The sequence below is a fragment of the Cannabis sativa genome, chromosome 3 (genome assembly GCF_029168945.1).
Source record: "Cannabis sativa cultivar Pink pepper isolate KNU-18-1 chromosome 3, ASM2916894v1, whole genome shotgun sequence".
Lineage (NCBI taxonomy): Eukaryota > Viridiplantae > Streptophyta > Magnoliopsida > Rosales > Cannabaceae > Cannabis > Cannabis sativa.
The window spans coordinates 16881864-16953952 of NC_083603.1; the positions used below are offsets into that span (position 1 = coordinate 16881864).

At 31.4% G+C, this 72089-nt stretch overlaps 1 protein-coding gene across 1 annotated transcript; it reads left to right on the forward strand.

The window, feature by feature from the left end:
- The first annotated feature begins 42177 nt into the window (after positions 1 to 42177).
- Positions 42178 to 54232, forward strand: LOC115711475 (protein fluG-like). The gene is made up of 18 exons (XM_061111709.1): positions 42178 to 42443; positions 48943 to 49194; positions 49288 to 49354; positions 49444 to 49560; positions 49638 to 49743; positions 50107 to 50263; positions 50352 to 50447; positions 50705 to 50753; positions 50851 to 51116; positions 51308 to 51480; positions 52021 to 52141; positions 52225 to 52277; positions 52372 to 52501; positions 52611 to 52756; positions 52969 to 53148; positions 53241 to 53473; positions 53572 to 53714; positions 54039 to 54232. Exons 1-18 carry the CDS (start codon positions 42282 to 42284, stop codon positions 54099 to 54101), a joined length of 2514 nt encoding a protein of 837 aa, XP_060967692.1. The 5' UTR covers positions 42178 to 42281; the 3' UTR covers positions 54102 to 54232.
- Positions 54233 to 72089: the final 17857 nt, after the last annotated feature.

Genomic DNA, 72089 nt, shown 5'->3' on the forward strand with positions numbered 1-72089 from the left:
ATCTACAACAGAGTTTACTTACATTTGGAGAAATGTTATGTTCTTTCCAGAACATAGGTTAAAGTAAAGCTCAAGTTGGATGCATGGAGTATGCATTGGAATGGACCGATATTGAACTTTGAATTAGATTTTGAAACTTACCGTAAACATCTATTCAATTCAATATCATAAGTTGATCCTAGATCACATGATCTAAATCCTGATATGGTTAGGCTTAATTTCAAGAGTGTTATTCGTGTTCTTTGATTTGTTAGTTAAGCCTAAAACTTTAGTCTGGGCAATACATATATTTTGGAAACACGGTAGTGCGATTGAGTGGGAGCGCTAACATAAATATGGAATCTATAGCTTCTATCTGGCGAATAGTAAGCAAAGGGTGATTTCCTTCGAGCTTAACCAAACGAGATAAATGATTGAGTACTCATTTCACTTAGTTGAAATATCATTTATACGGGGTTAAGTTGTTTTAAGGATAAAATACATTGTAGGGTGTTACGGTAATTTAAGTCCCTTTACAGTGTAGATCATCCATATAGAGGATCATTGATCACATTAGGATTATAACAATGGATAACTAATAATGTGTCTATATGGTGGAACATATAGAGCATTCTATATACTGAGAGTGCAATTCTGAGTTCTATGTGTGGATTCAACGAAGAATTAATAAGTCAGTGAATTTAAGTGGTAAATTCTAGATCTGCTTATTGGAAGCTAGGATATATAGACCCATGGTCCCCTCACTAGTTGAGATGATATTACTTGTAGGACTCATTTAATTGATTTTAATTAATCAATTAAAAATTCTCAAGATAGACTTGTCAGTTTGAGAATTTAGCACTTACTAAGGGCAAAACAGTAAATAGAGATTTTGAAGGGCATATTTATTAATTAGGAAACTTTAATTAGTTTCATTATTAATAAAATAAATGATAATATATTATTTGATAATTATTTTTAATTATTAAATAATTAGATTTATCATTAATATGGTTGAACAATGGAATTGGCAATTTTTCACAAAAAGGGAAACTATCAAGTGTAGGAAAAGGAAAGTTGGAAAAGAGGCAAGCCTTGTTTCCACATTGCCTAGGCCGGCCCCTTTACCTTCCTTTTCCCTTTGATTTTCTCAGTTCAAAATGTCAATCATAGCCCTTGGTGGTCTTCTATAAATAGAAGGCAAAGGCTTCAGAGTTTCAAACATCTAAACAACAGAAAAGCTTTTCACAGCATTATTCTGAAAGAATTTTCTCTCAGAAAATTCTCTCTGAGCCGCCACCCTCTCTCTCTCTATTCCTTCACTGTTGCGAAATGTATGAGTGCTAGAGTAGTGCCCACACACATCAAGTAATACCTCAATCATAGTGAGGAAGGCTGTGTAGATTTCAGAGATAACAAAGAAGGACTTTCGGGCTCAGATCTTGATTATACTCTGCTACAGAAAGGAATCAAGGGTTAGAGATCTGAGTGGGAGGAGACATATATATTCCGCTGCAATCACTGTAAGATTTCTGATACTCTTATGTGTTTAATTTCATATTGTTTTAGAAGTTCATATTTAGGGTGTTAAATCAACATACTTGTGAGTAGATCTAAGTTCCTGGTAAAATAATTTCCAACAGATATATCGTCGACGACATTTTTCTTTTCTTTCAAAGACTAGATAAGTTTTCCAACTCTGATATGGCCGCTATTCTTTGAGAAATGTTAGTCGTACTGATCGAGTGGATCCTAGCGAGAAGGGTGATTCATCCTAATATTCATACTGACTCGATGCCTGCCAACGCCTCCGTGTTCAGTGCTCAATTTATCTTCAAATGGAGTTTTCTTTTCCTATTTCAATTTATTTTATTGTTATTATTATTTTTATTTCAGTGGCTGATTTTCTAGGTGATTGAGGTGTTTGTTTTGGTATTCTTTTTTGGTCTTTGTACCAAAAGTCGGATTGGGATCAGTGGCACCAGCATTTTGGTGAGGCCGACGAGTAAGAACGATTGGTCTCTGTCTTGAAGATTCATTTTCCGATGTCGATGGTGGTGGCGGAATAAGAGGAGGCATTTTTGAGTGTTTTGGTTATATTTTTTTCTTTTCTGGTAATTTTATTTATTATATTAATTACATTTATTATTGGTTGGTAATTTATATTTATTGCATATTTATTTTTTTCTTTAATGACATTCACTTTTTTTTTTTTGAGATAAATGCCAGTTTATTGATAACCAAGTTATAATACAATAGGCATGATTGGGGGAGGTAATTCCTTCCACCATGTACTAATAGAATCCACCAAGAGAGTAATTTGGCTAATAGATGAGCCACATTATTAGCTGATCTGTAAATGTGAGAGATTTGAGCCTCAGGGAATTTAAAAAATGAAAAAGAGATATTGTTCAACAAACAATGAAAATCAGAAATATGTCTTTGAGATGCTTGCACTCCTTTGAACAATAACAAAGAATCTGTCCACTACTACAAAAACTCCCTTTAGAGGCGGTTTTTAAGCCCTTTCAGCGTCGCTTTTGGCGAAATTTGCTACCAACGCTGTTCAGGGTGACGCTAAAGGGTTTTGAAAAATTGATGCCATTTATACCCCTATGGCGTCAGTTATTATCTAGGAACGGACGCCATAAGGGTATATATGGCGTCGGTTCCTAGAAAATAACCGACACCATAGATGACATAGGAACCGACGCCAAAAATGAACATTTTTCAGTTTTTTAATTTTATATAATATATTTTAATTATATATTTATTAATTTATATATATGATTTTATTTAATTTAAATTACATATTTATTTTTTAAAATATAAATTAAATATTATTTAAATGAATATTAAAATTGGCTAAAATACATAATTTCATTTCATAAAAGTAATTAAATATTACACAAACATTATGTAAAATTAGTCCAAAATATTAATATGTTAATAAATCTAACTACAAGTTAATCTAAAAAAATTACATACTGAAGAAAAATTGTTGGGCCTTTCAACCTCAATCGTCATCGTGAATCAGCGCCATCAATCGTTCTATCCACTATCATTGTAATGGTAACAATTCAGTTTTTGGATCGTATTGTCCCTTATCCCCAAACTGTTAAAAAAAATTAAAAATTTATACTAGTTGATATATATGTATATTATATATTTTTTATTATAATAAATACTATAATTAATAATTAAAACTTACAGCTTTTTGATCTTGTATGTAACGGTTGGGATTTGCACGTGCGACGATGTCAGTCATGTATTTCAAAACATAAAAACCACATTCTTTGCTTTTAGGTTGTCTTGGACAATTTGCTAGTGAAATTCCTTGCCACGGGCCAAGATACTCATGTGCGTCCCCTATATATCTGAATGCACTGTTTTGAAAAATTATATTAGCATTTCAATTCATTAGTTAATTTAAATTTGTTACATAAGAAGTCATTAAATTATTACCTTCCGATCATTAGAGTAATTTCTTCGAGAATTGGGCGGCCACGTATAGGGTCTAAATGGATAATTTTCTTTGGCGTAACGACCTCTAGCTTCCAATGCGCACTACAAAATTATATTGGAATATAAGTAAGATAGTATAAAAATAATTTGAAGTCATAATATAGAAATGAACAATTAGCACTAAAGAATTATATAGAGTTTACCCGATATTTCAAGGAATAAAGAACATTTGGTGGTTGTTATTCATCAATGATAACCAATCAGCAATCGTCTTGCCGCATCGTCAAAAGACTGACTCTTCTCTTCATCGGTTTTCCCACGCACTACGAGAAGCTCTGGGCCGTAAAACTTGAAAAATTTTCTCATACCGTTGATGCTCTCCCAGATGTGCCTGCCAAAAAAATTGTTAAGTATTAATGTGTTATAATAATTTGACTAGAATTTAATATAAGGTTAATTAGATTAAAGAAGAGTATACATCATTCCAAACAGCATTCCTTGGTTGCCGATGAAGTCACACGTAGCAACCTGCTGCAAATCCTCTCCAGATAACGTGATCTGGGTACGCGGTGCTATGAATCCTCGGGGTACACAAATTGTGATTATATCATGTTTATCTTTGAGGTTCAGAAATTCAACAACCATCAATTTTAGCAATTTAGGGATCAGGTTCATCTTCTTTTCCGAGAACAATTCATCTTCTCATGCACCACAGCCCTGTGGAGAAAGCATCAGAGCTTTCCCCTTCGACGCATCACGTCTTGAAGGCAGTTAAGCGAGTGGACCCTAAACAAAACAGAACATAATATATCAAATTTTATCCAAATTCTACCGAAATTTTGGCAACATAACGGTTGTAATTGATGTTGGAAATTATTTTACCAGGATCTTAGATCTACTCACAAGTATGTTTATTAACACCCTGAATATGAACTTTCTAAAACGATGAAATAAACACGTATAAAGTTTAAGAAACCTTACATTGGGTGCAGCAGAATTAAATGACTCCTTCCGTTCAGATCTCTAACCCTTGTATCCTTTCTGTAGCAGAGTATTATCAAGATCTGAACCTGGATCTCTTTCTCTGAATCCTTGATGTTGAAACTCCTTTGCTGATGATCTTTCTTCACGATCTTCCTCACTATGATTGAGGTATTGCTTAATGTGTGTGGGCACTACTCTAATCACTAAAGTAATTTCGAAATATGAAGGAAGAAGAGAGAGAGAGAGAGTGGCGGCCAAGGTAGAGAGAGAAAGGCTCAGGTTTTCTGATTCAGAAGTGTAATTTTCCTAAAGCCTTCACTACCTATTTATAGCATTCCACTAGGGTTAGGTTCGAATTATTTGGCATTAAAATAATGAAAATATCAGTTTAAAATGCCTATAAAAGTGGCCGGCCATGGCTTGATGGATTTGGGCCTTGCTTTTTGCAATTTTGCAATTTTAACACTTTTGTATCTGATTTTCTCAAAAATGCCAATTTTCCAATTCAACCATTTAAATGCCAATTCTAACTATTTCATAACTATAAATAATTATTAAATAATATTGTCATTTATCATATTTATTAATTGAACCATACAAAGTATCATAATTAACAAATATGCCCCTAATAACTCTTTCTTTATAATTTTGCCCTTACTTAGTGAAAATTTCACAAATAGACATAGTTTAATTTGAGAATTATAATTGATTAATCAAAACCAATTACATGAGTCTTACAAATAATATTATCTCAACTAGTGCAGGGACCATGGGTCTATATAACCGAGCTTCCAATAAGTAGATTAAGAATTTAGCACTAAAATTCACTAACTTATTAATTCTTCGTTGAATCCACGCATAGAACTTAGAATTGCACTCTCTGTATATAGAATGCTCAATATGTTCCACCATATAGACGCATCATTAGTTATCCATTGTTATAATCCTAATTTGATCAATGATCCTCTATATGAAATATCTACACTGTAAAGGGATTAGATTACCTAACACCCTACTATGTATTTTATCCTTGAAACACTTGACCCCGTATAAATGATATTTCAGCTTATGTGAAATGAGTACTCCACCATTTATGTTCGTTTGGTTAAGCTCGAAGGAGATCATCCTTTGCTTACTATTCGCCAGATAGAAGCTATAGATTCCATGTTTATGCTAGCGCTCCCACTCAATTGCACTATCGTGTTCCCAAAATGTATGTATCACCCTGACCTAAAAGTAGGCTTAACTAACAAATCAAAGAACACGAATAGCCTTTCAAGATTGAGCCTAATCATAACAGGATTAAGAACATTTGATCTAGGATCAACTAGGCGATATTGACTTGAATAGATTTTACGGTAAGTTTAATTAAATCTAAGTCAAAGTTCAATATCGGTCCCTTCCGATGCATACTCCATGCATCCAACCTGAGCTTTACTTTAACCAATGCTCTGGAAAGAACATAGCATTTCTCCAAATGCAAGTAAACTCTGTTGTAGATTATCATATCAGTAAAACCTATGTCTGATAAATCTAGGAAACTTTATTCACATAGTCATGTTTACTTTCCAATGTATTGACGGCACAATAAACAGGATCAAGTATGTGAAAAGGGTTTTAGATGAATTTATACATTATGTACATATAATCATGAAATAATTCATGTGAACCATGCAACATTAAATGTTATTTCTGATCTATATTAATAAGTAAATCTGATTATATTGAAATGAGTTTTATTTAGGGCATAAAACCCAACAGTCTTAGGGATTGATTTAGATGGAACAACATTTAAAATGTCGGTTGCCATCTGAATTGCATATCCCTAGAAGGACGTAGGTAAAGTTGAAAAACTAAGCGTGGACCTAACCATTTCCAAAAGCGTGCGATTCCGTCTTTCTGCAACTCCATTTTGCTGTGAAGTATTAGGGGCGGTTAATTGGGATTCAATTCCAAGTTCAATTAAATGATCTTTGAACTACATATCCATATATTCTCCACCCCTATCAATTCGCAAGATCTTTAATGTTTTACCTAATTGGTTTTGAGCCAATGCGTGAAATTCCTGAAACTTTGCGAATGTTTCAGATTTCTTATGCATAAGGTAAAGATGTCCATATCTAGAGTAATCGTCAATGAAAGTGAAAAAGTACTCATAACCACCTCAGGCTTTGACATTCAAAGGTCCGCAGACATCGGAATGTACTAACCCTAGGGGTTGTTTGGCACGCTCTTCCTTTGCAGAGAAAGAACGTTTAGTCATTTTTCCTTCCAGGCAGGACTCGCATACTGGCAATTCACCTAAGACGACATTTTTCAATGGACCGTCTTTGGTTAGCCTATTGAGTCTATCAAAGCCTATATGACCTAAACGTAAATGCCATAGATATGTTTCATTATCATCAACGATCTTTTGCTTTTGTGGTTTCTAGGTTTAGCTACTTTAAAAAGTTCGTTATGTAAGGCAAATGGTGTTTCTGGTCTAAGAACATAAAGCCCCTGTTCCATGGATGCAACACAAATCTGAATGTCATTTCGAGAAACGGTAGAATCAGAACTCGAAAAATCTAATTTGTATTGTTGCAATTGTAAGCATGAAACAGAAACCAAGTTTCTACTGAAATTTGGAATGTATAAGACATTGTCTAATTCCAAAATTCTGTTTTGAAACTTGAGTTTGGCTTTTCCTCTAGCTCTAACCGAAACCATTTCGCCATTACCAACTTTAAGTTTCAACTCTCCGGATTTCAAATAATTCCAATTTTCAAGCAATTGCAATATACAACTTACATGGTTTGTAGACCCAGAATCAAGAATCCAAATGGATTTATCATTCTCTAACACACATGATTCGAATGGGAAGAGGATTATAGACACTACAACACATCAATAAAACAGAAGTAAGGTTTTGGTTCAAAATTCATACACAAGTTCAGAAAATAAAAAATAATTACATATGTTATAAAAATACTAAATCTAACATAGTTTATTTTCTAAGGTTTCCAACATAATGAAATACAGTATCCTGGTAGGCGAGAGTCAAAGATAACATTAGTTGAATAGAGTTGTCAGCTCATCTAAAATAAAACCATTTTAGCAACCTTTTATTCTATCAAAATGAGAATCCAACGTTGTCCCGGTAGGCGAGAGTCAAGGTTATTCTCATTTTATGAGCTTCCACCATTGTTTCATGTTTTATGAGTTTATCTCTAAGTAGTCACCGTAGGGGAGAGTCTAATAGAGACAAAAACTCACAAAACACTTATCAAATGAAATCTTACGGTATTAAAAGTGTTCAACGAATAACCATCCATAGGGGGACGAAGTCTAGCGTCTCGAGGTTATATTGAAAAAATTTAACTATTGTAAGACCAACAATGGAGATCGAATATCTTTTGATTAAAAGCTCATTATTTTTAAAAATATATGTATTTTGTATAATCATATTATTCGATATTATAATAATGAAAAATTACAAATTAAAGTTGGTTTAAATAAAAAATCAACTTTAATTAATTTTCAATTATTATTTATTTGAAAAATAAATTCAAATAAATATCGAACAAGTTCCATAATATAATAATAAAAAATAAACTTTAATTAATTTTAAATTATTAATTAAATTCGAAAAATAAATTCGAATAATAAATGGAACAAATTTGAAAATATCTTGTTTAAGTTGTTTTAGAAGAATCTAAAAAATCAACTTAAATACCTTTCAAATCAGATTTAATTAAATTAAAATTAAGTTGTAACCACTTAATTTGAAGATATTCCATTTTAAGTTAATATTCAAAAAGATATTAACCTAAAAAATATCTAAAATATTCCATTTTAAGTTAATATTCGAAAAGATATTAACTTAAAAAATATCTAAAGAATCTTAATAACCAATGCCTAAAATTCCTCAACTTAATTTTGAAATTTTAAATCCAAAAGATATTCAGATTTAAGTTAATTAGTTGTAGATAACTAAATATCAACTTAAATAGGAATATTTAATGAAAAATTTAAATTAAGCTTTAGAAAGAATCTAGATGGTTATAATTCTATATTTAATTAAATACAAGAAAATACATATAGTTTAGCTTAGAATATAAAATTCTTTAAACTATGGTTATCTTAAATTAATTTCAAAATAAATGAAATTAATTATGTTGCTAATCAATTTTATTAGGTTAAACTAGTGTAAATAACCTAATACAGTCATTCAAATCAGGCAAATGGGCCTTCACAATTGGGGTGGTTCATGTGAGGGGGTGCTGGGTTCAGTATGTCGTACCCACTACTATGGCTCCCAACTCTCACACAAGTCCCAAAAGAGAGGAATTTAACCTTAAAATGAACAACTGTTATTGATTGAATAAGCCCAAAACTAAATGGGCCTAAATAAAATCTATCAAGAACTATGATATTTTATTTAACAACATTGACCTATATGCATCTATAATGAAATTAAACACATAGGCTCACACAGGCACACTTTGGATGGGTCCTATCATGTTGCTAGGTCATACACAGATGAAAGAAGATTGTAAATATACCTGTTACAAATTATTTACTTGACCAAGGGAGCCATCAGATCATTAGATCTGGCAAAAAGTAACCATGGCTATTTGCAATCAAGTAATAATAGGTTTTGAAAGCTTACACACAAGCTAAAACACATACTCCAGGAACAAGGTTAGCTGGATAGTTGGATGTAGGATTTATTTAATTTTAAATTAAATAATTAATTAAATAAAAAAAATATTTTCGAAAATCTAAATAAAAAATTTGAAAAATTCGAAATTTAAAAAATAAATTTAAATTTAAAATTAAACCTACAATTTTCAAAAATTAGGTTTCAACCAACCTAAATATCATTTCAAAATTTGCTAACTACTTTTAAAATTTAAATGTTATTTTATAAATAAAAATTAAATAAAAAATTAAAAGGATAAATGAATATCTTTTTCAGATTTTAAATGTCATTTAAATAAATAAAATAACAAAATTTAAAAGTTAGCAAAATATCTTACTTCATTTAAAAAATTACATGATTATAGTTATCTTATTTTAAATTTAAATAAGGTCAAATTATTTTAAAAAAAAATTAATTTAAAATATTTAAAATCTGACCTTAAATTTAAAAATAAGATAAGATATAATCAATTTTTAAAAATAAGATAGATTATTAAGCAAAAAAGATAGATACTAACTATTTTTAAATTCAAATTACACTAATGTCTTGAATTAAATTTAAAAAATATTAAATTAATTCATTATGATAATTAGAATTGAATTAGGAATAGTGATAGTATAAATACAGAACTACACAAAAAATGGGAAGCTAATTCCATGAAAAGCATGAAAAAACGAAGAAAAACAAAAATTTTGGGAGCTGTACTACATACCGTCCGCCCGCGCAACCAGGAGTGTTGGCCGAGAAATGTCTGCGGACAGGGGTGATTGCAGCCTTCACGCGCGCGTAGGAGGGACCAGACAGGGATCCGCGCGCGTTGCTCAGACAAAATCCTGTCTGACCACGCGTGTGACCGAGATTGTCTTGGTTCTGCGCGCGCGTGTAGGTGCACAGTGACCTTATCTTTTTTCGATTCTTCAAAAAATCATAACTAATTCAAATTAAATCGAAATTGAGTTCTGTAAAAAAGTAACTTGCTTAATTTTTTCCATAATATCCAATAAAAATAATTCCAGAAACAAAATTTCAATTATTTTTCACGAAAATTCACCAACATCAATCAATCATCAAATAACACTCAATACAACATGATACCATCCAAAACATCAAAAAATCGTTTTAAAGTCCAAATTTCTTGCAAGTAAATCAATTACCATGGCTCTGATACCAGTTGTTGGAAATTATTTTACCAGGATCTTAGATCTACTCACAAGTATGTTTATTAACACCCTAAATATGAACTTTCTAAAACGATGAAATAAACACGTATAAAGTCTAAGAAACCTTACATTGGGTGCAGCAGAATTAAACGACTCCTTCCGTTCAGATCTCTAACCCTTGTATCCTTTCTGTAGCAGAGTATTATCAAGATCTGAACCTGGATCTCTTTCTCTGAATCCTTGATGCTGAAACTCCTTTGCTGATGATCTTTCTTCACAATCTTCCTCACTATGATTGAGGTATTGCTTGATGTGTGTGGGCACTACTCTAATCACTAAAGTAATTTCGAAATATGAAGGAAGAAGAGAGAGAGAGAGAGTGGCGGCCAAGGTAGAGAGAGAAAGGCTCAGGTTTTCTGATTCAGAAGTGTAATTTTCCTAAAGCCTTCACTACCTATTTATAGCATTCCACTAGGGCTAGGTTCGAATTATTTGGCATTAAAATAATGAAAATATCAGTTTAAAATGCCTACAAAAGTGGCCGGCCATGGCTTGATGGATTTGGGCCTTGCTTTTTGCAATTTTGCAATTTTAACACTTTTGTATCTGATTTTCTCAAAAATACCAATTTTCCAATTCAACCATTTAAATACCAATTCTAACTATTTAATAACTATAAAAAAATTATTAAATAATATTGTCATTTATCATATTTATTAATTGAACCATACAAGGTATCATAATTAACAAATATGCCCCTACTAACTCTTTCTTTACAATTTCGCCCTTACTTAGGGAAAATTTCACAAATAGACATAGTCTAATTTGAGAATTATAATTGATTAATAAAAACCAATTACATGAGTCTTACAAAAAATATTATCTCAACGAGTGCGGGGACCATGGCTCTATATAACCGAGCTTCCAATAAGTAGATTAAGAATTTAGCACTAAAATTCACTAACTTATTAATTCTTCGTTGAATCCACGCATAGAACTTAGAATTGCACTCTCAGTATATAGAATGCTCTATATGTTCCACCATATAGACGCATCATTAGTTATCCATTGTTATAATCCTAATTTGATCAATGATCCTCTATATGAATGATCTACACTGTAAAGGGATTAGATTACCGTAACACCCTACTATGTATTTTATCCTTAAAACACTTGACCCCGTATAAATGATATTTCAGCTTATGTGAAATGAGTACTCCACCATTTATGTTCGTTTGGTCAAGCTCGAAGGAGATCATCCTTTGCTTACTATTCGCCAGATAGAAGCTATAGATTCCATGTTTATGCTAGCGCTCCCACTCAATTGCACTACCGTGTTCCCAAAATGTACGTATCACCCTGACCTAAAAGTAGGCTTAACTAACAAATCAAAGAACACGAATAGCCTTTCAAGATTGAGCCTAATCGTAATAGGATTAAGAACATTTGATCTAGGATCAACTAGGCGATATTGACTTGAATAGATTTTACGGTAAGTTTAATTAAATCTAAGTCAAAGTTCAATATCGGTCCCTTCCAATGCATTCTCCATGCATCCAACCTGAGCTTTACTTTAACCAATGTTCTGGAAAGAACATAGCATTTCTCCAAATGCAAGTAAACTCTTGTTGTAGATTATCATATCAGTAAAACCCTGTGTCTGATAAATCTAGGAAACTTCATTCACATAGCCATGTTTACTTTCCAATGTGATGACAACACAATAAACAGGATCAAGTATGTGAAAAGGGTTTAAGATGAATTTATAAATCAAATAGACAAGCAATTAATAAAGTGAACCAAAACATACACAAATGAATGAAAAATACTTCTGTTTCTTTATTGATGTTGAATAAAATAGATTACATTGAAATGAAGTTTTATTTAGGGCATAAAATCTAACAATTGAATGCCCCAAAAAAATCTAAACATGCATGTATAACGACAAATAACACATATATAACAGTATTTTGTTCATCCATCCCATCGCAGCACATATATTGAAGATATTCAAACTCCTCTAATCATTAATAATTAATTTATAAGAGAAGTTACCTCGGATGTTAGAATTAAGTGTTTAGGCCAAGGAAGGAACATTTGTTATACGTCCCTAACATATCTGCACCCTTCAGTTGGGATTGGGATTTCAGCGTCCTCTTGCAGCATTTCCGAAACCAGAATTCGGGCATGTGAATCATCGTAGTCCGTGCAGTGAATAGTGATTTTACCAACATGCTCGTACAAATACGCTCGGGCCACAATGTTGTCGATGTTCTTAGAGCAGAGATGTACTTGCCGATTAAGGGTCGCATGGTCATCGAAATTGTATAGGGGACCTTGGTCGTTGAGGGAAATAAACTCCTGAGCATAAGTTTGTGGTTGTCCCTCATCCTCACGAGTGTATGGTTGTGGAACATACGCCTCACCAGCCACCCCTCCTTCTATCTCTTGTTCGGCAGCATTTCTCTTCTTCTTAAGGGATTGGACTTTGGGTATTAATTTCTCAATCTCCTTCGCTTGCTGAGCCACAACATCAGACACTTCCCTTTTCTTCCTGCCGAACAGTTTAGATGCCCTGGTCAGGAACCTGCAAATCATAAAATGCAAATTAGCTACGATTTTATTTGTGTAACTAAATAAATAACATTTCAAGTAATAGCATACCCAGCAGCCCTGACACGTCCAAGATGCTCTGGTGTCCTGAGCGCCTGCGTCAGGATATCGTTTTGGCCCTGGACCTGAATTCGTCCCTGAATAAGCTTCTCCTTTAATTGAGCCTAATGCACGCATATATTCAAGCAATTAGTATGTGAATTATATACACTCACTCGTTAGTAGAACTCAATTAAGGATTAATATATACTTACTATCTTCTCTACAATTTCCTTGTCGTAATCAGTGACAAGTTTTCGACTCTTGATACGAGATTTGATCCACACACGGTGGCGAGGGGGATCTGGAACGTCGAGATCATTTTTCTACATTATTTTATAACAATTAAATGAGTACCAATTAAATTTTATAGCACATTATTAGAATTTAAGCATTACTTACCATAGCTTCCCGTACATTCACCATTCCAATCCGACCACTTCGATGTCTGGATTGGATTTTCGAGGAACGTTCATGTTGCACCTTACTCAATTCCTACAATGCTAAAAAAATACATTAGATACATGTACTTATATTTAAGAGTTTATCTTAGTACAAATATAATTAGCGTACCTGAAATTCGGGAGTTAGTCGACTTTCAACAAAAGTGCACCAATCGGCATGGTCGATCTCGGGGTGCTTTTCAGAGACTTGTGTCAGTCGTCCCAGATCCTCCTCTTTCACAACGGGCATTATGATGTCTTTTGTCATCCTATTCTTGAAGTCTTTCATTAACTTCCCAGCTAGGATGAGACAATCATGTTTGAAGGAATCTGGCACAATGAACCCCGTCTAGTTTGAAGGAAAACAAACACGGTTAGAGTGAACATTTGAATTCATAAAAAAACAAATCAAAATTCTAACAAATAACTGCTTACTTGGATATCTGTCCAAACTTTATTTTTCAGAGTAGGGTTGACTTCTTTCCAATTTTTATACGACAACCCTATCGTCTGACGGCATCTGACTCCTAAAGTTGATACAAGCTTGGCATAACTTTTGTCAGAGTATTATCCTTTGTCATTAACCTCGAGGGCCACTCTTTTGCCTTGATCCATTAGCTTGGATATTTCATTCATTTGAGTAGGCCTTCTTGTAGGTATTACTGTTAGACACTCTGCCGCTAGGTCTGAATCAGATCCTGAACCTGAGTTGGCCATATCTACACCATTAACAAACAAAATTTGAGAACATTTCAAATATGAACTTTGACATTGATAATCATGCTACTAACACGAACATGTTTTGAGTCAAATATAAAGACCTACTAAGTATAATAAATGTATGGACACATCAATTAGATTATACAAGACAAGTTTATATGAATGTGTTATGTCACCTAATTTCTTACAACTAGCGAGTAATAACCTAGTTATTTATATTATGTACTTTTCCTTTAACATTTATGTTTTTTATAATAAAATTTGATCCAAATTCTATCGAAATTTCAGCAGCATAACGGCTGTAATTGGACGTTCCCAAAAATTCTAAAAGTGCCTAAAGTAACAAACAAAACAAATATAACAATACAGAACAAAGAAACTAACATAAACAATACAAAATTTATCCACCCATCCGACCGCAGTACATGTATTCGTAGAACCTACTTCACTACGGATGAATATTTAAGATATTCAAACTCAACTAAGCATGCATTGATAATTAATTATAATAACAAAAGGTTAGCGGATGGATATACCTATTGCAAATCCGATCAACTCCGAAATATGTCGACCCTCAAATATTAGCACATAACCTATAACATAATGCAATATACAACCAAATTAAAATTTTAATTATTAAATTACTTACTAGTTATTAAACAAAGTAGCAAGTTACTAGTTACTAATTTCTATAGTTAATTTTTTTTTATAAATAACATACACACATATATACATATATAATCAATTATATATCACACTACCATTATTTTAAAAACTTTAACTCTAAACTAATTAAATTCCTACTACCTCTCATTCTCATTCATAACAAATATATATATACAATACAAATACACAAAATACACCAATAGTATATACACAATATATATACACACAACATATATATAAACATATATTCAATAATAAAATACAAAATATATACATATAAATTATATATCAAGTTAATAAATATTTACCTTATAAAAGCAATCCGGCGATAAATTGCTACAAAAATCCAACCACCTATAGAACACACACAATGTAATATTAATAAAATAAAAAAAAAATCCTAAAAAATTTACAAAAACGAAATAATACCAATGTACATAAATAAAATGAATAGAAAGCATATTTATACCTTAATGGACGTTGAGACTCAACGTTTTCTCTGCTAAAATCGGTGGTCGGAGTTATACCACCACCTTTTTTTATAATAGGTTCGGTTTGGTATATAGAGGGGAAAAAACTAAACTTTTTTACAATATAGGTTTAGGTATAGAAAATAGAAGATTTTAAGACAAAATTGGGTAAAATGGTTAAGAAATGAGGGAGAATGAGGTTGTTTTAGTGGTGGTTGGCGAGGGTTTTTTTGTGGGTTTGGGCTGCTGTGGGTGGCTGTTCTTCGTGTTCGGCAAGGTGTGAAATGAGGAAGACGATGCCCAAGGGTCTGATATATAACCCTATGGCGTTAGTTAGTTTGTATTAACCGACACCATATGTGCCATGTGTCGAATAAAGGCAGCACCTATGGCGTCAGTTAATACACAATAACCGACGCCATAGGGTTATTAAAAAAACCCTAATTTTTCCCAACCCCCAACTGGCGGCATAGATATATATAATATTATTAAAAATTAAATTTTGTTCTAATTTGGTTTTACTTTTTAGTTTTAGTATTAATTTTGTTGTTTCAAATTTTTATCTTTTTAGTACTAATTTAGTTTTATTTTTTTTATTTTACTAATGTTTTATTGATGAGCTTGACCTGCAAGATAAATTCAGATGATATATCTTGAGGATTTTGTCCAACAACACAATGAACCATTCTATTCTGCTTGGAAGAGATTTAAAGAGCTTGGAGAGAGATGTTATCCCACTTTCTCAAGTGGATGTTTTACATGGCTCTTTTATAATGGACTTAACGATGAAACAAGAAGCTGGGTTGATTATGGAGCAGAGGCAACTGGAGCGCCTTTATTCATGAGAGGCTATGACGTAATAGATCTATTGAATAATATGGCAGATTTTGATTACGATTGGCATTGGGATCCATCACTTCAGGGTTGGAGTCACCAATACCCACCTTATTGCCCAAATTCATCTCAACAAACTGAAAAAGAGGAGTAACTATTAGCACTTATGAAATCACTTCCAGGAGAGATTAATCGCTTAACAGACATGGTGAGATCCTTATGTAATAATTTAGTGGCTCATGATTCCGAATGTAATAACTCCAATAATGAAAGTTATGAGAGTTATTGCTACAATGAAGAAGGGTCATTAGTTGAATACAAGGAAGATAATGAGCCTACAATTGAAGATCAAGATCCTTGTGAAGAGGAACTCATTGAATATGAAATCACAAGTTAGGGTATGAATAGCCACGTGGAGAGTGAGCAACAAGAAGAAGGTTTGTTAGATGAAAGAGTAGATATTGTGACATTGGAGGATGAGGAAGCACATGACATCATTGATTCGACTTCATCAATGATATTGACTAATAAACCACCAATGAATCCATATATTTCATCAACACCATATTACATCCTCTGCGAGCTACGAAAGGCTTCTCCCCAAGCACATCATCCAAAGTCTTATGTTGTTGGTGCTGATTTTGGTTCAAACTCATCACTTGCCAAGCTTGAAGGCAAGTACAACAACAATTTTCAAGTTGTCTTGCATGACGCTTATTACGGGCGTCAACCGCTTATTGATGTGGCACTCAGGTAAGTTTCCTTTCCTTTTTCTTTAATGACACATTGGGGACAATGTGCATCTTTAGTTTGGGGGGGAGAGATTTAATTTTTTTTCAGTTTTTCAGTTTATTTTCGTTTTTTTTAGTTTAGTTTTTGTTTTTGTTAGTGTCATGTGTTGATAACAGAGCTGGAATATTGATTGACTTACTGTTATTCACTTGTGTAATGGATTGAAATCTTAACCGTGTGCTTGAGTCATAACTCTTTGAATTAAATTGGATGTGTATTAGAAGGTTGTTCATTTAGATGTCAAACATTTATTTTTGATGCGTATCACTTTTGTTCTATTTGGATTGTGGAATGTTGGCTTGACATGGAATAGAATTTGTTTGACATACTCTCTTGAAGCGAAATTCTTGTTGATTTTTGTTTGGAAAGTGATTTAGGCAAATTTTCTTTGGATCAATTGAGTCTTTCAAGCCTACCTGAAAAGTTTTATCCTTAGTTTACCCAACGTTGAGCCTTAGCCTATTTTAAAAAATTTCACCACTTAACTAAGCTGAATTCGTTATCTTTAACTACTTTCACCCTCAACATACCTTATTATGCCATAAGCCTTTAAGCAAGTTCGGGGGGGGGGGGGGAGATAAATTGTTGTAAGTGGGGGAATAGATTTTGCAGTAAGAGATTGAAAAAAAAAAAATACTAAAATAAAATAGTAGTTATGTGTTGTGCCTTTATTGAAAAAGAAGAAAAAAAAAAGAGAAAAAAAAAAAAGAGTAAATGTGATAATTTCTTCTTGAGAATCAAGTGTGAACAATGGGGTAGGCACATAAAGAAAAAATATGCAATCTCTTACTATCTTCTTTGGGGTATATGAAAAAGAAAAAAATAAGTGCGGGTGCTTGCTTGTTTAATTGTGCTTATGGTATAACGTAGCTTAAATGACTTGTCACCTACCCATGTACCTAAGCCACGTTGTGATAACCGAAAAAGACCTATTGATTCCAAAGAAAAATTTGTCAACATTAGTGGAGAGAGGTATGTCATCCAAACTTATTGATCATGTATTAGTGGAATGTCGGGAAGTGTAGAATGGTTGTGATATGAACGCCAAATACTTCTAAATTGTACATCCAAGTTAGTTCTTAGAGTTATCGAGTTGAAATTCTAGTTATTGATTGCTTGAAGTTGTGCAGGTGGTAGTGGTAGTTCAATCATTGGAAGGTTTAGTTATCTATTGCATTGTTTTTTTTTTAGTTTAGTTGAGTTTTAGCTTTACTCGGGGGCGAGTAAAGATTCAGTTTGGGGAAATTTGTTAGGCTATTTTTAGCCTAAGTTTCGGGTCACATTTTATAGTTGTTTAGCTTCTTTATTATTATTTTTGGAATAGAATTACGCTTGTTTTCTTTGATTTCAGGTTTCTACACTTGGGATGTATAAATTGGACAAATTTCGGAAAATAGTGATCTATAAAATAGAGAAATTTTTGAAAGAAAATAAAGCTGAAACTTCAAGGCTAAATTCTACTATGTTCTGATCATATTTTGGAAAAAATCAAAACACAAAAGTTTTAGATCTCTTTTTTATCTTTCCAACGCATCTTGAATCAGCTCATTTGGAGTTTGGATGAGAAAGTTATGCTCATTTTACTAAAAGAGATCGAAGCAGAAAATTCCATCTCGCCGCGGCGAGATTTCCATGGTCGCGGCTAGAAAGTCTGGGCAGAAACGTGGTTTTTTGATGCACTATTGGCCGCGGCGAGCATCTGTACGGTCAGGGGTATTTTTGTCCGGCGAACCCTAAAAATTAGATATAAATAGAAAACTGCGATTGGAAGTCAGGGGAAGCGATTTGGAACCCTAAAACACAGCAGAAAGCGGCAGGAAGAGCAGAAGAAATCAAAGTGAAGATCCAGAATCAATCCACCAACAGTTTCTTTCTCTATTCCTCTTTAATTTATTTATGTTGAATATTGTCATAGGAATGGTTATGGATTTATTTCTGAACTAAATTTCCCATTTAGGGAGGATGATGATTGTTGTTTAATGTTTTGCCTAGTTAATGTTTAATTGCCATTCCTCCATTCTTGTGTGTGAAATTATCTTAATTTGTTCTTAATTTCATGTTTAAGATTGATCACTTTGTGCATGCTTTATGATCTCAATTCGAAATCTGAAAAGTGAGAATTGAGAATGCTAAAATTGGATAATCGATGCTCTATGTGAAACGAGAGTATTCACATGACTTATGTGACAAGTAGGTTATTGCTTAAAGCTGATTTCATGTTAGTTTAATTAAGGAGTTAAATTGGATAACATGTGATTTAGAACCTAGAAGATCTGAAAAGAGCTAGGTTACTTTATAATCTGCCATTCACTTCAAGAATAGGATAGCAATTAGGCATTAACGATTTGGGTAAACAACAACAGGATTCTCCTCCCTATTATCTCATCTTGATCAACTTTTAATTGTGTTATTTAAGTTTTCTGAATTACTTTCATCCTTTTTCAATCATAAATACTTTTGATCTACCAAATAGAATTATAAGTATAGTTTAGTAGTAATTAATCCAATTCCCTGTGGTTCGACCTCACTTGCGTGAGTATACTACTTGATTGGGTGCACTTGCGTAGTAATTAATAATTTTCGCAACACCTGTCAGCAGATCAAGGCTGAACATCAGAGACCAGCAGGGTTGTTACAGCCTTTAGCCCTACCTGAATGGAAGTGGGAGGACATCGCGATGGACTTTGTGGTTGGGTTGCCTAGAACAACAGGTTTGTTCGATTCCATCTGGGTTGTGGTGGATCGATTCACAAAGTCTGCTCATTTTCTGCCAGTTAAAACAACCTACTAAGTGGACCAGTTAACAGAATTGTATGTTAAGGAGATAGTAAGACTTCACGGGGTACCAAAGTCTATAGTTTCGGATAGAAATCTGAAGTTCACCTCCAAGTTTTGGCAGAGTTTGCAACAAGTAATGGGTACAAAACTAAATTTCAGTACAGCATTCCATCCTCAAATAGATGGGCAGTCCGAAAGGACGATTCAGATATGGGAGGACATGTTACAAGCCTGTGTTATGGATTTTGAAGGCTCTTGTGTTGGAAATATTTTACCAGGATCTAGATTTACTAACAAGTATGTTTCATTAACATCCTAATATGAATTCTAAAACAATGAAATAAACACATATAAAGTTTAGGAAACCTTACATTGGGTGCAGCGGAATATAACGACTCCTTCCGTTCAGATCTCTAGCCCTTGATTCCTTTCTGTAGCAGAACATAATCAAGATCTGAACCTAGATCTCTTTCTCTCCTTCTTTGATGTTGATTCTCCTTCTTGTTGGTTGGAATCTCCTACAGTCTTACACACTATGATTGAGATACCACTTGATGTGTGTGGGCACTCACTCATTCACTAATGGCTGAAAAATATTTGTGAAGATAGGCTATAGTGTTTTCGAAATTGAAGAAGAAAGAAGAAGGAAGAGGTCTCATCAAAAGCTAGGTTATTAGCTTTGGAGGCATTAGTTGGATAATGAGACCATAACCTTCCTTTTATACTATGGGTTGAATTAAATGGATTAAAAAAGAATAAAATATTGGGCAAAAATACCTCTTGGTCGTATACAATAAGTGGACCAATCTCTAGTTGTAATTTTGCCACTTTATTTCAACCACTTATTCTTCTTTTCAATAATATCATATTTTTCAATTCAACCTTATAAATGCCAAACTATTTATTTAATAATTAAAATAACTATCAAATAAAATTATCATTTATAATATTTATTAATTAGACTCCATAAAGTCTCTTAATTAACAAATAAACCCCAAAATACTATTTCTTCACAATCAAGCCATAACATAGTGAAAATTCATAAACTAGACATAGTCTAATTTTAGAATTATAATTGAATAATCAAAATCAATTAACTGAGTCTTACAAGCAGTATGGTCTCAACTAGTATGGGGACCATGGGCCTATATTTCTGAGCTTCCAATAAGTCGAACCGAATTTACAAGTAAATTCCCTAACTTATTAATTCCTTATTGAATCCACACCTAGAACTTGGAATTACACTCTCAGTCATATAGAACGCTCTATATGTTCCACGATATAGATACGTCACTAGTTATCCATTGTTATAATCCTAATTTGATCATTGACCCTGTAATAGATGATCTACATTGAATAGGCACTAAGTTACCGTTACACCTTCAATGTATTTTATCCTTAAAACACTTAGCTCCGTATAAATGATATTTCAGCGAAGTGAAATGAGATCTCCACCATTTATCTCTGTTTGGCCAAGCTCGAAGGATATCATCGTTTCACTTCTAAATTCTTATAGAAGTTATAGACTCCATATTTATGTTAGCGCTCCCACTCAATTATACTATCATGTTCCCAAAATGTACGTATCACCCTGACCCAAAAGTAGGCTTAACTAATAAATCAAAGAACATGTATAATACTCTTGAGATAGAACCTAAACATATCAGGATTAAGATCATTTGATCTAGGATCAACGGGTGATATTGAATTGAATAGATATTACGGTAAATTTTAATATATCTAATCAAAGTTCAATATCGGTCCCTTCCGATGTATACTCCATACACCCGATACTGGTAAACTTTGCCAATGAGCTGGAAAGGACATAACACTTATCCAAGGTGTAAGAATACCTATCGCTGATTATCATGTCAGTCTAAATCCAGTGTTTCGATAAATCAGGGAATTAACTTTCGAACATATAATCAAGATTATATTCCACTGTACTGACAACACTATAATCATTAACAAATTCATATGTTCTGGACTTAAATAGAATTCATACATTATATATAATCATGAAATAAATCATGTGAACCATGCAACATAAAATGTTAGTTCTGATCTTTATTAATAAGTAAATTTGATTATATGGAAATAAGTTTTATTTAGGGCATAAAACCCAACATCTTGGAGTAAGTATCTACCGCTAATAGAATTTTCGTACAACAACAGTTATTAGAGTACGATAGGGATGGCTCCCTATGAGTTGTTATACGGTAGGAAGTGTAGATCTCCCATCCACTGGGATGAGACAGGGGAGAGAAAATACCTAGGTCCAGAATCAGTGGAGCGGGCCAATGAGGCGATTGAGAAAATTAAAGCAAGAATGCTTGCCTCTCAGAGTGGACAAAAGAGTTATGCAGATTCGAAACACAGAGATGTTGAGTTCCAAGTAGGAGACCATGTGTTTTTACGAGTATCTCCAATGAAGGGGATCAAACGTTTCGGGAAAAGAGGCAAGTTATGCCCTAGATTTACAGGACCTTTTGAGATTCTCGAGAAGGTTGGTCAAGTAGCATATCGGTTAGCGTTGCCTCCAGCTCTTTCAGCAGTTCACAATGTATTCCATGTCTCTATGTTGAGGAAATATGTTTCAGACCCTACTCATATACTTAGATATGAGGACCTTGAGCTGCAGCCAGACATTGTTGGGTTTTATGCCCTAAATAAAACTCATTTCAATATAATCAGATTTACTTATTAATATAGATCAGAAATAACATTTAATGTTGCATGGTTCACATGATTTATTTCATGATTATATGTACATAATGTATAAATTCATCTGAAACCCTTTTCACATACTTGATCCTGTTTATTGTGTCGTCAACACATTGGAAAGTAAACATGACTATGTGAATAAAGTTTCCTAGATTTATCAGACATAGGGTTTTACTGATATGATAATCTACAACAAGAGTTTACTTGTATTTGGAGAAATACTATGTTCTTTCCAGAACATTGGTTAAAGTAAAGCTCAGGTTGGATGCATGGAGTATGCATCGGAAGGGACCGATATTGAACTTTGACTTAGATTTATTAAACTTACCGTAATATCTATTCAAGTCAATATCGCCTAGTTGATCCTAGATCAAATGATCTTAATCCTGATATGATTAGGCTCAATCTTGAAAGGCTATTCGTGTTCTTTGATTTGTTAGTTAAGCCTACTTTTAGGTCAGGGTGATACGTACATTTTGGGAACACGGTAGTGCAATTGAGTGGGAGCGCTAGCATAAACATGGAATCTATAGCTTCTATCTGGCGAATAGTAAGCAAAGGATGATCTCCTTCGAGCTTGACCAAACGAACATAAATGGTGGAGTACTCATTTCACATTAGCTGAAATATCATTTATACGGGGTCAAGTGTTTTAAGGAATAAATACATTGTAGGGTGTAACGGTAATTTAATCCCTTTACAGTGTAGATCATTCATATAGAGGATCATTGATCACATTAGGATTATAACAATGGATAACTAATGATGTGTCTATATGGTGGAACATATAGAGCATTCTATATACTGAGAGTGCAATTCTAAGTTCTATGCGTGGATTCAACGAAGAATTAATAAGTTAGTGAATTTTAGTGCTAAATTCTTGATCTACTTATTGGAAGCTCGGTTATATAGACCCATGGTCCCCCCACTAGTTGAGATAATATTGCTTGTAAGACTCATGTAATTGGTTTTGATTAATCAATTATAATTCACAAATTAGACTATGTCTATTTGTGAAATTTTCACTAAGTAAGGGCGAAATTGTAAAGAAAGAGTTTATAGGGGCATATTTGTTAATTATGATACTTTGTATGGTTCAATTAATAAATATGATAAATGACAATATTATTTAATAATTATTTATAGTTATTAAATAGTTAGAATTGGCATTTAAATGATTGAATTAGGAAATTGGCATTTTTGAGAAAATCAGATACAAAAGTGGTAAAATTGCAAAATTGCAAAGCCCAAGGCCCAATCCACTAAGTGTATGGCCGGCCACCTATGTAGCTATTTTAAATTGATTTTTTCATTATTTTAATGCCATATAATTCAAATCTAACCCTAGTGGAATGCTATAAATAGATAGTGAAGGCTTCAGGAAAATTACACTTTCTACACACTTTCTGAATCAGAAAAACCTGAGCCTCCACTCTCTTCTCTAGCCGCCACTCTCTCTCTCTTTTCTTCCTCAATATTTCGAACCTCTCTTAGTGATTAGAGTAGTGCCCACACACATCAAGTGATACCTCAATCATAGTGAGGAAGATCGTGAAGAAAGATCATCAGCAAAGGAGATTCAGCATCAAAGATTCAGAGAAAGAGATCCAGGTTCAGATATTGATAATGCTCTGCTACAGAAAGGAATCAAGGGCTAGATATCTGAACGGAAGGAGTCATATTATTCCGCTGCACCCAATGTAAGGTTTCCTAAACTTTATATGTGTTTAATTTATCGTTTTAGAAAGTTCATATTTAGGATGTTAATAAACATACTTGTGAGTAGATCTAAGATCCTGGTAAAATAATTTCCAACAACTGGTATCAGAGCCATGGTAATTGATTTACTTACATGTAATTTGGACTTTAAAACGATTGTTTGTATGTTCTTTGGATGGTATCATGTTGTATTGAGTGTTATTTGATGATTGATTGATGATTGTGAAATTTTCGTGAAAAATAATTGTTATTTCGGTTCTGGCATTATTTTTATTGGATAGTATGAAAAAAATTAAGCAAGTTAGCCTTTTACAGAACTCAATTTGGATTTTATTTGAATTAGTTATGATTTTTTGAAGATTTGACAAAATCGGGGCTGTGCTGATAGTTTCCTGCGATCGCAGAACTCTCCGTACAGTTTCGAATTTTTTCAATTTTCTTCAATTTTTCATACTTTTTCATGGAATTAACTTCCAATTTTTTGTATGGTTTTGTATATATACTATTACTATTCCTAATTCAATTCTAATTATCATTTTGAATTAATTTAAATTTTTTTTTAATTTAATTCAAGATATTAGTGTAATTTGAATTTGAATAGAATTAGTATTTATCTTTTTGCTTAAAAAAACTATCTTATTTTAAAATTTGATTATATCTTATCTTATTTTAAATTTAAAAATAAGATATTAATAATCATGTAATTTTTAAATGATATAAGATATTTTGCTATTTTTTTAAATTTTGTTATTTTATTTATTTAAATTACATTTAAAATTTGAAAAAGATATTTATTTATCTTTTCTAATTTTTTATTTAATTTTTATTTATAAAATAACATTTAAAATTTAAAAGTAGTTAGCAATTTTTTTTTGAAATGATATTTAGGTTGGTTGAAACCTAATTTTTCAAAAATTGTAGGTTTAATTTTAAATTTAGATTTTTTTTAAAAATTTCGAATTTTTCAAATTTTTTTTAAATTTTTCGAAAAATTTAATAAATATTTAATAATTATTTTTTCAATAATTATTTTTTTTTAATTAATTATTTTCGAAATTAAATATTTAATTTAAAATTAAATAAATCCTACATCCAACTATCCAACTAACCTTGTTGCAGGAGTATGTGTTTTAGCTTGTTTGTAAGTTTTTTAAAACCTATTATTACTTGATTGCAAATAGCCATGGTTACTTTTTGCCAGATCTAATGATCTGATGGCTCCCTTGGTCAAGATAATAATTTGTAACAGGTATATTTACAATCTTCTTTCATCTGTGTATGACCTAGCAACATGATAGGACCCATCCAAAGTGTGCCTGTGTGAGCCTATGTGTTTAATTTTATTATAGATGCATATAGGTTAATGTTGCTAAATAAAATATCATAGTTCTTGATAGGATTTATTTAGGCCCATTTAGTTTTTGGGCCTATTCAATTAATAACAGTTGTTCTTATTAAGGTTAAATTCCTCTCTTTTGGGCCTTGTGTGAGAGTTGGGAGCCATAGAAGTGGGTACGACATACTGAACCCAGCACCCCCTCACACAAACTACCCCAATTGTGAAGGCCCATTTGCCTGATTTGAATGACTGTACTAGGTTAATTACACTAGTTTAACCTAATAAAAATTGATTAGCAACATAATTAATTTCATTTATTTTGAAATTAATTTAAGAAAAACATAGTTTAAAGAATTTTTTTTATTCTAAGCTAAACTATGTGTATTTTCTTGTATTTAATTAAATATAGAATTATAACCATCTAGATTCTTTCTGGAACTTAATTTAAATTTTTCATTAAATATTCCTATTTAAGTTGATATTTAGTTATCTTCAACTAACCAACTTAAATCTGAATATCTTTTGAATTCAAAATTTCAAAATTAAGTTGAGGAATTTTAGGCATTGGTTATTAAGATTCTTTAGATATTTTTTTTAAGTTAATATCTTTTCAAATATTAACTTAAAATGGAATATTTTCAAATTAAGTGGTTACAACTTAATTTTTGATATTTAATTAAATTTAAATTTGAAAATATTTAAGTTCTAGATTTTTCTAGTACAACTTAAATTAGATATTTTTTCAAATTTTGTGGAAAAGATACTTAGTCAAATAAGATATTTTCTAGATAGTTATTTATAGACTACTTATTATTTCTAATATTAAATAGGAAAATATTATAAATTGTGAAATTAATTATTTATTAATTAATTTTGGTACAATTTATTTTAAATATATTTTTTCCTAGTATTAAACTAGAGATTAATAATTAAGCCTTCTCTACACTTAATTATTTATTTCTTGAATTTAATACATTTAATTAATTTGAAAATTAAATATCTAAGTTGATTTTTATCATCATACTTAAATATTTCTTTTTCATGACATTTAATTAAAAAGAAAATTATTTTTAGTTGAAATTTAATTTTTCAACTAAATTTAAATAATTTTCAAAATATATTTATTTTTTATTTTATTAATCAATTTTCGAAATTGCATTTCTTAAATGCTAGAATTTCGAATTTTATCTTGAAAAATAGATTAAGTTGTAAATTAATTATTTATTTTAATTAATTCTTGGATCAACTTAAATCAATGATTTTTTCATTTATTGATTAATTTAAAATAAATTAAATTAAAGTATATTATTAGAAATAGAATTAATTAGTCAAAGGAAAATCTAGATAGGTGATATTTTTGCTTGAAGTATTTTTCTAGTGTATTTAATTAAATAGAAAATTAATATTTAAGTTGATTTTCATCATCATACTTAAATATTTGTAATTTTTCTTATATATTTAATTAAATAGGAAAATTATATTTTTTGTTGTAAATTAATTTTATTAATTAATTTTGGGCCAACATTAAATTAGAATAATTTTTTCAGGATTTATTTTTTATTTTAATATGCATTTTTCGAAAATTGTATTCTTATATACTTTAATTTTTCGAAATGCAATATATATTTATAGAAAATTAAATTTGAGTTGTAAATTAATTTAAATTAATTTTGTAACAACTTAAATATTTTTTTCTAAATATTTATTGGAAATTATTACTAAGATGGAAATAATTCATGTTATTTTCATATCCATCTAAGTAAAATTTATAAATATTAAATTAAAATTTATATTTAGAATTTTTCATTCTAAATTGGAAATTTTAAATAAATAAATATATATTTAAAATAAATAGAATAAATAAAGAGAATAAAAGAAAATACAACTCTTTTTAAATAATGAGCTTTATTATCAAGAGACATTCGATCTCCATTGTGGGTTTTACACCGCGTTTGTTTTAGTGAGTAATCCTCCCTAATGGAGGAACGTTCATTAGCAATTTCGCACCGTTTAACCTCGCATGATAAGTAGTTTGTAAGTGTTTTGTATGGTATGGATCACCCTAATGGTGGCGACCATACTTGACTTGCAAATTATGAAACAATGGTGGAAGCTCATAAGATAGAATTGCCTTGACTCTCGCCTAAACGGGACAACGCTGAATTCCAATCTTGATCGAATAAAAGGTTGCTAGAATGTTTAACATTTTAGACGAGCTGACAACTCTATTCAATGAATGGTAGCTTTGACTCTCGCCTAAACGGGACACTGATATCAGCTTGTTGAAAACCTTGGAAATTATTTAGGATTGTAAGTTTTAGTATTTTCACTTGTCATTCCTACTTACTATATGTTTATAATTTCTGAATTGTGTATGAATTTATATTGAACCATGTTATTTTCTGTTATTAAGTTGTAGTTTAATTTCGAATCTTCATTGTTGGTCTAACTTGGCTTGTTTATCTAATGAGATAAATCCCTAGTGGATTTTCACCATTAGACATACATAATAGTGTCAGATCTCGAAAGATAAATATTGTATATGCGACATCTAGCTGTTCATCAATTGATGACACCTTAGACTAGTATTTTTACGATATAAAACAAGAAGATTATATAAATAAGATTACTTTGACTTTCGCTAATCGAAGCATCGTTGGATTCTTATTTTAAACGAAATTATCCTAATTCCTCTTAGCTTATTCATTTCGAATTAGCTTTCCAAACATATCATTGGATGAATGGTCTATAAATCATTTCATGTCATTTTATATGACGCATATGATTATAATCCCGAAATTCTATTCCCAATTGATATAAATCCTCAATCTTAGAAATCTCCTACTTGTATGGGCAAATCTGACTTAGAGTTTGTATTAGTAGTTGGTCCAAGATAGAATTACTCATAATATTTGGTATAAATTTAAGTCTTTGACTTTAATTTTAGATTCCAAATAGAAATTTTCGTATATTTCTAATTCCGTAATACAATACGGTTACACTTTTTCAAGTGTTTAATATCCATCTTCTATTAATGGATTAAAACCGTATGGAATATGAGTTAGGTGATTCTGTGACCAGGATCCACTTGAAGTATTCTAAGAACTCTTTGATGTAACTAAACCTATGTCATCATAGACACTACCACATTTTCTTAATCTATGGCATTTGTATCTTGTTCATAGTGGATTTGACAAGATCAATCTCTGCAAAGAGTTAATATGCCTATATCCACTGAAAGTAGTTCATCTCATTCGCAGATGGATGTACATTCGGAGGGTGGATATGAGTTTTTCGTTGTATTCTTAAAACGATAACTCTAGATTATACCTTATGCAAAGAAATTTGAAATGTTTGAAAAATTTCATTAATTTCTAGCAATGGTTAAAACCATTAAGGTAAGTGGTTAAAGATCTTGCGAACTGATAGGGGTGGAGAAATAGTTAGTAGATATGCAGTTCAAAGATCATTAAATTGATTTTTGAATTATATCCAAACTTACCTCCCAAGAAATTTCGAGTTGCATGTTGATGATTAGTTACTAGTCGTTGCCTAATTCCTTCTATAATAATACAATTTCAGAATGATGTAATGGTTGTATACTTAACGTAAATCATTACCAGATTCATGGATGACCTAATCAAAATCTTAAGAAAAGCTAGAACTGTTAACCATGGTTTGTTAGCTATTCTAAATGATTAGGGGTGGACCATCCCATTGTCAATAGATAAGAAAGTGTTTGTTCAAACAAATACTACTTTTCTAAGAAAATGACTAAGTCTGAAAACAAGTAGCAAATAAAGGAGATATTTAATTCTTGATTCCAAAAGTGTTCTATCATCTTATATAATATATGATGATCCCACTGCCTCTGTTGTCTTGTCACAACCGAAGAGATCAATACCATTTAGTTTTCTTCGACATAATTCACGGTACCTTGTCGTAGTGGGAGAGTTTCTAGGAACTCACCTTCTTATGACTTGGGAGACACAAGTGATTAAAATCCATTGTGAGTTTAAACAAGTAATGGATTGTCAAGATAAGAAACTAAGAAGAAAGCCAATAGAACTATGGTTTAATCCATTCACATGGAGTAACCTAAAGTTTTCTATTACAAGGACATAAAAGGAAATTTTCGTTTATAAGTCCATTCAATGGACTTAACAAAACTTCCTGTTCCTAGTATTATAGGTTTGAGTTTATCTAAACCTATGGCTTGTGGTATACCTGGTAATTACTTACTCTAATGCAAGCAACTTACTTTAGTAAGATGCTGAAGCATTTTCTTTCTAATGGCAATCTATAGAAGCTTCACAACTTCTTAGGCATAGATTTTATTTATCTAAGGAAAAGTCTCAACTATTCCAGAAAAGATAAAGCCATGGAAAAATTTCTTATATCAACAGTGAGAGGTCTTAGATATGCTTTTGTATGCCTTAGACCAGACACTGTGTTGAGTGGGAGTAATGAGTAGGTATCGATTAATCCAGGAGAAGAACATTGGAAGACAATCAAGTAAATCTTAAGATAAAGAAGAGGAACTATATGTTAGTCTATAAGGGTGTGTTTAAAACTCTTAGACTACACCATATCAGATTTCGAAATTTGCCTATGTGCTAGTAAATCTTTCTGATAAGATGGTGGTTACTCTGGGGGTGGAATAGTGATTTTGGAGAAGTGTAAAAACCTATCTGAAGTCTCTAGGTCTACCGAGAGAGACCGAATGTTAAAGCCAGGAAAGGTACTTATTCAGTCTAAGGAAAGTTCTATACATCTTTGGCACCATTCCAAATTGCCTTAAACTACTAGTGTTAATTTCCTGATTAACCAAAAGTAGTTGCCAAAGGTATAGAATCCAGTATCCCAAGAGAGTAAACATATAGAGAGGAATTTCACATTATCAATGGTTTTGTGATTAAGGAAGAGTAATGGTGGAGAAAAGGTTGTGTTTAATTCAACCTTTCAGATCCTATTACGAGGAGTTTACTACTACTACACTTGATTTGTATATCAAGGTGTTGAGATTATTTGAAACGCACTTTTTGTTTTATATTAGTGCAAGTGGGAGTTTGTTGGGTTTTATGCCCTAAATAAAACTCATTTCAATATAATCGATTTACTTATTAATATAGATCAGAAATAACATTTAATGTTGCATGGTTCACATGATTTATTTCATGATTATATGTACATAATGTATAAATTCATCTGAAACCCTTTTCACATACTTGATCCTGTTTATTGTGTCGTCAACACATTGGAAAGTAAACATGACTATGTGAATAAAGTTTCCTAGATTTATCAGACATAGGGTTTTACTGATATGATAATCTACAACAAGAGTTTACTTGTATTTGGAGAAATACTATGTTCTTTCCAGAACATTGGTTAAAGTAAAGCTCAGGTTGGATGCATGGAGTATGCATCGGAAGGGACCGATATTGAACTTTGACTTAGATTTATTAAACTTACCGTAATATCTATTCAAGTCAATATCGCCTAGTTGATCCTAGATCAAATGATCTTAATCCTGATATGATTAGGCTCAATCTTGAAAGGCTATTCGTGTTCTTTGATTTGTTAGTTAAGCCTACTTTTAGGTCAGGGTGATACGTACATTTTGGGAACACGGTAGTGCAATTGAGTGGGAGCGCTAGCATAAACATGGAATCTATAGCTTCTATCTGGCGAATAGTAAGCAAAGGATGATCTCCTTCGAGCTTGACCAAACGAACATAAATGGTGGAGTACTCATTTCACATTAGCTGAAATATCATTTATACGGGGTCAAGTGTTTTAAGGAATAAATACATTGTAGGGTGTAACGGTAATTTAATCCCTTTACAGTGTAGATCATTCATATAGAGGATCATTGATCACATTAGGATTATAACAATGGATAACTAATGATGTGTCTATATGGTGGAACATATAGAGCATTCTATATACTGAGAGTGCAATTCTAAGTTCTATGCGTGGATTCAACGAAGAATTAATAAGTTAGTGAATTTTAGTGCTAAATTCTTGATCTACTTATTGGAAGCTCGGTTATATAGACCCATGGTCCCCCCACTAGTTGAGATAATATTGCTTGTAAGACTCATGTAATTGGTTTTGATTAATCAATTATAATTCACAAATTAGACTATGTCTATTTGTGAAATTTTCACTAAGTAAGGGCGAAATTGTAAAGAAAGAGTTTATAGGGGCATATTTGTTAATTATGATACTTTGTATGGTTCAATTAATAAATATGATAAATGACAATATTATTTAATAATTATTTATAGTTATTAAATAGTTAGAATTGGCATTTAAATGATTGAATTAGGAAATTGGCATTTTTGAGAAAATCAGATACAAAAGTGGTAAAATTGCAAAATTGCAAAGCCCAAGGCCCAATCCACTAAGTGTATGGCCGGCCACCTATGTAGCTATTTTAAATTGATTTTTTCATTATTTTAATGCCAAATAATTCAAATCTAACCCTAGTGGAATGCTATAAATAGATAGTGAAGGCTTCAGGAAAATTACACTTTCTACACACTTTCTGAATCAGAAAAACCTGAGCCTCCACTCTCTTCTCTAGCCGCCACTCTCTCTCTCTTTTCTTCCTCAATATTTCGAACCTCTCTTAGTGATTAGAGTAGTGCCCACACACATCAAGTGATACCTCAATCATAGTGAGGAAGATCGTGAAGAAAGATCATCAGCAAAGGAGATTCAGCATCAAAGATTCAGAGAAAGAGATCCAGGTTCAGATATTGATAATGCTCTGCTACAGAAAGGAATCAAGGGCTAGATATCTGAACGGAAGGAGTCATATTATTCCGCTGCACCCAATGTAAGGTTTCCTAAACTTTATATGTGTTTAATTTATCGTTTTAGAAAGTTCATATTTAGGATGTTAATAAACATACTTGTGAGTAGATCTAAGATCCTGGTAAAATAATTTCCAACAGACATGTCATACGAGGAACAGCCAGTACAGATCCTTGATAGAAAGGATAAAGTCGTTCGGAATAAGACCATAGCCTTGGTCAAAGTTCTCTGGAAAAACAGCAAGGTGGAGGAAGCCACCTGGGAATTGGAATCAGATATGAGAGCCCAGTATCCAGAGTTATTCAGGTTAGATTTCGAGGACGAAATCCTTTTAAGGGGGATAGTTGTAAAGACCGTTTAGTTTAAATTTGGAAATTAGCAAATAATTAGGATTTAATTATGAAAATTATTTATGGATATTTAAATAATTATTTATGTTGATTTATTTGAATTCAGAATGCATTTTTATGTCATATAGTGAAATCTCATATTTTTGCATTTTCGGTGCCCGGCAACATGGAACGCGGTGTATGGCTCAGTAGAATCACAAATTAGTATTTTAGTTTAGCGGGGCAGTTTATTTAGACTTTGGGAATGTCGGGATTGGTCGGGAATATAGAATTCCCCAAAATACCCTTTGTACCCCTTTTATGCCATTTTAGTGTGTGAGGGCAAAATGGTCATTTTTGTCCATTTGTAATTGTCTTTTATGGATTTTTAAATATGTTAGTAATCTGATTTTTTAATTTGGTTTGGCTGAAACAAATAAAGAAAAATCAATTTTATAATTCATTTTATTCAAAAATTGGAAAAAAAAAAAAAAGCAAACTCTCATTTCTTCCTCTCAAACTCTCTTTCTCTCTCTCGAAAATCCTACGACTGGTAGGGTTCGTTTTTGTTCTTCAATTCAGCAAGTTTCCATCAATCTTAGAGTAATTTAAGTGGAGGTAATCTTTGTTCAAGCTTTTCTTTGTTTTCTTGAAGTTTAAGAAAAAATGAATTATTGCATGTTTGATGAATTTGTGACTGTGGATGTTGTCATTCTTTATTTTTGTTTTCTTAAGTTTAAATATGTTTAATTGAGTAGAAAAGAACAGGTTTTGATGCATGATTAATTGATTTTAAGAAAGTATGGAGTTTTGAACTCAAACTTTGGTTTTTATGAGTGATATGTTGTTTTAGCTTGCTGTAGCTGCTGTGGTTGTTGTTGTTGTGTTCTGCAGTTTAGATATGAGTTTTTATGTGGTTTAATGCATGAGTTAGGGGTTGTTTGAAGGGTTAGTCAAGTTTTGAGTTTTTGAACTCAATCTTGAACCTTCAATGGTGAAACTCGTTTCTGTGATTGAAGCTTTGTTTTATCACTTGGAATATGTTCATTGGGGTCTAATTAGCATGTCTGGAAGGTTGCATGCAGTTTGGGGTTGAATTGCATGAGAAATGATTTTTTTGAGGTTTCCTGCACTGAACCGTAATTCCGGTTCAGAATGGCCTGTAGGAACCAGAATTCCGGTTGGTTTCCTGGGTTTCCTCCTAGAACCGGAATTCCGGTTGTAGAACCGGTCTACCGGTTGGGAAAAATTTTGGAACCCTAGTTCTTCCCATTTTTTGTGTTATTGAGGGTATTGCCATGTTATTTATTGATAGGGAAATTTCTAGTTTCGAGTTTAAGTCCCCGGGAAGTGATTTAGCGTGTCACTTATCAGTGTTGTGATTATTATGACTTAGGAGCCTGTAATTCGCCGAGCTGTTCGTTCCACTCAGGTTGACCGGCACACCTGAATTTGGATTTGAGGTAAGATTAGTATAATGTTATGCATATGCTTATACATGTTTAGCGTACATGTCAGTTGCCATCAGATTAACATATTAGATATATGTTAGGCAAATTTTTTATAGCCGTCAGATTAGCATATCAGGGCAACAGTGAGGTGTACTTAGAGTTGCATCGAGATGCCAACAGATATATGCTAGGCTATCAGTTAGTATGGATTAACTGCTACCACATCGGTACGACTAGAGTACCGAGTATAGGCTGGATTCGCGGTTAATCATACGTTGTCATGGACGTCCCTGATTCAGTTAGGGTTATGGTCAGGTGTATGGGCGCTTGGTTATAACCCGGGATTTAGTATGTTTATTTATATTATGCTTTTCTTACTGAGTCTGTTGACTCACAGTGCTATGTATATGTGTAGGTAAGGGCAAGGCCAAAGCTGAGGAACCGTGAGGACGAGCAAATGAAGATTGTACATGTCGGGGCGATTAGGCCTGGAGCGTACGATCCTCGGGACAACAGCGCTTTTGTAGTTAGTCGTTGGGCGACAAATATTTTGTAAAGAACTAGTAAACTTTTGTAAAGTGTTTTGTAATCGAGATCTCGAAATATTTTGTATGTAATATATAAGTTTTAATCAAACAGCAAAATTTTAATTAATCACGATTTCCATAAACCTCGTTGATTAGCAATGAGCTGCACAGTACGTTTAAAAATCACGTTAACACGCCTATGCTAGTTAGGGTGTTACAGCATCTAAATCTATAGTGGTGCAAGGAGAAATTAATAAGTTAGAGAATTTACTTGGTAAATTCTAGATCTGCTTATTGGAAGCTCGGTTATATAGGTCCATGGTCCCCATACTAGTTGAGACAAACTGCTTGTAAGACTCAGTTAATTTATTTTAATTAATCAATTATAATTCTAAAATTAGACTATGTCTAGTTTATGAATTTTTCACTAAGATATGGCTTGATTGTAAAGAAATAGAATTTTAGGATTTATTTGTTAATTAAGAGACTTTATGGAGTCTAATTAATAAATAATATAAATGACAATTTTATTTGATAATTAATTTTAATTATTAAATAAATATTTTTGGTATTTAAACGATTGAAATTCCAAAAAGTGATATTTGTAAAAAATAGATAAATGGTTGAGAAAATGGCAAAAATCTAACTAGTGATGGACCCACATAGGGGTCGGCCACTAAGTCCTACTTTTGCTATTATTTTATCATTTTTTATTCCAAATAATTCAATCCTAACCCTAAGTGAATTAGTATAAAAAGAAAAGAAAGGTCTCATTATCCAACTAATGCTTCTTAACCTAGTTTTCATTCTGTCAGAAAACTAGTGTGTTGAGACTTCTTCTTCTTCTTTTCTCTCTACTATTTCAAAATTCTTAGTGTTTTTCACCATCAAAATTCGAGCCTTAGTGATTGAGTGCACGCCCACCCATAGCAAGTTAGTCATCAATCATAGCGTGTAAGACTGTGAAGAATCCAAACAACTGAAGGAGTATCAGGCTCAGTTCTTGATTATACTCTGCTACAGAAAGGATACAAGGGTTAGAGATCTGAGTGAAATGGGTCATTTAATTCTGCTGCAACCAATGTAAGGTTTCTCATACCTTTTATGTGTTTATTTTATATCATTTTAGAAGTTCATATTTAGGATATTAAAACATACTTGCTAGTAAATCTAGGTCCTGGTAAAATATATTCCAACACCTTCTCCAAGGAGGGTCAATAGTACCCTTGCTTCAAAATCTTCCGTGACATTGAGTATCCCTCGGCATGGTTCCCGAATTCTCCCTCATGTATGGCAGACAAAATTCGCAGTGCTTCTTCCTTGCCCACACACCGTAGGAGGGGGTGGAAAATCCTCTTTTGTACAACACCCCATCCATCACCACATAATGGGCCACCTTATACACTACCCTCCTAGCTTCTTTCTTGTTGGTGGGCAACTCTCCTTTTTGGATGTAATTTTGGTAGGGGGCCATCCAGGATTCCTTACCGGTCACCACGTATGCCTGCTCCTCTTCAATGGTAGGCTTCTCTAGGTACTCCACAGGTATTGACTCTAAGGTGTCAATATCCCGTGTTGATGCCAACTTAGCCAATGCATCAGCATGGAAATTATCGTCACGGGGTATCTGCTCCATTGTGTAGTGTTGTAGCTGTCCTAAGTAATTTTTCACCTTGGCTAGGTACGCCACCATCCTATTCCCCTTCGCTTCATATTCTCCTTTGACTTGGCACACGACTAGCTGCGAGTCATTATAGATATCTAGCCTAGTGATTTTTAATTCCTTGGCCAAATGCAGACCAGCCAGTCGAGCCTCGAATTCAGCATCACTATTACAAGCTATGAACCAAAATCTTAATGCGCAATACATCTTCTACCCTCCAGGCGCGGTCATAACTACTCCCGCGCATGCACCGCCATCGTTTGATGCTCCATCCACATGAAACTTCCACCTCCCTATTTCATCACGGGCGTCCTTCTCTACCGCTTCCTCGTGCTCTAACTCGTCGGGCTAGTAAGTAAATTCAGCTAGAAAGTCGGCAAGCACTTGCCCATTGATGGTTGTCCGTAGTACATAGGAAATGTCAAATTTACTCAGTTAAATCGTTCATTTTAGGAGGCGTCCTGAGGTCTCTGGCTTGTGCAAAATTTGGCGCAAGGATAGTTGGTCAACACGACGATTGAGTGGGCATGAAAGTATGGCTTTAGTTTCCTTGAAGCCACCACTAATGCGTAAGCCAACTTCTCCATCTCCGGGTAGCAGGTCTCAGCGTCCACCAATCTTTTACTGACATAATACACTGGTTGTTGCTGTTTCCCCTCCCCCTTGCTAGGGCCACGCTAACGACTCTCTTTTCTCTGGTTTTGCTAGTAGCTGTGGCTTTCCCAGGTGTTCTTTGAGCTTTTGGAAAGCTTCTTCACATTCCTCTCCCCAGGTGAACTGCTTGTTTCCTCTAAGTGTATTAAAGAACAGTAAACACTTATCGGTTGACCTTGAGATAAACTGATTGAGTGCTACTACCCTCCCCGTCAAACATTGCACTTCCTTACGGTTCTTCGGTGATTCCATGTATATTAGGGCATGTATCTTTTCTGAGTTGGCCTCTATTCCCCTTTCATTAACCATGAAGCCTAAGAACTTTCCCGACCAGACCCCAAAGACACACTTGGTGGGATTGAGCTTCATTTGATACCTCCTCAAGGTGGAAAACGTTTCATCCAGGTCTTTAATCAAGTCCCCCGCCTTTTTTGATTTCACCAACATGTCGTCCACGTATACTTCCATATTGCGCCCAATCTGGTTGGCAAAGATTTTGTTGACAAATCTCTGATATGTGGCCCCAGCATTCTTGAGCCCAAAAGGCATGACTCGATAGCAATAGAGTCCCCTATCCATTATGAAGAATGTGTGTTCCTCGTCTGCTGGGTTCATGGGGATCTGATTATAGCCTGAGTATGCATCCATGAAGCATAGCACTTCGTTTCTGACCATTGTGCCCACCGTCTAATCTATGCGGGGGAGTGGGAAGCTATCTTTTGGGCATGCTTTATTCAAGTTAGTGAAGTCCACACAAACCCTCCATTTCCTATTTGGCTTGGGGACCAGGACGGGGTTCGACACCCACACCTGGTAAAAAGCTTCTCGTATGAAGCGGTGCATGTCGAGTTTGTCCACTTCCTCTTTTAACGGCACATATCGCACCGAGTCAAGGGCCCGCCTCTTCTATCTTACTGGTCGAGCTAGCGGGCCTATGTTTAGGTGGTGAGACATCACTATGAGACTTATCCCCACTATATCTTCATGTCCCCAGATGAAGACATCTGCCATCCCCACAAGGTATTGCTTTAGCTCTTGTTTGAGGTCTTCGTAAAGTCCTTTCCTAATTTTAAGCACTTTCAACGGATGCTCGGATATCACCACTTCTTCAGTTTCTTCGTTAGCTTTAGCATGAACCTCCTCCTCCCTTACCCTTGGGTCTAGGTCTACCTCGATTCTTTGTTGGTGTGCCTCTTTGTCACAAACAACCATGGCCATTGACTCGTGGAGTTTCGTGGCCATTCCAAGGGAAGTGTTTTAACACTATCTCGCCTCCTTCTGTTGCCCCCTTGCGGTCGCGACTCCGCCGGAAGTTGGGAACTTCATGGCTAGGTGATAAGTGGACACAATTTCCTTCAAGCGGTAGAGCGAGGGTCTCCCAAGCACCGCGTTTAAAGCTGTCAGACATTCCACCACAATGAACGTGGCCATCACAGTCACCTGTTTAGGCTGCTCTCCAATGGTGAGGGGAAGCTCAATCATTCCTAGGGGATGGAATGAGTCCCCTCTGAACCCATATATGGGTGTTGTGCATGGCTTCAAATCCTTCATGCCTAACCCCATTTATTCTAGGGTGCTCTGGTAGAGTAGGTCAACCAAACTTCCATTGTCCATGAGTACTCGATGGACCCTAGCGTTAGCAAGTGGGACAGCCAACACAAGCGGGTTGTTTTGGGGAAAGTGAAGTCCTTGTTCATCTTCTTCGGTGAACCTTATAGAATACTTCTCTTCTTTTGAAATCTTAGGCGGTCTTTGTTTCAGGTTCATCATCACAGGTGGCTGTCTGGCCTCCCTGCGTACCTGTCACTTCCCTTCCGAGTGTCTCCTCCTATTCCAGGTCCTCCACAGATAGTTCTGACATCTCTTATCACCTCAGGGGCCTCACGGGGGTGTTCTCGCCTTTGCTCCTCCTGCCCTCTCTCCTCGGGGCATCTTTCTTCTCTCCAGTAGCCCCCCAAGTTCCCCTTTTGCATCATGTCCTCAATTTCCATTCTGAGGTAGGTACACTCTTCCGTGGTGTACCCTATATCTTTGTGAAATTTGCAAAACTTGTTGGGGTCTCTCTTGGACCTATCTTTTCTCATTGGAGGCGGCTTCTTAAACGGCATCTGGTGTTCATTTGCCATAAAGATGTGTTCCCTTGAGCATGTGAGCCCAGTGTAATACGTGAACTCCCTATGTCGAGGGTCTTCCTCCCTCATAACTCTCTTATTTCGGTTGATTTTGCCTCCGTTGAACTCCCTCTTCCTTCATGACTCTTCATGTGCGTGAGGGTTGGCTGACCCACCCGGCTCGCTCTTTCCCTTGGTGAGATTTTCGTGCCCATCTTCAACCTGGATGTATTTTTTGGCCCTTTTGTAAAAATCTTCTAGGTCCTCCAATTCTCTCTTGGGCATGTTGTTCCAGAACTTACTCTTTGGACGGACGCCTGCCACGATGGCCATCTTGTGCTCATCTTTTGTCAGCCTCCCTACCCTAGCTACTTCAGCATTGAAGCGTTGGATGTAGCTTTTAAGGCTTTCAGCCTCTCCTTGCTTAATATTTGCCAGGCTCGTCCTAGGCATAGTTTCATGGACGCGTGGTGTTGGGCCAAGAATTCATCAGTGAATTGCTTCCAAGAGGTGATGGATCCATGCGCCAACCTTTTGAACCACTTATACGCCGCCTCCTTGAGCGTCACCGCAAACACTGGCACCTTGCTTTGCTTATGACCCGTCATTTTCATTATCTTGTTAAAGGCATCCATGTGGTATTTTGGGTCCATCAAACCTTCATACGGAAGCATATTAGGCTCCTTGAAATTCACGGCCAAGGGCTCCGCCTGGATCTCTCTTGAGAAAGGGGACTCCTCGTCAAAGTCGTCCTCTTCCCAATTACTGTCTTTGGATGTGGCTAAGGCTATTCTCCGTCGCATGTCTTCCATTTCTTTGTCTAACTCCTTCCTCCTCCTAGTCAGCTTCTCCCGTAAATCAATAGAAGCTGGCTTTGCCTTCTTTTTCTCCTAAAGAGAGTCTACTATCAGCGAACGCTTTTCGATAGTGGCCTTCTGGCGGAGTTTCTCCCTTAAGTCTCCTTGGACCAGCTTGGATTCTGTTTTCTTGGGTCGTGAGGAGGGCTCAGGATTTCTCCGGGCAGAAACCTTATGCGGGGAGGACTCAGGGGTGTTGCTTGTTGAGTATCTCGAAGCCCCTTCATCTCCCAGCTTGTCTGTCCTCCTTCTCCCTGCCTCTGGTGCTCCTCGTCTGACTAGGGGGATCTCGGAGCGGCCTTTGAGGAGTTCCTCCAACGCCATTTGCATGTTTGCAACCATCTCTTCCAGTCGTAGGTTCCTCAGCCTTAGTTTGTTCATTTCCTCATTGTGTATAGTCAGGTCCGTGAACCTAAACTTACAAAGTAGGTCCGCTTCTCTTTTCTCGGTCATTGGTGGGATGTTCCTGGGTCTTTCGGCCCTGGCAGCTGTGGGTGCCTTATCAGGGATGGCACTTTCTACCGTCGAGCCCCACTGTCCTCTTCTAGCATGAGGGAGGTGGTCATTCCATCCTGGGTGTGGTTTACTTAGTCATCCTCAAGTCGCCTGTTCTCCTCTTCTGTCGAGGGTCTTTGACCATTTGTACCTCCTCCATTCTGTGGTGCTTCATCACCAGCGCCTCTTCTTCCGGCAGCTCCTACTGGCGGGGGAGGTATCGAAGCGATCAGTTGATGGTCATCAAGTTGTACCTCTACTTCTTGACAGCGGTGAGAACATCTCGGCATTTTTGTGGTAACTTGTATTAGGGAAGAAATGTCACTTTTAGACTGTCACTTCCCACAGACGGTGCCAAAATGTTAACGGTCAGAACTTGTTAACGATGTAGATAACTTTTTCAACTAATAATATTGATAAACTTTAATATAACTTTTACTTTAATGCAAAGAAGAAAAAACTTCAAAATCTTTTTAGTGTTTGAAAATAAACTCTCTCTCTTTCAATGATACCAGTTTTTCCTTCTGGCCCCTTCCCCCAAAAAATCCTCCCTCCTTGTTAGAATTTGTGAATAAGGTGAATGAGGTTCCATCCCGAAACCAATTGGCAATGGGAGGAGTAGCCCATTACTCTTATATATTCTATTATCTTTCCACACATTAGCAATGTGGGACTCTCTAACATCCCCCCTCAAGATGGTGGCTATTTTATATGCTAACCATCTTGGACAACACGATCATAAGCGGCTCTGTTTTTGGCTCACTATCCTTGATCACAAGTGGCTCTTTTGCTCTACTTTTTGGATCAGTATTTTTGGATTTTTAGTGGCTCTTTTTTTTTCGGCTCTACTTCGATCGGTTTATTTTTTGGGGTTGGATAGTCGCTAGAGATTTTGTTTGTTTGTTTTGCTCTGATACCATGTTAGGATTCATGGGGTTCCATCTCAAAACCAATTGGCAATGGGAGGAGTAGCACATTACTCTTATATATTCTATTATCTTTCCACACATTAGCAATGTGGGACTCTCTAACACTCCTGCAATGGAAGGGATAGTCTAATTTATAGCTAGCCCCCTTCTCCTTACACCTTCAGCTTCCCCCATGCATCATATGATCAGTCGTTTTCACCTATCATTACACTGTCCCCTAAGCAACATGCCATGTCTAGAATCCAATATTACATTAAAAAAACTCCTTTCATTTTGTACCTCGAACAAACCAAAATTTGTTCCTGCTATATAAGCATGTTGAGTCGTCGTTGTCCCCCTTGACACCCTCTCAGTAAATCTATTGATGTCAGGGAAGAAAGGCGGATGGGCGGAGTCCTGAGGCTGCGTACACGGGTGCGGGGCTGGCTGGGCGCACGGACAAGCTGGCTAGCTGGCTGGCTGGGCGCGCGAGTAGGCTGGCTAGCTAGCCGGGCCGGCCGGGCGCGGCAAGCCGGGCCGGGCCGGTTGGCCGAGCGCGCGTGCGGCCGGCCGGCCGGGCGCGGCAAGCCGGCCGGCCGTCGTCCACGGGCGCGAGCCGTGGCTTGCGGGGTTCTTGGATGTGGATGCATCCAAGAGATGCATGACGCGATTTGACTAAAGGATACTTACAAGCAAAGAACACAGGTGCCGCTTTTTGTCCTTTTCTGTTTGTACGGAATATCCAATGTCATTTATGTGCCTATTTGTTATTTATGGAAATACTTTACTTTTTCTATTTTTGGTGGTCAATAGTTATCATTGCAAAGAATAGGATCACGTACAGCCATCACGGCTACTTGTAACCAATAATTAATTGTATCGTTATCCAATATGATATTGCAAAGGAGATATTGATATATTGTGATACACTATGGCTACCTTTTATCATTACTCTATAAATCTGTAGCTGTGGATGTAGAAAGAGAAAGAGGCTAGGGCGCCATTTTGTAAAACAATTTTCTCGGGAGAGAGAAAGAGATAAGAGGAAAATAGATATGGATTTGTCAGAGTTGAAGAAGGCAGTGGAAACAGTGGAGGTCGTAGATGGTCACGCACACAATATTGTGTCTCTTGATTCTTCATTCCCTTTCCTCGGTGGCTTCTCTGAAGCTCACGGCGATGCTTTGACTCATGCTCTTCATTCTCTCTCCGTCAAGGTACCACTCACTCACTACTCTTTTGTTTTTCTACACATATGAAATCTCAACTCAATTCATATTTCTTATTACTATTGACTTTTACTTTGATTTAGGCTAAGCTTTCTTCAATCGATGAAATAACGCTGCGTGATTTGTTCTGCATTTTCTTCATTCTTGATGGAAATAATATGATTTTTTCAAAAAAAGAAAAAAGATTGCTTTGTCCTTTTTTTGATTAATTTTGAAAGAAACTGCCGAGTAAACACGAGAGTTTTGTCAGTGTGAGTAGTCGACTGTTACAGAGATTGTCCAACGTTAATTATATTTTATTTAGAGATATATGATCACTTATTAAATTTGGGCGACATCAAGTATCTTAAATTTATACTCTTTTATACATTTAATAACAATAAATTGTTTTCTTAATAACTGTCTCTCTCCTCTTTTATCATTGGTTGCTTGTTGGTGTTCGTGTTGTTATTTTTTTTTTAATTTCTTAACTTTTTTTATTAGTTTATTATTATTTTATTATTTTTGCTATTTATTATCATTCTCTATCTTCTTTATAATTTAAAAAGTCTTTTTCAACTAATAATTATTCAAGTTTTAAAATGGGATAATTACATGAAACACCATTTTTGTAAAAAAAACATTATATTTTTACGTTTAAAGATTTTTTTTTTTATATTTTTACAGTTTTTTATATAAACAACATGAAAACAATAAGAAAACTACATAAAAGTAACAGGGAAATAACATACAAACAACATCAAAACAACAACAAAAAATAACATACAGATAACAAAAAATCAACAATTTATTAACAAGAGTACAACATAAAAAGACCTTATTTTTTGTAAATAAAATTATAAAAATTGTAAAAATATTTAAAATTTCGTACAACCATATTTTTGTAATTTTTGTGTTTTTTTGCCGTATTTGTAAAATAATCACTTTTAAAATTGTATTATAGTCTTTCTTTATTTTTTTAAAAAAAGTTTAAAAAGTTTTTTTAGTCACACCATTTATTATTTAGACTCAAAAATTATACTATTGCAATTTATTTTTCAAGATAATCATTTTAACATGTGGGAAGCATATATTTTTTTGCCGCCACAAAAAAAAAAATTACTGAAATTAAAAGTAACACTAAAGTATCTTAAACAACAAAATCATTATAGTTAGCTAACATAATTTAACTTAAAAATCCAAAAATAAAATTATAATTTTAAAGTTTAAAATTAACTTCTTACTGTCTTCGAAAAATGACGACTAATATTAAAATTATTTTTTTGTTTCTTTATTATATTTTGTAACAAAAAGTAATAAAATCTTAGACTTAATAAAATTTAACATATTAAGTAACATCATAAATTGCTATAAATTTTTTTAGGCTAATTAGTAATTTTTTCCCCTGAATTTTGACATGTAGTAAGTCGTGCTCCCTGAAATTTTTTGGCCGTTAAAAATTCCTCCCGAACTATGGAGATTGTTAAATTTAAGGACTTTTGTCTAATTTCATTCAATTTACTATTTCAGTGATTGTTTATGTACTAAATCATGCTCCCCAGACTTTGATATCTACCAAATCATGCCTCTCAAACTTTGATATGTACTAAATCATGCCCCTTGAACTTTCATCCATATTAGAATTTTTTTACTAAAATTAGACAAAAGTCCTTAAATTTAACAATCTCAATAGTTCGAGGGGAATTTTTAACGGCCAAAAAAGTTCAGGGGGCACGATTTAGTACATGTCAAAGTTCGAGGGGAAAAATTACTAATTAACCATTTTTTTATTATGTTGTATTTAAAAGTTACGATATAACATACTAATAACAAATTTATTTAACAAAAAAAATTTGATACGTTCGTATAAAAAATTTATAAAGTTATCAAATAGTATCATAAATATAATAAAATTAGTTATATTATAAAATTATAATATATATATATATATTAATTTTAAAGTTAACTGATCAAAAATTTAAAATGATCAATTAAATGTGTATGAGAAAAAATTATCTTGAAATAATTTTTTTTAATAAAAATTAACTAATTGATATATTATTTTCATCAAAAGCAATTAAAAAGTTGCTTTAAAAAAACAAAAACAAAAAAAAAAACTTATAAAACATTGAAATTTATGGAAGCGAAAATTTTCAAGTTTTTTCTATTTTCGGTAAATATTTTAAATTTTGGTATTTGAGCTGACATGGCACATTGACATTTGTACAAATAATTTTGTTAAAAGTATTTTTATAAATAAAATAAATTTGAGGTATAATATTGCAATAACCCTTTTAATTTACACACATAAGACTTGTGCTTGATAAAAATGTTAATTTGGGATAATGCAGTTATTATGATATTTATTAAAATAACGTAATTAAGTAAGAATTTTCTTTATTTTTTTCTATAATTAATGAACGAACACTAATTTAATTTATAAATTTCTTTTTTTTTTTGTCCTAAATTAGTGGTCCAAATTCTTAAAGATTGATTCATCAATTTTTATTGTTATTTTTATCTATAACTAGTGAGGAAGCACGGGCTTCGCACATGAGTGACTCTTAAAATTATTTAAGTATAACTATTTTAAGAAATAATTTGTATTTTATCTCTTGAACTTATTAAAAAATTATATCATTTAAAATGTACACCATGTTAAAAAAATTTAGTAAACTCTTCTATTTATAGAGATATAATATTTTTGTTAGCTAGATGAGAAACTTACATCTTTATTTTTTTATACTTAAGTGAAGAAACTCAGTAAGCAATACATAAATATGAGTTTGTAAATATGAAAACGTTTGAATCTAATTATTTAAATAAATATAAAATTTTAGGAACAAAATTAAATATACTTAGAAATATTTTAAAAATAGGCATAAGTAAACAGATTGTGTGAACTTTATTTCCAGCATGTTAAATTATTCTGAATTTATTAAAAATTTGCAAAATATTTTTAGAAAACTACAATTTACATTGACATATAAAAAAAAATAAAATTAAAACTATTTGGATATCGAAATACAAAATGAGTGTTTGGTACACTTAATTTTAGAGAGTATAACGTAGAATGTCCCTAAATTAATTATATTGTTGTTTTATTATTATTTTTTATTATCTATAGTTGTATGTTTATTTATTTTTTTGATAGTTTACTCTGTGGCTTTAATTATAAATTTAATAGAATGAGAATATAATGTTATATTTCTTTATTTAAGTAATAATTATTTATTAATAGTATTATTATAGTAGAAAAGTAATCACATAATAAATTTATTTTATGTTGTTAAAAAATAAATAAACATGGTTTATATTTTTTATAAATATAGATTATTTAGAAAAAAAAATCTTCAATATATAATATATATGATGAGAGAGAAATACATTAACTCCCTCAAAATTGTTGAGGGACTAAATTTTTTGACACTACTTTATTATAGTGAAAAAAATATTATGTACATGAATTATAAGAATAAATAAAAGGTTTTTTTTTTTACACATAATAAAAAGATGGGGAGTTTTCAATATAATACTTAAAATTGATTTTATTTACAAAAATACCTTTAAGAAAATTATTTGCACAAATACCGTTGTGCCACGTCAGCATATATACCGAAATTTAAAATAATTACCGAAAATAGAAAAAATTGAAAAAAATCTCGTTTCCAGATTTTTTTCGCTTTTTAGGAGTTTTGTGAAAAGCAACCATTTAGTTACTTTTGATGTGAATAAGATATCAATTAGTTACTTTTCTATTAAAAATTTATTTCAGAATTTTACACATATAAATAATAAAATAAATATTTTAATATGTGAGAAACATATATTTTTTATCTCTTAAAAAGACGACTAATATTAAAAGAAACTTTTTTGTTTCTTTTTTATATTTTTAGGCTATATTATGTTATTTTATTCTTAAAGATACATTGAGGTTACCTTTTTTTTTTTAATGCAACTCATACGATGTTTTAGATACTATTCAATTTATTATTAAAATAGTTTTATAAAAATAAATTTATATTGTAATGTTTAAATATAAATAAAAAAAAAATATATTTTTTTAGTAACTTATTAAATTATTTGATACATTAAATTTTATTTAATTTTAAATATTGTTTATTCATTTATTAACAAAATATAAAAAATAAAATACTTTTAGTAATTTATGAAGTTGTTTGATGTATACCGATTTAAACATTGTTTACTTATTAGTTAACTAAATATTAATGAGTAACTAAAGATTAAGAAAGTAAAGTGTTACTTTTGATTTTGGTCATCTTCTTCGATAATGGTAAAAAAATATATGCTTCCCGCATATTAAAATGATTGCATTAAAGAGTAGATTGCAGTGATGTAATTTTTAGACCAAAAAATTAGATGTGTAGCCAAAAAAAACTTTTTAAATTTAAAAAATAAAATAAAAAGAGAAATCTTTAAAAATAAATTGTTTTTTTAATAATATTATTTGATTTATTACATATGTGTGGAAAAAAAAAAAGAAATAATTTGATGGCATGAGAAAATAAGAATATAATTATATATATGATGATATGTCATATATTATATATATATATATATATATATATATATTGAGAGAAAAAAAATAGTCAGTACACATGCATTGAGAAAAAGAAAATTAGTATAAAAAAAAAAGAAAGCAAAAGTAAAGAATATGCGTCAGTGTAATAAGAAATAAAACATATGTATTTTTATAGATATATACGTATTACAATAAAATTAATTGAAGAAACGGTATATCTGCAAATTAATTGAATAATAATATTGTGGCAATTAATTTCAAATTTTAGTTGTTAGATGCAATTTTTTCTAATAAAAAGCTATTTGTTCAAATATATAAATAATAAATGAAGACTATTTTTGTAATTTAACTATTAATGGCCGAATGAGAACTATTCTCCTTTTTATAGTAATTATAGACTAGCGTCAATAATTTTTAGGCTTTACATATTAAATTACTATTTTAACATTTTATTTTATTTTTCAATTAAAATTTGTTTTTGTTGAATATAAATTACATTATATTTTGATATTTCTTTTTGTTTTCAATTAATTCTTATTGATAATTATATATTAGCCAATAATCATCCAACAAATCAATATATAAATAAGAGATATTGGCAGCTAAATAACCTGAACTTTACGGTTTGTAACACTTAACCACAAAAACTGAATTTTTGGCAGCTAAACTACCTAAATCCTGGTTCCGTTTTGCTCTGCACACCTCCGTCCAAAAATCACCGTTAAGTGCCGCAGTAGACTGTCCACGTGTACACACTTAACGGTGATTTTTGGACGGAGGTGTGCAGAGCAAAATAGAACTAGGGTTTAGGTAGTTTAGCCGCCAAAAATTCAATTTTTGTGGTTAAGTGTTACAAACCGTAAAGTTCAGGTGGTTTAGCCGCCAATATCCCTATAAATAATCATATAATACAATATACATATATTATAATTAATTAATCATAAACATTACTATTAATTACAAAAATTAATAGAATATCCTAATTTTCTTATATAATTATAATAATATATTTATAATCACTTCGTATGAATAATTATTAGCTAATAATTACATAATAAATATTAATTATAAAAATAATATACATATATTATAATTTATGTATAAATATTATTAATTACTATAAATTAGTAAAATAATTTTTTTGTATAATTATCTATAATACATGGCTTAATAATATAATTATTTATAAAATATATAATATAAAAATATTGTATTTTATAATTTTTTTTAGATAAATACTATTTTGGAACTTTTGTTTTGTAAAAGTTATCAATTGGACCCTCTGTTTTGTTAAATGACAAAATAGACCCTGTATTTTTTAAAATGGTAAAAATAAGACCATGAGCTCAATTTTCAATAATTTTATTATTTTTTAATATAACCAACTTTAAGACAATTTCTAATACGAACACATACAGAAAACTGTAATCAATTTTATCATAACATCTCTAGATTAAATTATTATTAAGATTCATTTTTACAAAAAAATTAATCCAAGATCTTATTTGTACAATTTTAGAAAATACAGAATCTATTTTATCATTTAACAAAATAGAAGGTCGAATTAATAACTTTTGAAAAATCAAAAATGGTTTTAAAATGAAAATTATTTAACAACCTAAATGATACGAATTGAAAAGGTTGAACTTTGAAGACCTATTTAGACACAAAATTTTAGAAAATGATGTCAGTTTTGCAATTTCAACACTGGATTTGAAGATGAATTACGTACTCAGAGACTCAACTACTTGAGCTAGCATCACATTTATGAAGTTGAAAAAGAGTTTTGTTTCAAAAGAATTGCCTTGAGGGCTTAACCAGCCTATGTTGTTTACTAGTTCAGTCTCAATTGGTTAGGATTCGTTCTGTATTTCTTGAAAATCTTAATTCAAAAGAAATATAGCAGCTTTGTTGTGACATAATAATGTGTGGATTTTCTTGGACTTACTTGTTATTATGAGACAGAGAAATTTGAAGGATATAGCTCAACTTTATGGATGTGAAAACTCATTGCGTGGGATCGAAGAATTTCGCAGAGTTAATGGGTTGGAGGCCATAAGCTCAACATGTTTTAAGGCTGCGAAAATCTCTGCCATACTCATTGATGATGGAGTAAATTTTGACAAAGAACATGACATAGAATGGCACAAAGCCTTTTCACCATTTGTTGGCAGAATCTTGAGAATTGAACGTCTAGCTGAGACAATATTAGATGAAGTAAGATACTTTGAACGTTTATCATGTTGTTCACTCTCATAATATCACTGTTCCGTTTATTTGTAATGCATTTCTTTTTTCTGGGTTGTGTAGGAATTGCCTGGGGGAACATCTTGGACATTGGATAAGTTCACTGAGATATTTGTTGGAAAGCTAAAATCATATCCTTGGCTTTTGTGTTCGCCTTGTCTAATAAGATAACAGAAGAAGTTAATTTTGCTTGTGATTTCCTTAGCTAATTTATTATTACAGTTGCTGGTGAGATTTTTGGCTTGAAAACCATAGCTGCATACCGCAGTGGCCTAGAAATCAACCCGAATGTTTCAAAAATAGATGCTGAGGAAGGTCTCACTGAGACTTTAGTAGGTGAGTACAGTATAGCAGGTGGATTAAGATTTCTCAATGATCATCTCTTCTGTGTTAACACAGTCCTTTGTTTCCAGCTAGTAAACCTATTCGCATAGAAAATAAAAACTTCATCGACTTTATATTCACACAAAGTTTGGAGGTTGCTCAACAGTTTGACTTGCCAATGCAGATACACACAGGGTATTATTTTTAACACTACTTCATTTTTTATGTTTGGAGGTATGAGAAAAGAATTCAAAACATGGAATCAAGATTGCTATTTGGAAATAAAAATAAAATTTTAATCCCATCATGGTGAAATAACTTACAACATATGATAAAGTTTAATCCCGCTAGTGCATTTCATTTATTTTATTGAGAGAAATGAGTTTGCTATGGTTGGTTCACTATTAAGAATCACCAATAATTTTCAAAGTTTCCAAGTTACTATCTCTTTGTCCTATGCAAACTATAACTAAGAGCATCATGCACTTTAAAGATGTTTTTATTTTAACTCTACTTTTGTTTATTTATTGACAAATTGTACATTTCACTTGTAACTAGTTTTGGAGACAAAGATCTGGATATGCGGCTCTCCAATCCCCTTCATCTCCGGGATGTCCTCGAGGAGAAGAGATTCTCTAAAAGCCGTTTAGTTTTATTACATGCATCCTATCCATTTTCTAAGGAAGCCTCATATTTAGCTTCTGTTTATTCTCAGGTTAAACATTTTCTCCTGTAAATAACATCTTTTACTGAATTTTGAAATAAAATGTTTCATTGAGAATACTTGCCTTCATAATTTTCAGGTGTATCTAGACTTTGGTTTGGCTCTCCCTAAGCTTAGCGTCCATGGGATGATATCTTCAATCAAAGAACTCTTGGAGCTTGCTCCAATAAATAAGGTATTAACATTTTGGTGTGAACTGTTAATAAGAAACTGAGAAATGTGCAGTAGGATATTCAAAATAAGCTTGTCTGAATTTTTCATGAAAGTGAATCCTTTGAAATCATTCAAGGTTTTAATTCATTGAACTACTTGAATAATTTGAGTACCAATTGCATTCTGTTTGAGCCACTTTACATTTGTACAATGTTTTTTTCTCCCAATTTACTGGAGGATCAAAACTAGCTTAATTTAATGACATAAATAAATTTTCAGGTAATGTTCAGCACTGATGGCTACGCATTTCCTGAAACATATTACTTAGGTGTGTTAAATTTGACAGTTATTTTACTTTATTATTTATGGTATAATTATTTAAGCTTGTATGGACTGTCATTTTCATAATGTGACTTGTCGTTTAGGTGCTCAAAAATCACGTGAAGTCATCTTTTCTGTCCTGCGTGATGCTTGTATTGATGGAGATCTTGATATTCATGAGGCTGTTCAAGCTGCTAAAGACATCTTTGCTGAAAATTCCATTCGGTTTTACAAACTTAAGTTACCTGTGAAATCTTTTGGGTCAGCAAACACTATATCTGCTGCACCTACAAATACTAATGTTGCACTAAGTGGCATCAGATTAGTTCGTATTCTCTGGGTTGATGCTTCAGGACAACAACGTTGCCGTGTGAGTTAATCGTATTTTGTAATTTTTTTCTCTGTTTTATAGTCTGCCATTTAGATAAATATTCTCTTCATAATATTAGAATCTTGTCTCTACATTTTTTCTAGTTATGTCCAAGCTCTCACCAACATCATGCCAGTGAACAGAAAAAAATTATGTCTTCTGAAGTAGCAATTTTGCCATTACTGTATTAGGTTGTGCCTTCAGCACGCTTTCAGGATACAGTTCAGAGGAATGGTGTTGGTTTGGCTTTTGCTGCAATGGGAATGCCTTCATTTACTGATGGTACCGTGGAAGAGTCTAAATTGACCGCAACGGGTGAGATGAGATTGGTGCCTGATTTATCAACAAGAAAGATAATTCCCTGGTACAAAATTTCTTTCTGAAAGATTTGGCTGGTTTTTTGGATTTCAAAACTTTCCTATCTGTCCTGTATATGTTCAAATGTACTTAACAGTACTAAATAAGTTAATTTGGTTGACACAAACAGAATACTATATATTTTTAGATATTATTAAATGAGTAAGGTCTTATATGATTAGATATTATTGCTTGCCGTTGAAACTTGATTAGATGTACAACAAAATGTAATGGAAATCATATGATGGCATGTGAAAATTTTTATTTTGATGTTTCAATTACTGCAACCAACATGCTGTTTCAGGAGATGGCTCATTTTATGGAGAAGTTACTTAGTACTTTTTAATTCACATGCCACAGTAATTTATGGTTTCAGTTCAGAATTAATTGTTTCTTGACTACTTCTGCTAGCATTTTCTTACTTAAAAGACAATTTAAGTACCTTGAATTCACAATGCAAAATTATGCTGTCCTCTGTACAATTCTCATGTGAATTTGTTCAAATCAATTTTGCATTCTTCTTATGTGCCAACATCTTTTCTAACAGGGAAACTCGAGAAGAAATGGTTTTAGCTGACATGTGTCTCAAACCTGGTGAACCATGGGAATATTGCCCAAGAGAAGCCTTGCGACGGGTTTCAAAAATTCTAAAAGAAGAATTTAACTTTGTATGTCTTATAGTCTAGCTTAGATACGAAAGCACTTAGATTTCTTGTTTTATTTTTTAATATCTTGAATGGAATATATCTAGGTAATGAATGCAGGATTTGAGAATGAGTTTTTTTTGTTGAAGAGTGTACTGAGGTGTGAGATTCAACCTTTTCTTGATCATATCATGACAAATGCTTTAAAGGAATTTCTTGAAATTGTTAATGTGTCTGCTAATGAACTTTGCTAGGCAAGGGAAAGAAGAATGGGTGCCATTTGATTTTACTCCATACTCCTCAACATCATCATATGATGCTGCTTCCCCTATATTCCAAGAGATTGTGGCTGCTCTCGATTCCTTGAATATTCCAGTGGAACAGGTGCATATGTTATGATTCTTTAATTCCTCCATGCCTTCATTTACTAAGGCTATGGTTAAAGCTTTACCAACATGTTTCTTTATCTCATTTGGTATTTCCCTTTTTGTAGGTACATGCAGAATCTGGGAAGGGCCAATTTGAGGTGGTTCTGGGCTATGGACCTTGTACCCTTTCTGCTGATAACCTAATTTTTGCACGTGAAACTATCAGGGCCATTGCAAGGAAACATGGATTATTGGCAACTTTTGTGCCTAAGTACGTTTTGTCTTGCAATCTTACAAACTGTTGATATATGTATAGCAACATGTAGGACTGTAAAGCAACTCAAAGAAATCTGTTTAACTTTAAGTGTTTCATTGATTCTAGCAGTGCAACTCATTCTAATTGCTTTAGGTGTGGAAATTTTTTTCCCCTGAAAATAAGTTGGACTTTTAGTAACAGGTCGATCGTGTTGTCTTTTGTTCCAGGTATTCAATGGAAGACATTGGTTCTGGGGCCCATGTGCATGTCAGTTTGTTTCGGGATGGAAAAAATGTTTTCATGGGATCATCTCAGTACGGAATGTCCAAAGCTGGAGAGGAATTCATGGCTGGTGTTCTATACCATCTCCCTCGAATTTTAGCATTCATCGCACCAATTCCAAACAGGTTCTAGAATTAATTTCCATAACTTAGTATGTATGAATGCAAATGCAAGTGTTTCGTTCCACTATTAATATTTGAACAAGTTTGACATGTAGCTATGATCGGTTACAACCCCATACATGGAGTGGACCATACCAATGCTGGGGAAGAGAGAACAAGGAAGTTGCAGTGAGAGCTGCATCTCCACCTGGATTTCCAGATGGTTTGGTGAGTAACTTTGAGATTAGATCGTTTGATGGATGTGCAAATCCACACATAGGCTTGGCTGCAATACTTGCTGCTGGCATTGATGGGCTTCGGAAACATCTAAGCCTCCCGGAACCTGTTGGTAAGTTCAATTCCCACTTGTTCTTAATTTATTAAGTCCTCATAATTACATGTTTATAACTAGATTCCTCATCTTAACGATCTCTGTACATGAAACAGATACAGATACTTCTACGTTTGGACCAGAACTTAAAAGATTGCCAGAATCACTTTCAGAATCTTTAGCAGCTCTAAATGAAGACAATTTCATGGCAGATCTAATTGGTGAAAAGCTTCTTGTTGCCGTTAAAGCAATTCGCAAGGTATGTCACATTACAATATCAAATTATTCTAGATGTCATATGAAAAACATACTTTCTAATCAACCAACAGTCTTAGATTATATTAATGCCATAACTACGAATCTTCACCTCCTTTCATGGTGGTTATGTTCAAAAGCACACTTTAGATTATATCAAAAATCAAACATTATTTTCAATTTGACTTCACATTTTTTTGAGGTTACAATCCAACGAGTATGGATTAAGTAACAAGAACAAGTAAAGAATGAGAATAAAGAACAATAAGTGTTCTACATCTGAATTGGAACTGAGACTAGCTAGCTTTGACTTGTTTTTCATTAACAGGCTGAGATTGACTTCTACTCAAATCATAAGGATGCATACAAGCAGTTGATATATCGCTATTGAGCAGAACTACCTTCTTTCCTTGTTTACCATCGTTCACTCTAATTTATTACATTTATTGGTGAAAACAGCCTGAATTAGCGACCGCTGATTCATAATAATAACAAAGAATTTTTCTGGTTTTTAAAATAGAGGTAGAGAGATAAAAACTCCACCCTCTAAAAACAACCCATCACTTTTTCCATTTAATGAACTTGATGTTCTTTCAAAAATTAAAAAACAACCCAAATCAATTAGAACCATAAGGCCTCGTTTGGAACGTCGTATTAATATATAATACTATAATAAATTTTAATTTATACTAAAATATAAAAATACAATACAATTTAATATCTCATATAGTTTTACATAAAAATATTGCATAAAATACAATTTAATATAATACTATACAATACAATACGGTGTAATATGGCGTACTAAACAAACACAAGATGGAAAATAATAAATAATTGATTTTTATTTCATTTAATATGTATATAATATTTTTTATTTTCCGAATAATGTGAATTTATTTTAATTAATTTTTATTTTTTAAAATTATTTTTTTTAAAAGAATTATTAGTTTGGCCTTGTTGAGAATCATGGGGTTCTATCTCAAAACTAATTGGCAATGAGTGGAGTAGTCCATGTTCCTATATATGGCTCAATACTTTTACATTTAGTTCATGTGTGACAATGTTCTCCAATATCCCCCTTCAAGATGGTGGCTATTTTTGCTCACCAATCTTGAATCACCTTATCATAAGTAGTGCCATTTGCTCACTTATTTTTTTTGTTTTGCGGCTGGGAGTTCTATTTGCTCGCTTATTCTTGATCGCGGCTGGGAGTACCATTTTGCTCGCTTGCAGCTGGCTAACTCTTTGATAGGTGTGGATCGAAAGCCCGCTAGGGATATGGCTCTGATACCATGTTGAGAATCATGGGGTTCCATCTCAAAACCAATTGGCAATGAGTGAAGTAGTCAATGTTCTTATATATGGCTCAATACGTTTACATTTAGTTCATGTGGGACAATGTTCTCCAATAGGCCTATACTATATTTACATGTGGTACTTTATTGATCAACTAACATAATATTAAATTGAGTGTTAAGTTTAAAATTTCGAGGATATCAATAGGAACTACAATGACGACATCAACTTTATATGATCGGGATATAAAAAGAATACACTATGAAAAAGTTTGATTCATAATCTCACACATGTTTCTTCTACATAATCTCACACCTGTTTTTTTTTTTTTTGTTCATTCATAATGTTTGATTCATAATATATTTTTTCTATAAAAAAAAAAAAAAAAAGCACTCTTCCTATATTCTGCAAGTCAAAAAAAATCTTCACACATATATATTAAAATATTACTTTGTGAATTTATGTTATAATAAAATATTAAAAATAAAAGAATTAAGGAGAAAAAATATAGTTTTGGAGAGATTTTAAAGTGTCATGTCACATTTTCATTCCTCTCCTTTATATATACATATTGATGATTATTATGTGTTTTTTTAAAAAAATAATAATAATTAATTTATGATAGATATATTTATGGAAAAATTATTAAAATCATAGTAAAATATTAATTTGTAAATTTATGTTATAATAAAATTTTAAAAATGAGAGAATTAAGGAGGAAAAAAATAGCTTTAGAAAGATTTTAGAGTGTCATGTCACCGCTTCATTCCTCTCTTTTATATATTTTATGTTTTCTTTTATATATTTATATATTGGGGTGACTATTCAATGGTTACATTTTTATTGTAACCATATGGTTACATTTTTCTTTGACCTGTAATAGCAGGTTACTAATAGGTAGACTTTCCTTTTTTAAAATTAATTAATTAAATAGTAGACATTCTTTTTTTAGAATTAATTAATTATAATTAACTATTTTCTTAAAATAATTAATTAAATATTCAACAAGACTTCTTTTAGCAATTAATATTTATATTTAAATCCTTACTTGAATTATTTTAATAATTAAGCCCTTTAATTATAATATTTACAATAAAATTTATTTTTTTTACAAAAATTAAACTTCTTTTGACACAAATTACAATGCTCTTCTTATAATAAATTTTCAAATAATTAGTTATTTTTAAATAATATTTAATTATTTTGTTACAATTATATGAACTAAGTATGAGGCCTCAAGCTAATCAATCGATTACAAGTGCAGCTATTTTTTTTCTAAAAAATCCTTCAACTTATTTCATTTTTTACTTTTTAAATATTTAAATAAAAAAATAAATAATTAAGTGAAATAATTTAAAATTAAGATTACAAGTATAATAAAATTTAAATTATGAAATTATATGTGTATAAGTTTAAATTATAAAAAGTTTTGCTATAAAATTTTAAATAATTTAAGTATAAAAAAATAAATTGCTAAAAGATCCTTATATAGTAATAAATTGCAAAAAATTAATTAATAATTATAATTAATTTAATTCTAAAATATAATTAATCTTAATTAAAGTTTTATAAGGAAATAAATTATTAGGTTACTTTCAGGTTACAAGTTATTTATTATTTATTTTTATTTAATTTCCAAATTAATCACAACCATTCCATAGTAATCCAATGGCTTAAAAAAATGTAACCATGATGGTTATAATAAAAATGTAACTATTGAAACCTCTTCCTTATATATTGATATTAATATTGATGATTATAATTGTATCTTATTTTTTTTTTAATAAGTCAAAAACGTACATATTAAAGTTATTATTTTTATATTATTATTATATTTTTTATTAAAAAAAAACCAAAAACGTTAAGGTATATATATTGATTGATATTTTATGTATGTATATAAATAAAATTTAGGATTAATTATGTTTGATTTAAGTTTTAATATTTTTTTAGAATTTATTTTTTATTTTCAAACTTTTTTTTGAAATATTTTATATTCTTATAAAAAAATTATTAAAATAATAGTAAAATATCAATTTATAGATTTATGCTTTATTATAGAAAAATTATTGAAATAATAGTAAAATATCAATTTGTAGATTTATGTTTTAATAAAATATTAAAATTGAGAAAATTAGGGAGAGAATAAAAAAATAGTTTTAGAGTGATTTTAGAATTTAATGTCACCACCCTATATTTTTCCTTTATATATATTGATTGAAAATTGATTGACAGACTATTATAGTTTTTTTAAATTTATGTATGTATATAAATAATAATTATTTTTTTGGAATATTTTTTAAATTGATTGACAGACGATTAATTATATTTGATTTCAGTTTTAATATTTTTTTGTTTGGAATTATTTTTTATTTTCTAATTTTTTTAAGATATTTTATATTTTTATAAAAAAAATTATTAAAATAATAGTAAAATATAATTTGTAGATTTATGATTTTTTTTATAGTAGTAAGATTTATAGATTTATGCTTTAATAAAATATTAAAATTGAGAATTATGGAGAGAAGATATAAGTTTAGAATAATTTTAAAATGTCATATCACCGCCTCATACTTTTCATTTATATATATATAAATATATTGATTTTATTGATATTTTAATGTGATTTCATATTTTATTAATTAACTAATCATCTTATAATTAAAATTAATAAATAAAATAAAAAAAAATAATCAAAGTTTAAAATAACCAAAATATCAAGTTTGTTGACAAATCAATTTTTTAAACTCAAAACCTATTAATATCTAAAATCAATTTAAATTAATAAAAATTAATTTTAATCTGATAATTAGATTTATATTTGAAAAATAAAATTCTACACAAAAATCTACTAAAATTTAAATTTTATTTCATTAAAAATAATTTTTAAAAGTTGAAAAGATTGAAAAAAAAAATGGCAAATAAAATTGCCCTTTTTCGCGCATGTAAAGGTTTAACCCGACAAATTTTTCAAAACTTAAGAAAAAATCATATCTTTTAAAATTTTAATCTTCTGTAGAAGCCTAAATTAATTAATTTTTCATCTATTTTCTAGAAAAAATACTTTCAGTACAAAAATAAAAATATTTTTGTTAAAAATTTATAATTAACATACAATCATCAATTAAACACATAAACCAACATGAACACATATAAATCATTAAAATTATCATTTTAAATCTATATTTCATGAAAATAAATTATTACTGTGGCTTTGAGACCAGTTGTTAGAAATTATTTTACCAGGATCTGAGTTTACTAACAAGTGTTGGATTATGTTCTATAATCTAACACCCTAAACATGAATTCCTAAAGTAATGAAAATAAACACATATAAAGTTTAAAAAACCTTACATTAGTGGCAGTGGAATGTTATAGATCATTCCATTCAGACCCCTAACCCTTATTCCTTTCTGTCGCAAAGTAATAACAAGATCTGAACTTGGATCTCCTTTAAGTGTTGGATTTTACAATCTTCCACACTATGATTGAGTACTTGACTTGATATGAGTGGGTATGTACTCTTCACAAGGGATTCAAAATTTAATGAAGAAGAAGAGGGAAAAGGATTTCGAAAGAGCTATTGAAGGAGGCTCTCAATTTCTAATTGTCTGACAAAGAATGAAAACTAGGTTATATGAAGTGGATGAGAATGTCAGGCATCTTATTCGTTTTATAGTATTTCAACTAGGGTTTAGGATTTAAATTATATGGAATAAAAAAGATAAAAAAATGGCTAAAAATAGCTTAAGTGGTCGGCCATACATAGTGGACCCCACTAGTTACAATTTTACTATTTTATTTAACAATTTATCTTTTCTTTCACTAATGTCATATTTTCTAATTTCAATCCTATAAATGTCAAAACTATTTACTTAATAATTATAAATAATTATTAAATAAAATTCACATTTTAACTTATTTATTAATTAGACCTTACAAAGTCTCTCAATTAACAAATAAACCCTAAAACTTCTTTTGTTCACAATTATGCCAGTGAAAATTCATAAATAAGACATAGTCTAATTTAGAATTATAATTGATTAATTAAAATCAATTAACTGGGTCTACAATAGTATTATCTCAACTAGTGTGGGGACCATGAGCCTATATAATCAAGCTTCCAATAAGCAGTTCTAGAATTTACTAAGTAAATTCTCTAACTTATTAATTCCTCATAACTCCACTATAGATTCAGCATTGCACTCTTAATTTTATAGAACACTTTATATGCTCCAAGATATAGATACGTTATTAATTATCCATTATTATAATCCAAATAATCAAAGATCCTCTATAGATTATCTACATCGAGTAGAAAAAAATTTATCGTTCTACCCTTCAATGTATTTTATCAAACACTTAGCTAATTGTAAATGATATTTAGTAAACCAATATAATTACAGAAATGAGACCTCAATCATTTATCGCGTTAAACCAAGCTAAAAGAAAATTATCATTTCATTTCTAAATACTTGTCGAAGTTGTAGATTCTATATATATGATTAGTGCTCCCACTCAATTATACTACCATGTTTCTAAGATGTAAGTATTGGGCCTATCTAATTGGTCAGCTTTAATGAACAACTCAATGAACACAAATAATACATTTAAGCCAGAACTTAACCATCTCAGGATTAAAATCTATTGACCTAAGATCAACTAAGTGATATTGACTTAGATAGATATAACGGTAAGTTTATGATTTCTTATCCAATGTCAATATCAGTCCAGTCCAATGTATACTCCATACATTCGATGCTAGCATATTTTGCCAATGCCCTAGAAAGGAAATAATACTTATCCAAGTTGTAAGTAAACTTTATCACTGATTATCATGTTAGTGTAAATCTAGTGTACTGACAAATCATGAGACAAAAACTTTGAAACATATAATCATGATTATATTCCACTGTGTCGACAATACTATAATCATGAATAACTATATTTTATGGATTTAATATAATTTATACATTAAACATATAATCATAAAAGTAATCATGTGAACTATGAACCATAAAATGATTTCTAATCTTTTATTAATTTGTAACGCCCTAATCTATAAGGACGCCACGTGTGTAATTTTATAAACTAGTTTAATACTAGTAGAATAATTAATTATTAAAAACCGTAATAATATTAAAAGCTTGACTAAAATAAAATACTAAAAACGGACATTATAACGGCATAAAAAGTGTGTTCCGAGGATCTCTATTATAAAAAGTTTTGCTAAAGAAATATATACGACAACCATTTAAACACAAAATCAAAATACACAGCACATACAACTGTTGGAATTATTTTACCAGGATCTGGATTTACTAACAAGTATGTTGTTTAACATCCTAATATGAATTTCTAAAACAATGAAATAAACACATAAGGGTTTAAGAAAACCTTACATTGGGTGTAGCGGAATATAATGACTCCTTCCGTCCAGATCTCTAGCCATTGATTCCTTTCTGTAGCAGAGCATTATCAAGATCTGAACCTGGATCTCTTTCTCTCCTTCTTAAGCCCGATTCTCCTTCTTGTTGATTGGATTCTTCACAGTCTTACACACTATGATTGAGGACCAACTTGATGTGTATGGGCACTTACTCAATCACTAATGGCTGAATAATATTTGTGAAGAGAGGACTATAGTGTTTTCAAAATTGAAGAAGAAAGAAGAAGGAAGAGATCTCATCTAAGTTTTTAGCTTTGGAGGCATTAGTTGGGTAATGAGACCATAGCATTCCTTTTATACTATTCTTCAATAGGGTTAGGGTTGAATTATATGGATTAAAAAAGAATAAAATATTGGGCAAAAATAACTTGTTGGCCGTACACTTCAAAGGGCCAATCTCTAGTTACAATTTTGACACTTTATTTCAACCACTTATTCTTATTTTCAATAATACCATATTTTCCAATTCAAACCTATAAATGCCAAAACTATTTATTTAATAATTAAAATAATTATCAAATAAAATTGTCATTTATGAAATTTATTAATTAGATTCCATAAAGTCTCTTAATTAACAAATAAACCCCAAAACACTATTTCTCCACAATCAAGTCATAACATAGTGAAAAATTCATAAATTAGACATAGTCTAATTTTAGAATTATAATTGATTAATTAAAATCAATTAACTCAGTCTTACAAGCAGTATGGTCTCAACTAGTATGGGACCATGGGCCTATATAACCGAGCTTCCAATAAGTAAATCCAATAACTTATTAATTCATCATTGCATCCACTCATAGAACTTAGAATTGCACTCTAAGTCATATAGAACGCTCTATATGTTCGACATAGATACACTATAAATTATCCATTGTTATAATCCCAATAATCAATGATCCTCTATAGATGATCTACATTGCATAGGGATAAAATTACTGTTACACCCTTTCAATGTATTTTATCCTTAAAACACTTGCCACCTATAAATGATATTTTAGTAAAATAAAATAATCACTAAAATAAGATCTCAACCATTTATCTCTATTTAGCAAGCTCGAAAGAAATCATCGTTTCACTTCTAAATACCTATAGAAGCTATAGATTCCATATCTATGTTTAGCGCTCCCACTTTATTGTACTACTGTGTTCCCAAAATGTACGTATCACACTGACCAAAAAGTAGGCTTAACTAACAAATCAAAGAACAAGAATAACACTCTTGAGATCGAACCTAATCATGTCAGGATTAAGATCATTTGATCTAGGATCAACTAGGTGATATTGAATTGAATAGATATTACGGTAAATTTATCATATCTAATCAAAGCTCAATATCAGTCCCTTCCAATTTATACTCCATACATTCGATACTGGTAAACTTTGCCAATGCCCTGGAAAGGACATACCACTTATTCAAGGTGTAAGAATACCTATCGCTGATTATCATGCCAGTCTAAATCTAGTGGGCTAACACATCAGGGAATTAAAATTTTGAACATATAATCATGATTATATTCCACTATGCTGACGACATTATAATCATGAACAAATACATATGTTCTGGACTTAATAGAATCTATAATCATGAAATAAATCATGTGAACCATACAACATAAAATGTTATTTCTGATCTTTATTAATTAGTAAATCTGATTATATTGAAATGAGTTTTATTTAGGGTACAAAACTCAACAAACTCCCACTTGCACTAATATAAAACAAAAAGTGCATTTCAAATAATCTCAACAACTTGATATCCAAATCAAGTGTAGTATGTAGTATTCTCTCCATAATAGGATCTGAAAGGTTGTATTCAATACAACCTTTTCTCCACCATTATATTTCCTTAATCAAAAAATACTTGATATTGTGAAATTCCTCTCTATATGTCTACTCCTCTATGGATACTGGATTCTATACGTTTGGGCAACTACTTTTGTGTTAGTCAAGAAGTAACACTAGTAGTTAATAAATGTTGGAACAAATGCCAAAAATGTATAGAACTTCCTTAGACTGAATAAGCATCTTTCCTGTAACTTTAACATTCAGTCTCTCTGGTAGACTTAGAGACTTTAGATAGGTTTTTACACTTCTCCAAAATCACTAGTCCACCCCCAGAGTAATCACCATCTCATCAGCAGACTTTCTAGCACTTTACACTTCTCCAAAATCACTAGTCCACCCCCAGAGTAATCACCATCTCATCAGCAGACTTTCTAGCACTAAGGCAAGTCTAGAAATTTGATTTGGTGTAGTCTAAGAGTATTAAATACACCCTTATCGACTAACATATAGTTCCTCTTCTTAATCTTAAGATTCACTTGATTGTCTTCCAATGTTCCTTTCCTGAATTAATCTGATACCTACTCATTACTCCCACTCAACAGCAGGGGTCTGGTCTAAGACATACTAAAGCATATCTGAGACCTCTCAGTGTTGATTCAAGGAATTCTTTCATGGCTTTTATCTTTTCTGGAATAGTAGAAACTTTTCCTTAGATAAATAAAATCTATATCTAGAAGTCGAGAAGCTTCTATAGATTGCCATTAGAAAAATGCTCCAGCATCTTACTAAAGCAAGTTGCTTGCACTAGAGTAAGTAAATTACCAGGCATACCACAAGCCATAGGTTTAGATAAACTCAAACCTATAATACTAGGAACAGGAAGTTTTGTTAAGTCCATTGAATAGACTTATTAACGAAAATTTCCTTTCTTGTCCTTGTAATAGAAAACTTTTGGTTACTCCATATGAATGGTTTTAACCATTGTTCTCTTGGCTTTGCTTCTTAGTTTCTTATTCTGACAATCCATTACTTGTTTAAACTAACAATGGATTTTCATCACAAGTGTCTTCCAAGTCATAACAGGGTGAATTCCTTGAAACTCTCCCACTACGACAAGGTACCGTGAATTTTGTCTAAGAATCTAAGTGCATGTTTGGCATCATAACTAAAAAAACTGTTTTTTGTTTTTAAAAACAGAAAATTGTTTTTAAAAACAATTTGGCTTTGTTTGGCCTTGTTTTTTAAAAACAGTTTTTAGAAAACAAAGTTACAAAAAACAAGAATTTTGAAAACAACAAAATATTATTTTCTGTTTTAAAAACCAATTCACTTTTGGTCCATATTGTTTTTAAAAATCACTAACCAACCGTGACTTGTGTTTTAAAAACTTCAAAAACTATTTTTTGTTCTCATTTCTAAAAATAATTTTTTAAAACAAAAAACAGAAAACAATACCAAACATGCTCTAAATGGTATTGTCCTCTTCGATTGTGTCAAAACAACAAAGGCAGTGGGATCATCTTATTTTGGATAAGATGATAGAACACTTTTGGAATCAATAGAAAAAAAATATCTCCTTTATTTGCTACTTTGTTTTTCTGACTTAGTCATTTTCTTAGAAAAGTAGTATTCGTTAAAACAAACACTTTCTTATCTAATGACCGTGGGATAGTCCACCCCTAATCATTTAGAATAGCTAACAAACATGCAAACCTTGGTTAACAGTTCTAGCTTTTCTTAAGATTACGATTAGGTCATCCATGCTACTAGTAATGGTTTACACTAAGTACACCACCATTCCATCATTCTGAAATTTTCCTATCACTAGGATATATCCCTAGAAGGAGTTAGGCAACAACTAGTAACTATTCATAGACCTTATACTATCATCAATATGAAAATTGAATTTCTAGGGAGGTAAGTTTGGATATAATTCAAAAAATCAACTTAATGATCTTTGAACAGCATATCGACTAAATATTTCTCCACCCCTATCAGTTCGCAAGATCTTTAACCACTTACCTTAATGGTTTTTTACCATTGATAGAAATTCATGAAATTTTTCAAACATTTCAAATTTCTGTGCTTAAGGTAAAATCTAGAGTGATCGTCTTAAGAATATAACGAAAACTCATATCCACCCCTGAATGTACATCCATCTGCGAATGAGATGAACTTACTTTCAGTGGATATAGGCATATTGACTCTTTGCAGAGAAGGATCTTGTCAAAACCACTATGAACAAGATACAAATGCCATAGATTTATAAACTATGTGGTTGTGGTCTTTTGATGACTTAGGTATAGTTACATCAAAGACTTCTTAGAATAGTGTAAGTGGATCCTGGTCACAGAATACTAAACTCATATTCCATACTTTAAACATACAGTTTGAATCTATTGAAAGAAAGTGGATATTAAACACTTGTGAAAGTGTAACTGTATTGTATTCTGGAAATAAAAATAAAAATTTCTATTTGGAATCTAAAATTTAAATTCAAAGACTTAAATTTATACCAAATATACATGAGTATTCTTCTCTCTTGGACCAACACTACTAATCTAACTCTAAGTTTAATTTGCCTAAAGTAAGCATATATAAGTAGGAGATTTTAAGATTGAGGATTTATATCATTTCGGGATAGAATATTGGGAATATAATCATATGCGCCATTTAGTTTCTTAAGAGAAAATAGAATGACATTATATGTTTATAAACCATTCATCGAATGATATATATATATATATATATATATATTTAAGCTAATTCGAAATGAATAAGCTAAGAGGAATGAGTAAAGGATAATTTCGAATTTAAAATAAGAATCCAACAATGTCTCGGTAGGCAAGAGTCAAAGTTATTCTTATTTGTATAATCTTCTTGTTTCATATTGTAAATACTTGTCTAAGATGTCATCAATTGATGAACAGCTAGATATTGCATTTACAAATATTTATCTATCGAGATCTAATACTGTTATGTTTGTCTAATGGATGACAATTCATTAGGATTTGTCCCAATAAAAAACAACAAGCTAAGTTAGACCAACAATGAATATTTCAAAATTAAACTACAATTAATAACATAAAACAACATAGTTCAATATAAATTCCAACACAATTCAAAAATTATCAAGCATTTAGCAAATAACAAAGACATGTGAAAATATAAAATAGGCACATCTTAAATAATTTCTAAGGTTTCCAACAAACTGATACAGTGTCCCGGTAGGCAAGAGTCAAAGTATCATTCATTGAATAGAGTTGTCAACTCATCTAAAATGGATACCATTCTAGCAACCTTTTATTCGGTCAAAATAAGAATCCAACGTTGTCCCGGTAGCCGAGAGTCAAGGTTATCTTATTTTATGAGCTTCCACCATTGTTTCATATTTCGTAAATTTATCTCTAAGTAGTCACCGTAGGGGAAAGTCTAATAGAGACGAAAACTTACAAAATACTTATCATATGAGATCTTACAGTATTAAATGCTTTCAACGAATAACCATCCATAAGGGGGACAAAGTCTAGCGTCTCGAGGTTATATTGAAAACATTTAACTATTGTAAGACCAACAATGGAGATCGAATATCCTTATAACTAAAAGCTCATTATTTTAAAGAGTTGTATTTTCTTTGATACTTATTTTAATCTATTTATTTTAATATAATATTTATTTAATTAAAATTACCAATTTAGAATTAAATTCTAAATATAAATTTTAATATAATATTTATAAAATTATACTTAAGGAAGATCTGGAAAAATAAATTATTTTCCATTCTTAGTATTAATTTTCCAATAAATATTTAGAAAATTATTCAATTTAAGTTGCTTCAAAATTAATTTAAATTAATTTACAACTCAAATTTAATTTTCTATAAATATATATTACATTTCGAAAAATTAAAGTATCTAAGGATACAATTTTCGAAAATGTATTAAAATAAAATAAAATAAATCTTGAAAAATTATTTCAATTTATGTTGGTCCAAAATTAATTAAAAATTAATTTTCAACACAAATATAATTTTCCTATTTAATTAAATATTAAGAAAAATTATCAAATATTTAAGTATCATGATGAAAATCAACTTAAATATTAATTTTCTATTTAATTAAATATGACTAGAAAATACTTCAAGCAAACAGAGAATAATTATCTAGATTTCATTGACTAATTAATTTATTTTCTAATAATAATATATTTTAGTTTATTCATTTTAATTAATCATTTAAATGCAAAAATATAATGACTTAAGCTGGTCCAAAATTAAAATAAATAATTTTCAACTTTAATCTATTTTTCAAGAAAAATTCAAAATTTTCTGCATTTAAGAAATGCAATTTCGAATTTATAAAAAAAAAAATGATTAATAAAATAAAAAAAAATATTTGAAAATTATTCAAATTTAAGTTGTTCTGAAATTAAAGATTTCCAACTTAAAATAATTTTCTATTTAATTAAATGTCATGCAAATAATAATATTTAAGTATCAAGAATGAAATCAACTTAAATATTTTATTTTCAATTTAATTTTTTTTTTTTTTTGAAAAATATTTTCAATTTAATTAAATGTATTAAATACAAGAATTAAATAATCAAGTATAAAAGAAACTTAATTATTAATTCAAATTTAATACTAGGAAAATATTTTTTATTTAAGTTGGTTCAAAATTAATTAAAATAAATAATTAATTTTCAACTTAAAATATTTTCTTAATTAAATATTAGAAAATATAACTAGTACTAGAAATAACTATCTAGAATATTTCTCATTAACTAAGTGTTTTTCTAAAATTAACTTTAAAATATTAATGAAAATAAAGGGAAATTTGAATTTCCATACTTAAAATACCTTATAATTTTTCTCCTAAATGCATAGTTATTAAAATTTGGCATATATGACCACTTTACTAATTTCTCAAAACTACCCCTCACATTTCAAATCACATCTCAGCCTCACTCTTCCTCTCTCTCAATTTACCTACACTCACGGCAACCAACCCACGAAATCCCCAACCCGCAGCAGACGTCGTCGCTCAACCCACGGCCGTCCACGGTGAACCCAGGACCGTCGACGCTCAACCCCGACCGTCAACGCTCAACCGGCGACCACTCCGAGGCGACCCGAAGCGAAAATGGGATTCGAATCTGTCCGTGAATGGAGAAGAGGCATTTCGGATCTAGGGAAGAAGATGGTGAAGGTCTGATGGTCCGACTTAGGGGTCCGATGGTCCGATTGATAGTGTGCATCGGGCCAATGCATCAGACCCATAAGTCGGACCATCGGACCTTCACCATCTTCTTCACCATCGGATTAGGAGTTGGGTTCAATTGTTGTTCTGTGGCTATATACTTTTTCAGTATTAATCATAGAGAGAGACATCTATTAAAAATCAAACTGAGTTGTTTTTTTTTTGGGCTTTTTTCATAAATGTACAACAAAAATAACATAATTACAAAAAATGTGCAAAAAAAAAATTATTTTAAAAACTTATACATTTTGAAAACTTATTACATGAAACCATACATTTTAATCATTAAATAATAAAATATATTTATTAAAACTCAAAATAAACAATTTTGTAAAATTAATTAAATAATTTTATAAAAATAAACAAGTTAAATATTTTTTTATTAAAATATAAATGTTTATTATCTATTTTAGTATGAATTATTATTATTTGATAAGATTTTTTTAATAAAATACAATATCAAAATTATAAACATTAATGTATATAAATATAAATCAATATTTAAAATTACTAAAAATAAACATAACACATAGAGTGATATAATAAACATATGTGAATATTATTATTTTGTTTATTAAATTAGTATGTTCAATAAATAGAAAACAAAATAAACATATATATACAAAGTATTTTATCTTATTAGTATGTTTATTATAATTGTAAACATAAAAATAGACATAACTAATTTATACTATACTAAAATAAGTATATTTTCTTTGTATTGTTCTATATATTAATTATTTTCTAATGAGTTAATGAACGAATTTTCTATTGAAGTATAATTCTTACATCAAAAAATAAATAAACAAACATAACTTTATAAACTCCAAAAATTATTTAATTAAAAAAAATAAACATGGCACAATAAACAAAGAAAAAGATAAAGATAAATAATTTTTTTTAAAAAAAATATATATTATTTATTTTCTAAAAAATTACTAAAAAATAAACATAACACACATAGAGTGATATAATAAACCTATGTGAATATTATTATTTTGTTTATTAAATCAGTATGTTTAATTAATAGAAAATAAAATAAACACATATATAAGATATTTTATATTATTAGTATGTTTATTATAATTGTAAACATAAAAATAAACATAACAAATATTACCATATATATAATAATCAATAATTATTACCATTTATATATTATAAAAAAAATTGAAAAAAGGTTTTTAATTATATATAAAAATGTATGAGAAAATGATAATATGTTTTTTTCACATATTTTGTAATTAATTAATATAATGTATACAAAATTGTAAAATGTCCTTTTTTTTTCTTTGAGATTTCAATCTTAATCTCTGTGTTTTTAATTTTCCTTTAATATTGGTAGTGCGACTGTGTGGCTATAGCGTGTTGTATATTACTTTCAGTGTTGTATATTTTATTAATTATAATATCTTTTCATTCATAAAAAACTTTGGAAGCTGTTTCTAATATTTAAAAGTTATAATATCTTGTGAAAATTTAATCATTTTTTTAAGAAAAAAAAAATCAATAAATATCTCATCTTTACTTTGAATTGTATGGGTTTGATTTTATTTTGTCAAGGTTCCAACTAACAAATAATTCATCTATTTTTTCAGTGTTTAACAATTCAATGGAACTGAGTTGCAAAAAGAGAAAGATGAGAAAATATTATAAGCTGAGAAAGAAACGAAAACAGAAGAATGATAAGATTTGTTTGTTAAATACAATATTTAACGATGATATTATGGTGGAAATATTTATTAGACTCCAAGATTGTGCCACTCAATTTCGATGTAGCATTGTTTGCAAGCGTTGGTTCTCAATCATTAATTTTAATTATTATCGTCAACAACAAATAGTAAGACATCACTCTTTGTCCCAATGCATCGGACCAATCAATTTTTTAGGGGGTCTGATGGTCCGATTGATAGTGTGCATCGGACCCCTAAGTCGCACCATCGGACCATACAATCGGACCATCGGACCCCTAAGTCGGACCATCAGACCTTCACCATCTTCTTCCCCAGATCCGAAACGCCTCTTCTCCATTCACGGACGGATCCGAATCCCATTTTCGCTTCGGGTCGCCTCAAAGTGGTCGCCGGTTGAGCGTTGACGATCGGGGTTGAGCGTCGACGGTCCTGGATCTACCGTGGACGGCCGTGGGTTGAGCAACAACGTCTGCTGCGGGTTGGGGATTTCGTGGGTTGGTTGCCGTGAGTGTAGGTAAGTTGAGAGAGAGGAAGAGAGAGGCTGAAATGGGATTTGAAATGTGAGGGGTAGTTTTGGGAAATTAGTAAAGTGGTCATATATGACCAATTTTAATAACTATGCATTTAGGGAAAATATTATAGGGTATTTTAAGTATGGAAATTCAAATTTCCCAAAATAAATTTCATATATTTTAAAAGTTAATTATGTTGTTAATTCAATTTTAATTAGGTTAGACTAATATAATTAACCTAATACAATTATTTAAATAAGGCAAATGGGTCTTCACAATTGGGGTGGTTAGGGAGGGTTGGGTTCAGTATGTCGTACCCACTGCTATTGGCCCCCTAACTCTCACACAAGGCCCAAAGGAGAGGAATTTAACCATTAAATAAATAATTGTTATTAATTGAATAAACCCAATTCTAATTGGGCCTAAAATAAAATTACTTATGTGAAATTTTATTTTAGCAACCTAGTCCATTTACTTAGTAAAACTTAAATGGGCTTCTTATATGCATCTAAGCCCAATAGCAAACATATAGGCTCACACAGTTTAAATGATTTGGATGGACCCTATCATGTTACTAGGTTTACACAGATGAAAGAAGAATGTAAAATTTACCTGTTACAAATTACTAACTTGACCTATTGACAATTGAACCATGGGTTAAAATTAGATCATTGGATCTGTCAACAAGTTAACCATGGCAATTTAGGTCAAGCAATAATAGGTTTTATAAAACTTACAAACAAGCTAAAACACATACTCCTGCAACAAGTTGAATAGTTGGATATAGTGTTTATTTAATTTTAGAATTAATTTAATTTATTTAAAAAAAATCCGAATATAAATAAATAATAAAAAAAAATTCTTTTCGGTAAAAATAAATAAATAATTAAATCAATAAATAAAAAAAATTAAAATTAAACCTATAGTTTTGAAAAATCAAGTTTCAACTAACCTAAATATCTTTTTCAAAAAAAAATGCTAACTACCTTTCAAATTTCATGTTATTTTAAAAATTAAATATTCAATAAAATAAAATGATAATTTAATATCCTTTTTTTGATTTTATAATTTAATTTAAATAAAAAATAACAAAATTTAAAAGTTAGCAAAATATCCTATTTCTATTCAAATATCATGATTAAAATAATCTTATTTTAAATTTAAATAAGGTCAATTAAATAATAATAAAACAAATAAATATCAGACCTTAAATTTAAAATAAGATAAAATAATCAAATTTTAAAAAATAAGATAGTTAATTAAGCAAAAAAAAAAAAAAACAGATAGAACTTTACCTATTTCAAATTCAAATAACACTAATATCTTAAATTAATTTTTAAAAAATATTAATTAATTTAATTCTGATAATTAGATTTGAAATATGAAAAGTAAAAATCAAAAACAAAATTATACAAAAAAATCGGAAGTTAATTCCATGAAATAGCATGAAAAATCAAAGAAAAACGAAAAAATTGCAAGTTGTACGGATGGTATGCAAAGGTGCTGCCAGCAGCATTCCGCGCGCACAAACTTGGGCGCAAGGGGCTGGTTTCACGCACCTTTGCAGCATTTCGCGCGCACAAGGTTGTGTCACCATCCCCGATTTTTTTTAAACTTCAAAAAATCATAACTAATTCAAATAAAATCGAAATTAAGTTCTGTAAAAAAGAGAATTACTTAATATTTTTTAAACTATCCAACAAAAATAATTTCAAAAACAAAAATTCAATTATTTTTCATAAAAGTTCACAAGCATCAATCAATCATCAAATAACACATAAACCAACATGAAACCATCCAAATCGATACAAATCATCGTTTTAATTCATATTTCATGAAAGTAAATCATTACCATGGCTCTGAGACCAGTTGTTGGAATTATTTTACTAAGATCTTGATTTAGAAACAAGTATGTTGTTTAACATCCTAATATGAATTTCTAAAACAATGAAATAAACACATAAGGGTTTAAGAAAACCTTACATTGGGTGCAGCGGAATATAATGACTCTTTCCGTTTAGATCTCTAGCCCTTGATTCCTTTCTGTAGCAGAGCATTATCAAGATCTGAACTTGGATTTCTTTCTCTCCTTCTTAAGCCCGATTCCCCTTCTTGTTGATTGGATTCTTCACAGTCTTACACACTATGATTGAGGACCAACTTGATGTGTGTGGGCACTTACTCAATCACTAATGGCTGAATAATATTTGTGAAGAGAGGCTATAGTGTTTTCGAAATTGAAGAAGAAAGAAGAAGGAAGAGATCTCATCTAAGTTTTTAGCTTTGGAGGCATTAGTTGGATAATGAGACCATAGCATTCCTTTTATACTATTCTTCAATAGGGTTAGGATTAAATTATATGGATTAAAAAAGAATAAA

Bases quoted from the DNA above. Each gene is read 5' to 3' on its own strand.
- LOC115711475 (XM_061111709.1), top strand. From the start codon at position 42,282: ATGGATTTGTCAGAGTTGAAGAAGGCAGTGGAAACAGTGGAGGTCGTA. The intron at 49,195-49,287 runs GTAAGATACTTT...TGGGTTGTGTAG, and splicing joins CTGAGACAATATTAGATGAA to GAATTGCCTGGGGGAACATC. The intron at 53,715-54,038 runs GTATGTCACATT...TTTCATTAACAG, and splicing joins CCGTTAAAGCAATTCGCAAG to GCTGAGATTGACTTCTACTC.